At 45.8% G+C, this 70905-nt stretch overlaps 4 protein-coding genes across 14 annotated transcripts; 3 read left to right on the forward strand and 1 right to left on the reverse strand.

Moving 5' to 3' along the window:
• The first annotated feature begins 25564 nt into the window (after positions 1–25564).
• On the forward strand, positions 25565–33421 carry LOC123481329 (interferon-induced protein 44-like). Of its 2 annotated transcripts, none has more exons than XM_045223626.1 (8): positions 25565–25643; positions 25794–25916; positions 26629–26698; positions 26812–27007; positions 27215–27367; positions 27729–27900; positions 28001–28101; positions 33104–33421. In XM_045223626.1, the coding sequence occupies exons 3-8, from the start codon at positions 26661–26663 to the stop codon at positions 33290–33292; spliced, it is 849 nt and encodes a 282-aa protein (XP_045079561.1). In that variant the 5' UTR covers positions 25565–25643; positions 25794–25916; positions 26629–26660; the 3' UTR covers positions 33293–33421. The 2 variants fall into 2 exon arrangements, with proteins under 2 accessions (XP_045079561.1, XP_045079560.1); XM_045223625.1 differs by having other exon boundaries at positions 25571–25643; positions 25759–25916.
• A 3271-nt stretch (positions 33422–36692) lies between these two features.
• LOC121576495 (interferon-induced protein 44) lies at positions 36693–44307 on the forward strand. Of its 5 annotated transcripts, none has more exons than XM_045223539.1 (8): positions 36693–36741; positions 36962–37173; positions 37330–37399; positions 37747–37948; positions 38155–38307; positions 38577–38748; positions 38849–38949; positions 43003–44307. In XM_045223539.1, exons 2-8 carry the CDS (start codon positions 36963–36965, stop codon positions 43189–43191), a joined length of 1098 nt encoding a protein of 365 aa, XP_045079474.1. In that variant the 5' UTR covers positions 36693–36741; position 36962; the 3' UTR covers positions 43192–44307. The 5 variants fall into 5 exon arrangements, with proteins under 5 accessions (XP_045079474.1, XP_045079472.1, XP_045079471.1 ...); XM_045223537.1 differs by having other exon boundaries at positions 36714–36842; XM_045223536.1 differs by having other exon boundaries at positions 36714–36838.
• Positions 44308–46589: 2282 nt separating this feature from the next.
• Positions 46590–49679, forward strand: LOC121576494 (interferon-induced protein 44-like). Of its 6 annotated transcripts, none has more exons than XM_045223544.1 (8): positions 46594–46738; positions 46858–46891; positions 46974–47069; positions 47226–47295; positions 47644–47845; positions 48052–48201; positions 48562–48733; positions 48834–49679. In XM_045223544.1, exons 3-8 carry the CDS (start codon positions 47018–47020, stop codon positions 49037–49039), a joined length of 852 nt encoding a protein of 283 aa, XP_045079479.1. In that variant the 5' UTR covers positions 46594–46738; positions 46858–46891; positions 46974–47017; the 3' UTR covers positions 49040–49679. The 6 variants fall into 6 exon arrangements, with proteins under 6 accessions (XP_045079477.1, XP_045079479.1, XP_045079478.1 ...); XM_045223543.1 differs by having other exon boundaries at positions 46594–46734; XM_045223542.1 differs by having other exon boundaries at positions 46590–46638; positions 46858–47069.
• A 620-nt stretch (positions 49680–50299) lies between these two features.
• LOC123491975 (phospholipase A2 inhibitor and Ly6/PLAUR domain-containing protein-like) lies at positions 50300–55347 on the reverse strand. Its single transcript, XM_045223545.1, has 5 exons — positions 55263–55347; positions 54974–55090; positions 54588–54752; positions 51068–51181; positions 50300–50889 (listed from the first exon to the last, which is right to left on the reverse strand). The coding sequence occupies exons 1-5, from the start codon at positions 55309–55311 to the stop codon at positions 50675–50677; spliced, it is 660 nt and encodes a 219-aa protein (XP_045079480.1). The 5' UTR covers positions 55312–55347; the 3' UTR covers positions 50300–50674.
• Between the last annotated feature and the right edge of the window lie 15558 nt (positions 55348–70905).

Below are 70905 nucleotides of genomic sequence, written 5' to 3' on the forward strand. Positions count from 1 at the left end.
TCAGACCAAAGGACAGATTTCCACCAGTCTAATGTCCATTGCTCGTATTTCTTAGCCCAAGCAAGTCTCTTCTTATTATTGGTGTCCTTTGGTAGTGGTTTCTTTGCAGCAATTCGACCATGAAGGCCTGATTCACGCAGTCTCCTCTGAACATGTTGAGATGTGTCTGTTAATTGAACTCTGTGAAGCATTTATTTGGGCTGCAATCTGAGGTGCAGTTAACTCTAATGAACTTATCCTCTGCAGCAGAGGGTCTTCCTCTGGGTCTTCCTTTCCTGTGGCGGTCCTCATGAGAGCCAGTTTCATCATAGCGCTTGATGGTTTTTGCGACTGCACTTTGCGACTGAATTTGTCGGATTGACTGACCTTCATATCTTAAAATAATGATGGCCTGTCGTTTCTCTTTGCTTATTTGAGCTGTTCTTGCCATAATATGGACTTGGTCTTTTACCAAAAATGGGTATCTTCTGTATACCACCCCTACATTGTCACAACACAACTGATTGGCTCAAACGCATTAAGAAGGATAGATATTCCACAAAATAACTTTTAACAAGGCACCTGTTAATTGAAATGCATTCCAGGTGACTACCTCATGAAGCTGGTGGAGAGAATGCCAAGAGTGTGCAAAGCTGTCATCAATGCAAAGGGTGACTACTTTGAAGAATCTCAAATATAACATTTATATATTTTTTCTAACACTGTTTTGGTTACTACATGATTCCATATGTGTTATTTCATAGTTTTGATGACTACACTATTATTCTACAATGTAGAAAATAGTAAAAATAAAGAAAGACCCTGGAACGAGTAGGTGTGTCCAAGCTTTTGACTGGTACCGTATATTTTTTAAAGATTTTCTATGGGGAAACAGCTAACTTTGTGCAATTCTACACATTTTGCCAAAATGTGCAGTTTTATAGCTAATCTCATGCTTGTCTACACATTTTGCCATGAGGCTGAAATAAAATGTTGCTGTTTTAAAGCTTATTACCTGCAATTCTACAGATATTGCCAATGGGCAAAGAGCAACATTTGCAGTTTTATAGCTAACCTCATGCTATTCTACACATTTTCCAATGAGACTGAGATAATTTTTAATGTTAAAGCTAATATCCTGCAATTCTACACATATTGCCATGGGGCAAAGAGGAAAATGTGCAGTTTTATAGCTAATGTCATGCTTGTCTACACATTTTGCCATGAGGCTGAAAGAAAATGTTGCTGTTTTAAAGCTAAGTACCTGCAATTCTATAGATATTGTCAATGGGCAAAGAGAAACATTTGCAGTTTTATAGCTAACCTCATGCTTGTCTACACATTTTGCCATGAGGCAAAGAGAAAATGTTGCTATTTTAAAGCTATTGTCCTGCAATTCAACACATATTGCCATGGGGCAGAACACATTTTTTTGCCATTTTATAGCTAATCTCATGCTATTCTACACATTTTCTACGCATGGTTTTCTCAGCGCAGGTATGCGTAGATATGTACTCATGTCAAGTATGCATGCCTTATGATAATCTATACGTATGACATGTCCATGACACCTCCTGACCACCTTATGTAACTGTGGTGAAAACACCTGCCATGGACGCCCTGCGGCGCCCCGATCCCCACGCACGCATATTCGTCATCATTGGACTGCCTTGGGAGAAGATGGAATGTGTACCCGGGTCCTTTTACAGGAGACAGAATGTGACGGGGTGCTTGAGGAAAAGTTCAGTCAGTCCTCGTCTGAGTCAGAAAGAGAGACAACGAGAGAGAGAGAGAGAGAGAGAGAGAGAGAGAGGGAGAGAGAGATAGATAGAGAGAGAGAGATAGAAAGAGAGAGAGCGAGAGAGAGAGAAAGAGAGAGAGGAGAGAGAGAGGAGAGAGAAAGGAGCGGGTCGGACTTCCCCTGAGAGTCGGCGCGCGCTGGTTCAGACCGGTTCCTGTTTCCCTTCACAGACATGTAAATACAGCCAGTCTGAGTCAGAGAGAGAGAGAGAGAGAGAGAGAGAGAGAGAGAGAGAGAGAGAGAGAGAGAGAGAGAGAGAGAGAGAGAGAAAGGCAACACCCACTCAGGCTTACAGTTCTCTAGACTACTCTCTCAGTCGGTGGTTGGACACCGACAGCAGCAGTAAGGATTCACACACACAGGGCTTCTGGGGTTGTTTGCAGAGAGGACAGGAGTTCTAGATGAAAACCCTGAAGCTGCACATCCTCCAAAGTCTGGGAGGGATTAAGGGCTTTTCAGACCGACGCCTCGGAAAAACGACTACTTTAGAGCAATTATAGCCAGTTTGACTGGTATCGCTTATTGTCCAAAACAAATAAAATACTTTGTCCAGTTGTGAAATTAACATGAGATGACCAATGAAAGGAATGTGCTCTCCTAGAGTAGAACTCTCCTAGAATGTAAATATTGATATCGCCCCCTCTTCATGTTTCATGTGTCGTTTGGGGTCTTGTAGATAGGGACTTGTGGTGATTCTACGGTACAGGTCTTGAGCAACAAAAAACCCCCAAAAAATCAAAAGTAGCTCCTATGACCTTTGTGATGCACATGTATATCACACTTGACTTCCCAATTAAGAATTGCAAACTATGCAAATGTCGACACTTCACATGTGGTTAGCATCTGCCACTTTGGCTAATGTCGGATGTGCCCTAGGCCAAAACTGAAAGCATCAATCTTCCGCTCAGACTATATTCAAATGCTATAGTGTTTTATGATACTCATTATAATTATACTTATTATAAAACATTATAAGACTTCATAAACATGTCATAAACACGTTCACACCCCTATAATGGCTTAGAATAATCTCATAATGATCCTGTTTAAATTACACTTATTTTCAGTATTTAGTTACTTTTGGGGATAGCAGCCCTCTCCTGCAGTCACATGCCCAAAGCACCATCTAGTGGCCTCATGGGTGGAATGTTATTAATATTTTTCAAAATGTAATAATTAATAAACATAACTTTTTTTTAGACCACTGAAAATCTGGTGTTTCTATGTCAAAGGGTTTTGTCTTTAAAAGACTAGGAAACAACACGCCAGTCGTGTAAATTACTTAAGTAAAAATGCTTTAAAGTACTACTTAAGTTGTTTTTTGGGATATGTGTACTTTACTTTACTATTTATATTTTTGACAACTTTTACTTTTACTCCACTACATTCTTAAATACAATAATGTACTTTTTACTCTGTACATTTTCCCTGAGACCCAAAAGTACTCATTACATTTTGAATGCTTAACAGGACAGACATTATTTTCAATTCACACACTTATCAAGAGAACATCCCTTTTCATCCCTACTGCCTCTGATGTGGCGGACTCACTAAACACAAATGCTTCATTTGTAAATTATGTCTGAGTGTTGGAGTGGGCCTTTGACTATCCATAAATAAATAAAAAACAAGAAATTTGTGCTGTTTGGAGTCATTTAAAATGATTTATACTTTGACTTTGACTTTTTATACATAAGTATATTTAAAACCAAATACTTTTAAACTTTTACTCAAGTACTATTTTACTGGGTGATTTTCACTTTTACTTGAGTCATTTTCTATTCAAGTTATCTTTACTTTTACTCAAGTATGACAATTGGGTACTTTTTCCACCACTGCAACACGCCCACAAATATGTGCAACAAAGCTTATATTTAAAAGTGAGTTCCAAAGTGTTAAAAGACAGACACAGTCTGTCCTTGTGCTTCAGATGTTGTCAGCGATGATGTTGTCTATGTCTGAGCAAAAACAAGAAACCACCAAACCAGTTTCAGTGCTCAGAGGCAAGTCAGGGCCTGCCTAAATCAACAATCCCGAGTGTGACAACAGGTATTCAACTGTAACAGTGACCAATGTTCCCTCAAATTGTTTGGGGAACTGAGCAGATTTTATGTATTGTGAGTGGAAACTTGAACGTTGTGAGAATATTGTACAACTTCAGGCGCTCATTTACAGTGAACGCTGAGGCTGTACCCTTACAGTTTTAGACAGTAGCCAATAGGCTATTGTGGCTATTAGAACATAATGTACTGTAGGCCTACTAACAAAACCAATGGAGCAAATCCCATAACATTTTCACATGGAAATAGCTTTTGATTTCTATGATATAGCCTACAGTGGCCTATGTGTGGTGTTCAATGCAGGCCTACATTGCATGAGACATTTTAAACGTTGTTACAATATGAAGGCCTTGACATTAATTAATGATTTTTTACTTGGTCTGTAACACCATTGGCCAAATAGGTGACTGTAAATTGCATTGTATTGTGTTGTATGATGCAAGAAACCACTTTACAAAATAAAATGTATTATTTTTACCTTACAGAGAATTAGACAATGTAGGCTACCTCTCTGCCTATTGGCTTATTTGCATATTCAAGCCTGTCTCAAAATACAACACTGCCCCTTTAATTAAGACATAAGGTTTTTACCTGAATAGCTTTTCAAAGACATCTTGAAATGTAGCCTACATGGTTTGTGCTCTTGTAGAAAGCAGTAACTCCCCATTGCTGACCTATACTTATCTATAACTGGGCTAAATACTCGCTAACTAGCAAAGAATATCAACAAATGTGCACACGCATGGCTCTGCGCTCTGATCTGAACTGATCTAAAAAGCTCATTCACTCGCAGGTTATTGAAAGACCGCTCGTGGGCTACCCCTGCCAATAGAATTATACTCAGTTGAACTCTGGCTCTGGGGAGATGGGACAGACTGTACAATTGTCGGCTTCTAAACTCCTAATGGGGAAAAAGCTAAACAAAATACAAAGTTAGTTGCGATTCATTGAATTGAGGCCAAGAAGTTATAGAGCATAAACTACCTTCAAAATTGGGTTTATATAGTCCTAACTAACATCTCCCCTCTCTCCTTTGCTGACAGACTTCGTAGTGCAAACCCCTTTCAATTATACAGACTTTAAGGCTTAAAACATGACTGGTATCTGTTTACTACATTCCTCTTCTCTGGTAGGACTATTTCTGCAGCTGAACAACATGTCTGCAGCTTCAGACAGACAGGGTTCAGCTGTCGAACACTAACCGACCGGTAGAGCAGGCCTGCAGGCATCCAGGCCAGTGGCGTCAGACAACTGTTGTTATTGAGGGGCACTGATAATAACCAGTGTCAGCAGTCACATATTGACATGTTTAGTTGCAGCAAATCAAATCAAATATATTTGTCACGTGCCAAATACGACAGGTGTAGACTTTACAGTGAAATGCTTACTTGTGAGCCCTTTCCCAACAATCCAGAGTTAAAAAGTATGAACAATTTGCACAAAAAAAGGAAATAGTAACACAATAAAATAACAACAACGAGGCTATATACAATGAATACCGGTACAGAGTCAATGTGTGGGGGTATGAGGCAGTTGAGGTGATTGAGGTAATATGTACTTGTAGGAAGGGGTAAAAGTGACTAGGCAATCAGGATAGACAATAAACAGAGTAGCAGCAGTGTATGTGAAGAGTGTGAAATTGTGTCTGTGTGAGTGTGTGGCGTCAATATGCATGTGTGTGTTTTATGTGTGCGAGCGTATGTAGTGTGTGTGTGTGTGTGTGTGTGTGTGTGTGTGTTGGAGTGTCAGTGTAGTATGTATGAGTGTGTGGGTAGTGTCCAGTGAGTGTGCATAAAGCCAATGCAAGAGAGTCAGTGCAAAAAAAAGGGTATCAATGCAAATAGTCCAGGTAACCATTTGATTAACTGTTCAGCAGTCTAATGGCTTGGGGATAGAAGCTGTTCAGGAGCCTTTTGGTCCCAGACATCACCCTCCGGTGGTGATGGCGCTGGAGTTGTGCGTGACTACGCAGTCGTGGATGAACAGGGAGTACAGGAGGGGACTAAGCACACCCCTGAGCATGTCTCACTACTCATTAATTCTACTCATTGTTCATGTACACACGTCTGAGATTGTACCGTATAATCTAAAGCTATGAAAGGGAATACGTCCCTATCATCAGTGGGGGTTGTAAAGTTGCTAGGGGTTTAGGGGCTATTTAGTATAACTACTGTACTTTGTCTGGAACTTTCCTCAGAAAAAGCTTGTTCATCCTTTCAAAGTTCTGCTTGAAATTTCAGGACATTAATGTCACAGCTGCCGACAAACATCTAGTCAAACCACCACCCAACTAACTCTTTAACATTTTAAATCCACCCTTTAATGAGGCCAAAAAAACAAGGCCTTTGTTTATATCAACCGCCAACTGGCTTCATCCAGATCATCTCCTGGTTTCCATCCTCTCAGCACTTTAGGTTAACGAGGCCACTGGCCAACCCACTCCATCCGTAGTGAAAATGCCATTGCCTCCAATAGGGCTGGCAAGTCTTGGGATAGGGAGAGATCGTAGCCTGTGTGTGTGTGTGTGTGTGCTTGTGTTTGTGTTTGTGTGTGTGACTGCTGAGCATGTGTGTGTGTGTGTGAGTACGGTGAAGAGGCTATCGTAAAAGACTGCATTTCCACACGGCTAAATAGTCGACATAGCTCCCTCCCTCCCTCCCTCCTTTCCCTGCCTTCCCCCTCCCTTCCCCCTCTCCATCCCTCCCCCTCTCCCCCCTCCCCCTCTCTATCTACAACTCCAATAGCCATGCAGTACATGTCTTTCATCACCACAGCCAATCAGGGAGGACTGATCACAAAGGTACTTCTTGCTGAGTCAAAGAAACCAAAATGACTGCCTATGCTTCCTGACCTCTTCCCTAGAACAGCCCAGATGCAGTGACACTGATGTGACACACACTGTTTATTCGCTGGTGTCCTTATGGAGGTGCGGGTTGGCCCCACATGCAAATCTAGGATCAGATTACCCCACTCTATCCTTACCGTGACCATTAGGCGGTAAAAGACAAAGCTGACCTCAGATCAGTCCATGGGGGCAACAACAGGCTTCACAAGTAGATCACTCAATGACGTGTCTCTCCATGCTCGTCACGCTATATTTTGAAATGCGTGTAATCAATTTGCCATTAGAATTTACTGACTTGGAGTCAGATACCCACTGGGCACACATTGGTTGCATCAACGTTGTTTCCACGTCATTTCAATGAAATAAGGTTGAACCAACATGGAATAGACGTTGAATTGACATCTGTGCCCAGTGAGTATGGAGTTCATTTTCCATGCTAGTACCCCAAGCACTGGTCACGTTGAAGTTATTGTGAAACCAGCAGGCTACACTTGGCAGTGAGATGAATCGGACGGGATTCACTCTCAGAAAAAAGGGTTCCAAAAGGGTTCTTCACTCTTAGAAAAAAGGGTTCTTCACTGTCCCCATAGGAGAACCCTTTTTGGTTCCAGGTAGAACCCTCTGTAAAAAAGGTTCTATATGGAACCCAAAAGGGTTCTTCTACCTGGAACCAAAAAGGGTTCTTCAAAGGGTTATTCTATGGGGACAGCCGAAGAACCCTTTAAGGTTCTAGATAGCACTTTATTTTCTAAGAGTGTACTGCCAAAAAACTTTGCCTTTCAAATTGGAAACAGGTCACAGACAGACACCACACGCGACGTGCACGTTTTCCCATCCTATCTCCCATTCAGAAATTCCTCATATCTCCAAGGTTCTTCAACAAGTGGCCCAAATCTGCTGACTTTACTGACACAGCAAGCAGTTAGCTGAGCTCCAACAGCAAGGTCATTGGCTGATAATGGCAATTGGGGTGTTATGGTTAATTCTTCACAGGAATCAGACAGCAGCCAGTGGTCCCAAGAATATAAGGAAACGCGTAACCAGGACAAAATAAAGAAGTGGATGTGAGTTTGTATATGAAAGTGCAATGCAGATTAGTAAATACTTCTTCTCTTTTATTTATGATATTATGAACTTATAAATGATGCAAAAATATGCTGAGAGGAGGGCTGACAGAAACACAATTGTTGTTTGGAACATAAAACTAAAGAGTATTTAAACAATTCAGCATTTGTGCATACAGTATGATTAAGAAGTGCAGCTTTTTTTAAAACCATTTCTATAACAGCTTGTTGTTGAGAGATATATCCAGGAACAAGAGCAAAATTGTCTCAGTTGAAATCAGTGAGTATGTGAAACAGAGATGCCATGCATATGAACTTTACCATCAATCAACACAAACACTACAGCCCCTCCAACTGCAGGCAGTGATCGCCCTCTTGTGTCAACATATGGTAATGGCAATCAGAAAGATAACCTTTTACTAAAATACTCAAGAAACATCATGACATTAATATTTTAATAATTTTAAAGATTGTACATGAAATGCTAAGGAGGCTGTAAAGTACAGATAATTTTTGATAGGTTAACAAACATTTGTAATCAAGTAAAATCCATGCAAAGCGAGGGCTGTGTATAATTTCAATAAAGTTTTACTTCATGTCTGATTCCGCACCCATAGTTATTATAGGGTTTCCTTTCCAGACATAGTCCACAGTCCGGTAGTTATGTACGTGCCATCGCTTCCCCTGGAACTCCAAACGACATTGTTCTCAGGGGTTACCACTGTGTCGTTGATCCACCAAATGATGTCCACCAAATGACGTGTGTTTAAACCACTGGGGTAAACCACTGAGGACACACACCAGTGTAGGTGAGGCACCAGGTTTGCTCCCAAAGGAGGAGAGGATTAGCACAGAGGGATTAGAAGGGATCACAGGCTTTTTGTGAATTTTGAATGATTTACGTAATCAAAACAAGCTCATAAAGCACATAAAGGCTTCATAATTCACAAAGTTCATGTTAACTGACTGATATTATCTCATAGCGAGCTCTATAAGCACTTACTATAGTCATATTTATTTATCCTCTTGAAGGAAAACTAGTTTTTTTATTAAGTTGAACATGTGCTGTTGCCTAGTCACTTTACCCCTACCTATATGTACTGTACATAGCTACCTCAATTACCTCGTACCCCTGCATATCGACTCAGTACTGGTACTCCCTCTTATTTTCTACTCCTTATAGATAGCCATGTTATTTTCTACTCCCTGTATATAGCCATGTTATTTTCTACTCCCTATATATAACCATGTTATTTTCTACTCCCTATATACAGCCATGTTATTTTCTACTCCCTATAGATAGCCATGTTATTTTCTACTCCCTGTATATAGCCATGTTATTTTCTACTCCCTATATATAACCATGTTATTTTCTACTCCCTGTATATAGCCATGTTATTTTCTACTCCCTGTATACAGCCATGTTATTTTCTACTCCCTATATATAGCCATGTTATTTTCTACTCCCTATATATAGCCATGTTATTTTCTACTCCCTACATATAACCATGTTATTTTCTACTCCCTATATACAGCCATGTTATTTTCTACTCCCTGTAGATAGCCATGTTGTTTTCTACTCCCTGTATATAGCCATGTTATTTTCTACTCCCTATATATAACCATGTTATTTTCTACTCCCTGTATATAGCCATGTTATTTTCTACTCCCTATATATAGCCATGTTGTTTTCTACTTCCTATAGACAGCCATGTTATTTTCTACTCCCTGTATATAGCCATGTTGTTTTCTACTCCCTGTATATAGCCATGTTATTTTCTACTCCCTGTATATAGCCCTGTTATTTTCTACTGCCTTTATATAGCCATGTTGTTTTCTACTCCCTATAGACAGCCATGTTATTTTCTACTCCCTATATATAGCCATGTTATTTTCTACTCCCTGTATACAGTCGTGGTCAAAGGTTTTGAGAATGACACAAGTATTGGTCTTCACAAAGTTTGCTGCTTCAGTGTTATGATATATTTTTGTCAGATGTTACTATGGTATACTGAAGTATAATTACAAGCATTCCATAAGTGTCAAAGGCTTTTATTGACAATTACATTACGTTTATGCAAAGAGTCGATATTTACGGTGTTGACCCTTCTTTTTCAAGACCTCTGCAATCCTCCCTGGCATGCCGGCCATTAACTTCTGGGCCACATCCGGACTGATGGCAGCCCATTCTTGCATAATCAATGCTTGGAGTTTGTCAGAATTTGTGGGTTTTTGTTTGTCCACCCGCCTCTTGAGGATCGACCACAAGTTCTCAATGGGATTAAGGTCTGGGAAGTTTCCTGGCCATGGACCCAAAATGTCGATGTTTTGTTTCCTGAGCCACTTAGTTATCACTTTTGCCTTATGGCAAGGTGCTCCATCATGCTGGAAAAGGCATTGGTCGTCACCAAACTGTTCGTGGATGGTTGGGAGAAGTTGCTCTCGGAGGATGTGTTGGTAACATTCTTTATTCATGGCTGTGTTCTTAGGCAAAATTGTGAGTGAGCCCACTCCCTTGGCTGAGAAGCAACCCCACACATGAATGGTCTCAGGATGCTTTACTGTTGGCATGACACAGGACTGATGGTAGCGCTCACCTTGTCTTCTCCGGACAAGGTGTTTTCCGGATGCCCCAAACAATCGGAAAGAGGATTCAACAGAGAAAATGACTTTACCCCAGTCCTCAGCAGTCCAATCCCTGTACCGTTTGCAGAATATCTGTCTGTCCCTGATGTTTTTCCTGTAGAGAAGTGGCTTCTTTGCTGCCCTTCTTGACACCAGGCCATCCTCCAAAAGTCTTCGCCTCACTGTGCGTGCAGATGCACTCACACCTGCCTGCTGCCATTCCTGAGCAAGCTCTGCACTGGTGGTGCCCCGATCCCGCAGCTGAATCAACTTTAGGAGACGGTCCTGGCGCTTGCTGGACTTTCTTGGGCGCCCTGACGCCTTCTTCACAACAATTGAACCTACTCCATGAAGTTCTTGATGATCCGATAAATGGTTGATTTAGGTGCAATCCTACTAGCAGCAATATCCTTGCCTGTGAAGCCCTTTTTGTGCAAAGCAATGATGACGGCACGTGTTTCCTTGCAGGTAACCATAGTTAACAGAAGAAGAACAATGATTTCAAGCACCACCCTCCTTTTAAAGCTTCCAGTCTTTTATTCTAACTCAATCAGCATGACAGAGTGATCTCCAGCCTTGTCCTCGTCAACACTCTCACCTGTGTTAACGAGAAAATCACTGACATGATGGCAGCTGGTCCTTTTGTGGCAGGGCTGAAATGCAGTGGAAATGTTTTTTGGGGATTAAGTTCATTTTCATGGCAAAGAGGGACTTTGCAATTAATTGCAATTCATCTGATCTCTCTTCATGACATTCTGCAGTATATGCAAATTGCCATCATCAAAACTGAGGCAGCAGACTTTGTGAAAATTAGTATTTGTGTCATTCTCAAAACTTTTGACCACGACTGTATAGCCATGTTGTTTTCTACTCCCTATATATAGCCATGTTATTTCCTACTCCCTATAGATAGCCATGTTGTTTTCTACTCCCTGTATATAGCCATGTTATTTTCTACTCCCTGTATATAGCCATGTTATTTTCTACTCCCTATTTATAGCCATGTTATTTCCTACTCCCTATAGATAGCCATGTTGTTTTCTACTCCCTGTATATAGCCATGTTATTTTCTACTCCCTGTATATAGCCATGTTGTTTTCTACTCCCTGTATATAGCCATGTTATTTTCTACTCCCTGTATATAGCCATGTTATTTTCTACTCCCTGTATATAGCCATGTTATTTTCGACTCCCTGTATATAGCCATGTTATTTTCTACTCCCTGTATATAGCCATGTTATTTTCTACTCCCTATATATAGCCATGTTATTTTCTACTCCCTGTATATAGCCATGTTATTTTCTACTCCCTAAAGATAGCCATGTTGTTTTCTACTCCCTGTATATTCTACTCCTAGAATATAAACATAGAACTACACAACATAGAATATACACACCCTGACTCCACAAATAGGAGTCCCCAGAGTCAGGGCGTGACAGTACCCCCCCTCAAAGGTGCGGACTCCGACCGCACAACATACACATAACAGGGTAGGGGCCGGGTGGGCATTCCGCCTCGGAGGCGGATCCGGCTCAGGGCGTGACGACCTCTCACTCTTCGCCTCCCTGTTGCGCCCCTGGTCTGGTCTAGACCACGGCGCGTTGCTTCCCCTCTCCTTCCTCCCACTATACTCCAAGCCCTGTCTGGACCCTTGTGTGGGAGACCCCGAACCTGGAGAGGGGCTGACGTCTGGGTCTGGACTGGAGCCGCTGACCGGAGCTGGACCGGGCACCGGTGGAGCGGACTGCTCAGGCTCCGGACTGGAGCCGCTGACCGGAGGTGGACTGGGCACCGGTGGATCGGACTGCTCTGGCTCCGGAGTGGAGCCGCTGACCGGAGCTGGATCAGGCACCGGTGGAGCGGTCTGCTCTGGCTCCGGAGTGGAGCCGCTGACCGGAGCTGGACTGGACCCCGGTGAAGCGAATTGCTCTGGCTCCGGAGTGGAGCAGCTGACCGGAGCTGAACCAGGCACCGGTGGAACAGGCACGGGCCGTGCCGGACAGGACACACGCACCACTGGCTTGGTGCGAGGAGCAGGAACAGGCCGGACCGGGCTGGCGACGCGCACCACTGGCTTGGTGCGAGGGGCAGGAACAGGCCGGGCCAGGCTGGTGACGCGCACCACTGGCTTGGTGCGAGGGGCCGGAACAGGCCGGACCGGGCTGGCGACGCGCACCACTGGCTTGGTCCGAGTAGCAGGAACAGGCCGGGCCGGACTGGCGACGCGCACCACTGGCTTGGTGCGAGGAGCGGGACTGTGTCCCTTTATTAACCCCCGCTCCTTCTGCTGCCTAACCAGCTCCTCTCGCCGTGCCTCTACACTTTCCTTCTCCCTTTTAGCCTCCTGTAGCCTCATCATCCACCCCGTGTGCCCCCCCCCCAAAAAAATGTTATTGGGGTTGCCTCTCGGGTCTCCGTCGTCAGCACGGTTGGCGCCGTTTCTCCTCTCCTGCCTGGGCATCTACCTTCGCCCATGGCCCTTTCCCCGCAAATATCTCCTCCCATGACCACCATTTGCCCACCTGTGACATGGCTATTCGCTCTTCCTGGGCACGCTGCTTGGTCCTCGTTTGGTGGGATCTTCTGTCACGTTCGTTGAAGGACGGGTCAGACCAAGGCGCAGCGTGATATGCATACATGTTTATTTGAACCGAATAAACAACGACAAAACAACAAACTAAACGAAACGTGAAGTCCAAGGTACACAAACAACATACCTCACACGGAACAAGATCCCACAACCCACTAGTGCCAATAGGCTGCCTAAGTATGGTCCCCAATCAGAGACAACGAGCGACAGCTGCCTCTGATTGGGAACCACACCGGCCAACATAGAAATACACACATTAGAATATAAACATAGAACTACACAACATAGAATATACACACCCTGACTCCACAAATAGGAGTCCCCAGAGTCAGGGCGTGACATATTTTCTACTCCCTGTATATAGCCATGTTATTTTCTACTCCCTAAAGATAACCATGTTATTTTCTACTCCCTGTATATAGTCATGTTATTTTCTACTCCCTAAAGATAACCATGTTGTTTTCTACTCCCTATAGACAGCCATGTTATGTTCTACTCCCTATATATAGCCATGTTATTTTCTACTCCCTGTATATAGTCATGTTATGTTCTACTCCCTAAAGATAACCATGTTGTTTTCTACTCCCTATAGACAGCCATGTTATTTTCTACTCCCTGTATATAGCCATGTTATTTTCTACTTCCTGTATATAGCCATGTTATTTTTTACTTGTTATTGTTATTTGTTAATCACTCTGTATTTATTCTTTGTATTGCTATTTACATTTTTTTCATCTTATATTTAACTCTGCATTGTTGGAAATGGACCCGTAAGTAAGCATTTCATTTTTAGTCTACACCTGTTGTCTACAAAGCATGTGACAATTGATTTGATTGGCTCTTTATGACAGAATGTTAAAATTAGGTGAAATCAAACATTTTTTGGACCAAGTTACACTTCTCAAAAGGCACCGAATTGGTGGAACGACACAATTGTGGCCTGCATTGTGAGAGAATGTGTCAATAACAATTAGCTTTTACATTTACATTTTAGTCATGCAAATGGGATTTCATTCTAGTCTACCTTCAACAAAGGGTTGGATCCTTCTACTGAATACCACTTCCCTTTGAGGGGGCTTGCTCCCATCTACACGCCTGAGGAAAAATATGACCATAATTATCATCAGAACACTGCAATAATCCACAGTACCTACAGTGCAATCTGCATTGAAAGTTAAGCTGAAAGTTACCCCAGCAGTAGTAGTAAAGTGAAACACAGTCCTCGTGCTCTGTTCATTCTGGCTGAGTGGTCTGTTTCAGTTGGTGCTCTGGAGAGGAGAAAAGCCCAACTGCTTGAGTCCCTTGAGGATCTTGGTGTCTTGTCCTGCAGTATCATACAGCTCTCTCCTCTCACATGGACTTCTACCGCAGGGAAAGATAGTTCTTCACCTCAGGTTTTTATTTGAGCATTTAGCCCAATCCTGCTAAGAACTGTCAGTTAATCACTAATTAGGAGAATATCAATAAATGATACAGTCATATTGCAATCTCCTCTAAAGATAGAGACTTTCTCACAACTAAGTTGGTCTAGAGGAGGGACAACGGTGCAAAGAGGAAATGTTGTGAAAAACTATCTGGGTGGAACATGAGTGTTTTCCCAAGGCACATTTTGTCCCCCTCTATCGCAGGCTCAAAACAAGTAAATCAGTTATTCAGTTTGTAGGAGGATAGAAAAACAAGAACGGCTGGCACAAGTGGTTGTGTCTGAAACAGATGTAGACTCAGGTACGACTTCTCCAGTTCTGCCCACTATGGAGTATTTGGGGGGATACTGACAATGAGGATTGTCTGTGGTAAACCACAAGTGGCTTAACTTTACATATGTTTCTGCCCTTCTCCCTTTGCCATTATACTGTTAGTCAACCCACTAGAAATATTCCATGAAACACCATGAAAGACACTTGGTATATAAATCACTCTTAGAACATGGCAATACCAAAACAACAACATCAACCTGAGAGTTTATTAGGGGTTGCTTTGGAAGACCAATACAGAGTACCCTATACAGATGTAGGATCTTAATTTGAGCCAGTTTGCTACAACAGGAAAATAATCCTGTAGCAACTGGAAATGTGAATTATTATGTGGATTATAATTAATGGATCTTTTTGGTAGGGGTTGATAATTATTTTGTTACGGCAAATCAGTCAGAAATGTTAAAGCGGAAATTACAAACCTTAGAAGCCTTTTTAAACCTTGAATAAACTATATGTTTGCATTTCCTGCTGTGCAGAAAACATACTCAGCAACAAAACAGTGATCAAATGAAGATCCTACATCTGTACAGTACAATGTTATTACATAGTATACCTTACATTCATCTCTACAAATCAGTTGTTGTTTCTCTCAAGTCCTTCTGTAAGTCTACAGTAATAAACTGCCATGTCACTCTCTTTAGATCCATGGATCACTAACTGCTGCTGGTGAAGTGGGCTGCTATCGTTGGTCTGGACAGTGAACTTGTTGGGATGGAAGCCTTGACCGTAGAGCAGATGGGAGGTGTTGGTCAGGGGTTTTAGCAGTTGATGTTATTCTTCAATAACACAGACCCCAAAGCAAATCAGGGGGAGAAAAATATATTTATTCAAAGAGAACAAATCATAGTTGTTATGCTGGAAAGTAGATGTTAGATGTTAATTATTCCCTGTCCTCAATGTTTCTCCACTGAACAAAGAGACAGGATGTAGTTTATACCCAAGCCTAGCCCGTAGTTGACCAATTAGAATTCCTTGCAAAAAATTGGGCCAATGACCAAATACCAAGTATCCCATTTCAGGCTCAATGTATAGACAATTTGGACCAATGAGAACTTGCCACATGTAGCTATGAGTCCCTGGTTGGAACCCCTACACAGATTCTAAACATATGTTGAACTGAAAAACAACCATTTCCATTGATCGTTAATTCCCCCTAGACCTCTAGTCCTCCGCGTTGTGTATTTATCTTAGAATATTCTTACAGGGGGTAGCTCCGTACTAGCTCTATCCTCTCTCCTGGACTCTGCCTGTACCAGCTCACAGTTTCCACCCTACAGTTAGTGGACAGAGGGCAGTCCAGAATGACATCCTCCCCCACTTTCACTGATACACCCAGGGATTCTCTCAAATGTAGACCTGTAGAAGTCACAACAGAATGTCAAAGAAGGCAAGTCATATAGGGCTAAAGACAGTGGCCCAGTCTAGAAACAACCCGTAGTTCTCCAGTCAATTCTGTTTTGAAAATGCATTACATTTCATAATGTCTTAATATGCGTACTGAACTTCCACAGAGACATAGTGTCACAATTACTGAATGGTTGTAGGGTACTGTATCTGACAGTAAAGCCTTTAAATGCATTGCGGACCACAACCAATAAACACTCGATCCGGTTATATCAAAATAATGTTTCCTATGATGTGTAACAATTTTGAGATTGTTATTTTAAAACAGAATTCAAAAGCCACTCACATATCTGAGCTATCTTTGTTGCAGGTGCATGGTAACAGTTGAATAAGATGAGAAAAAAGAAGAAACCCGCACACTGCTCTTGATAGTATCACTGCTCTTGATAGTATCACTCCTCTTGATAGTATCACTCCTCTTGCTAGTATCACTGCTCTTGATAGTATCACTGCTCTTGCTAGTATCACTGCTCTTGATAGTATCACTGCTCTTGATAGTATCCCTGCTCTTGCTAGTATCACTGCTCTTGCTAGTATCACTCATCTTGCTAGTATCACTGCTCTTGCTAGTATCACTGCTCTTGATAGTATCACTGCTCTTGCTAGTATCACTGCTCTTGCTAGTATCACTCCTCTTGCTAGTATCACTCCTCCTGCTAGTATCACTGCTCTTGATAGTATCACTGCTCTTGATAGTGTCACTGCTCTTCCTAGTTTCACTGCTCTTGCTAGTATCACTCCTCTTGCTAGTATCACTGCTCTTGCTAGTATCACTGCTCTTGATAGTATCACTGCTCTTGATAGTAGCACTGCTCTTGATAGTATCACTGCCCTTGCTAGCATCACTGCTCTTTATTAAGCTTTACGTATCAGCCTCAAGGCCTTCGTCAGAGCTTTTGTTATTGTGATTGTTATTGTGAAATTGACTTACCATCCCTGGGTCTCAGAACGGGAAGGCAGATGCCCTGTCTCGGCGGTATGACACGGAGGAGAGGTCCATTGAGCCCACTCCCATACTACCTAAGTCTTGTCTGGTTGCACCGGTGGTATGGGAGGTCGATACGGAGATCGAGCGGGCGTTACGCACTGACCCTAGCCCTCCACAGTGTCCGGTGGGTCGGACGTACGTCCCGCTCGAGGTCCGGGATCGACTCATTTATTGGGCTCACACGTCACCCTCCTCTGGGCATCCAGGTATTGGCCGGACAGTGCACTGCCTTAGCACAAAGTACTGGTGGCCAACGTTAGCCAGGGATGTGAGGATTTATTACATTTTACATTTTACATTTTAGTCATTTAGCAGACGCTCTTATCCAGAGCGACTTACAGTTAGTGAATACATATTTTTTTATACTGGCCCCCCGTGGGAATCGAACCCACAACCCTGGCGTTGCAAACGCCATGCTCTATCAACTGAGCTACATCCCTGCCGGTCATTCCCTCCCCTACCCTGGACGACGCTGGGCCAATTGTGCGCCGCCCATGAGTCTCCCGGTCGCGGCCGGCTGCGACAGAGCCTGGATTCGAACCAGGATCTCTAGTGGCACAGTTAGCACTGCGATGCAGTGCCTTAGACCACTGCGCCACTCAGGAGTCTCCTCCTGCTCGGTGTGTGCCCAGTGTAAGGCGCCCAGACACTTGCCCAGGGGTAAGTTACAACCCCTGCCCGTTCCACAACGACCCTGGTCTCACCTCTCGGTGGATTTTGTTACAGACCTTCCCCCCTCACAGGGGAATACCACCATCCTGGTCGTTGTGGATCGGTTCTCGAAGGCCTGTCGTCTCCTTCCCATGCCGGGTCTTCCTACTGCCCTACAGACCGCTGAGGCTCTATTTACCCACGTCTTCCGGCATTACGGGGTACCCGAGGATATAGTGTCTGATCGAGGCCCCCAGTTTACCTCCAGAGTCTGGAGAGCGTTTATGGAACGGTTGGGGGTTTCGGTGAGCCTTACCTCGGGTTACCACCCGGAAAGTAATGGGCAGGTCGAACGTGTCAACCAGGATGTGGGTAGGTTTCTGAGGTCGTATTGCCAGGGCCGGCCGGAGGAGTGGGCGAGATATGTTCCCTGGGCCGAGATGGCACAGAACTCTCTCCGCCACTCCTCCACTAAACTAACCCCTTTCCAGTGTGTGTTAGGGTACCAGCCGGTTCTGGCACCTTGGCATGAGAGCCAGATCGAGGCCCCTGCGGTGGATGAATGGGTGCGGCGCTCGGAGGAGACGTGGAACGCTGCACACATCCATCTGCAGCGAGCCATCCGTCGACATAAGACGAGCGCCGATCACCACCGCAGTGAGGGGCCAGTGTACGCACCTGGAGATCGAGTCTGGCTCTCGACCAGAAACCTGCCCCTCCGCCTGCCCTGCCGGAAGCTGGGTCGGCGGTTTGTGGGGCCTTTTAAAGTCCTGAGGAGATTGAACGAGGTGTGTTACAGGTTACAACTGCCCATTGATTACAAGGATATTAACCCCTCGTTCCATGTGTCTCTCCTCAGGCCGGTGGTAGCTGGTCCACTCCAGGACTATGAGATAGAGGAGACTCCTCCGCCCCCGTTGGACATCGAGGGGGCTCCGGCGTACACTGTTCGGTCCATCCTAGATTCGAGACGCCGGATGGGGGGTCTCCAATATCTCGTGGAGTGGGAGGGGTACGGCCCGGAGGAGCGGTGCTGGGTGCCGAGGAGGGACATCCTAGACCCGTCTCTTCTGACCGAGTTCCATCGTGGTCATCCCACGCGCCCTGCTCCGCGTCTTCCTGGTCGTCCCCGAGGCCGGGGTCGGCGCACGGCTGGAGCCGCGCGTCAATGGGGGGGTACTGTCACGGTTTCGGCCGAGGCTGCTCCTTCTCCTTGTTCGGGCAGGCTTCGGCGGTCGTCGTCTCCGGAGTACTAGCTGCCACCGTTCTATGTTTCTATGGTTGATTGGTTTTGTCTGTTTTTGTTACACCTGTTCCTTGTTAGTGTTCATTATGCGTCCTATTTAGTTCTCTTGTGTTTGGTCAGGTGTTGTGTGTAATTGTTTCGATGTCACGTGTTGTGTTAGTTCGTTGTTCTGTTCTCTCTGTATCGTTTTGTTAGAGAGAGTCCCGCACTTTGCGCGCATTTATTTTGTACTTACCATTGTGCGTAAAGTTCGCCTGTGGCCTGTTGCCGTGGTTGGCTAGTTTCTTGGACTTCACTAAAGACATCTGTTCGAACCTCTGTGTGTCCTGTGTGTGATTCTACGTTACCTCTACACTCAACCCTGACAGGTTCAGTGCTCTGTTCTGTGAGATGATGAAAAATAAGCCTTCTATCCCAGACTGCCTTACTGTATAGACTCTACTTGAGGTTTCTCTGGAGAGAAGGTAGGCTATGTTTGATAGTCCAACTGAGTCTCACAGAGGAACTGCCTTCCAACATGTTGTGCACAAACTCATCAGACCATTTCGACTGCAGATGTGTGTCTATCACAGTCTGCAAAGGCAGCATTACCTTTAGGCTCTCATATATTGTACTGTATTGTTGGGATGTGTTAATTTACATAGAGGACTGTGAATGACATACAGTGTGTGTGTACAATAGCATGTCCATAGGTAAAACATTTGGATAAAACATAATCGCCCCAAACTTTCTGATTACGTTTTTTGATGGGTTATTCATTTTCTGTTTTTCTGTCTCATTGAAATTGATGTCTTGCTGAAAATGTGTTGCATCAGTTCAGTATTTCAAGCAAGTATAGGCTCAGTATGCCAGGGTTGTCAGTGTAGCTGTAGGTGGGTGTGGTGGTGGAATCAGGCGCAGGACGCACAAAGTAAGTCCAAAAGACTTTAGTAGTTTGGCAACAAAACACAGCACGAAAACAAATGCCCTGAGGCGAGAAACTCCGCACGCAGGCGAAATAAAGCGGGCGCACAAAATACGTGCGACAAAATACTCCAAAACACAGAATGGAGAGCAGCTCAACCGAGCAAACTGTACATACAATAGCTAAGCGCACGACAGTGAAAACAATCACACACAACACTAGACAAACACAACGAGAACTTATAGGACACTAATACACTAAACGATAACAGGTGTAACAACAATCAGACAAAAGCAAACGAACATAGAAACATGCAACGGTGGCAGCTAGTATTCCGGAGACGACGAACGCCGAAGCCTGCCGTGACAGTACCCCCCCCTTGACGCGCGGCTCCAGACGTGCGCCGACTCCGGCCTCGGGGACGACCAGGAGGACGCGGAGCAGGGTGCGTCGGGTGCCCACGATGGAATTCCGTCAGGAGAGACGGGTCCAAAATGTCTCTCCTCGGCACCCAGCACCGTTCCTCCGGGCCGTACCCCTCCCACTCCACTAGATATTGGAGACCCCCCATCCGACGTCTCGAATCCAAGATGGACCGCACGGAGTACGCCGGTGCCCCCTCGATGTCCAATGGGGGCGGAGGAGTCTCCCTGATCTCACTTTCTTGGAGTGGGCCAGCTACCACCGGCCTGAGAAGAGACACATGGAACGAGGGGTTAATACTTTTATACTCAACAGGTAGTTGTAATTTGTAACACACCTCGTTCAACCTTCTCAGGACTTTAAATGGCCCTACAAACCGCTGACCCAGTTTCCGACAGGGCAGGCGGAGGGGCAGGTTTCTGGTAGAGAGCCAGACTCGATCACCAGGTGCGTACACCGGTCCCTCACTGCGGTGGAGATCGGCGCTCGCCTTATGACGACGGAGGGCCCGCTGCAGGTGGACGTGTGCAGCGTTCCATGTCTCCTCCGAGCGCCGCGCCCACTCATCCACCGCAGGAGCCTCGATCTGGCTCTGCTGCCAAGGTGCCAGAACCGGCTGGTAACCTAACACACATTGGAAAGGGGTTAGGTTAGTGGAGGAATGGCGTGAGGGAATTCTGGGCCATTTCGGCCCAGGGAACGTACCTTGCCCACTCCTCCGGCCGGTCCTGGCAGTATGTTCTAAGAAACCTACCCACATCCTGGTTCACGCGTTCCACCTGCCCATTACTCTCTGGGTGGTAACCCGAGGTGAGGCTCACCGAGACCCCCAACCGCTCCATAAAAGCTCTCCAGACTCTGGAGGTAAATTGGGGACCTCGATCAGACACAATATCCTCGGGTACCCCGTAGTGCCGGAACACATGGGTGAATAATGCTTCGGCGGTTTGCAGGGCAGTAGGAAGGCCCGGCATAGGGAGCAAACGACAGGCCTTAGAAAACCGGTCCACAACGACCAGTATAGTGGTATTCCCTTGTGAAGGAGGAAGGTCAGTGAGGAAATCCACCGAGAGGTGAGACCATGGTCGTTGTGGAACGGGCAGGGGTAGTAACTTATCCCTAGGCAGATGTCTAGGCTCCTTACACTGGGCGCACACCGAGCAGGAGGAAACATAAACCCTCACATCCCTCGCCAACGTGGGCCACCAGTACTTGGCACTAAGACAGTGCACTGTCCGGCCGATACCAGGGTGTCCAGAGGAGGGTGACGTGTGAGCCCAATAGATCAATCGATCCCGAACCTCGAGCGGAACGTACTTCCGACCCTCCGGGCATTGAGGTGGACTAGGGTCGGTGCGTAACGCCCGCTCGAGTTCAGCATCGACCTCCCACACTTCCGTGGAGTGGGCTCCACGGACCTCTCCTCCGTGTCATACCGCCGAGACAGTGCGTCTGCCTTACCGTTCTGTGACCCAGGGATGTACGTGATCTTAAATGTGAACCGGGTCAAAAACATATTCCACCTCGCCTGGCGAGGGTTCAGCCTCCTCGCTGCCCGGATGTACTCCAGGTTACGGTGGTCCGTCAAAATGAGGAAAGGGTGTTGAGCCCCCTCAAGCCAGTGCCTCCACACCTTTAGGGCCTGTACCACGGCTAACAGCTCCCTGTCCCCCACGTCATAGTTTCGCTCCGCCGGACTGAGCTTCTTGGAATAAAAAGCACAGGGGCGGAGTTTAGGTGGCGCGCCGGACCGTTGCGACAGCACGGCTCCTATACCGGCCTCTGACGCGTCCACCTCTACCTGAAATGGCAAAGAGGATCCGGATGCGCCAGCACCGGAGCCGAGGTAAACAGGTCCTTCAGCCTCCCAAACGCCCTGTCCGCCTCGGCTGACCACTGCAGACGCACCGGACCCCCCTTCAAAAGAGACGTTATGGGAGCTGCCACATGTCCAAAACTCCGGATAAACCTCCGGTAATAATTCGCAAACCCCAAAAACTGCTGCATCTCCTTCACAGTGGTTGGCGTTTGCCAATTACGCACGGCTGACACCCGGTCTACCTCCATCTTCACCCCTGACGCAGACAACTGAGAACCCAAAAAGGAGACCGACTCCTGGAAGAACAGACACTTCTCTGCCTTGACATACAGGTCGTGCTCCAACAGCCTCCGCAACACTCGGCGCACCAGGGCCACATGCTCGACTCGGGTAGGCGAGTACACGAGAATGTCATCGATGTACACGACCACCCCCTGTCCCTGCATGTCCCTGAAGATCTCATCCACGAATGATTGGAAAACTGAAGGAGCGTTCATCAACCCGTATGGCATGACAAGATACTCGTAATGGCCCGAGGTGGTACTAAAGGCTGTCTTCCATTCATCGCCCCCCTAATGCGCACCGAAGTTGTACGCGCTCCTGAGATCTAATTTAGTGAAGAAACGCGCCCGTGCAATGACTCCGTCATGGTCGCAATCAGCGGGAGTGGATAACTGTACTTCACCGTGATCTGATTGAGACCACGGTAATCAATGCATCGGGCGTAATCCTCCATCCTTTTTCTTCACAAAAAAGAAACTCGAGGACGCAGGGGAAGTGGAGGGCCGTATGTATCCTTGTCTCAGAGATTCGTCTATGTACGTCTCCATAGCTCTCTTCTCCTCTTGAGACAGAGGATACACATGGCTCCGTGGGAGCGCAGCTCCTGCCTGGAGGTCTATCGCACAATCTCCTGCCTATGGGGGAGGCAACTGCATCGCCCTCGACTTACTGAACACAATAGCCAAATCCCCATACTCAGGGGGAACGTGCAATGCGGGCACCTGGTTTGGACTCTCCACCGAGGTAGCCCCTACGGAAACGCCTAAACATCGACCCACACACTGGGCAGACCATTCCATCAGAGCCCTCTCCTGCCACGAAATAGATGGGTTATGGGTACTCAACCAGGGCATGCCCAGCACCACCGGATACGCAGGCGAGTCAATCAGAAATAGCTGGATCATCTCCTGATGACCCCCCTGCGCACACATCCTAAGTGGCGCAGTGACCTCCCTGATCAAGCCCGCACCCAACGGACGGCTATCTAGGGCATGAACGGGGAAGGGAACGTCAACAGGGAGAAGGGGAATCCCTAAGGCTAAACAAAACTTCTTATCAACAAAATTCCCAGCCGCGCCTGAATCTACCAGCGCCTTATGCTGGGAATGAGGTGCTACCTGTGGAAAACGCACAGGTATACAGACATGTGCAACAGAGAGCTCTGGGTGAGTGGGGTGCCTACTCACCTGGAAGGACTCCCCAGTGCGGGACCTGTCGTCCTCTCCCCTAGGAGGCCATCCCCAGCACCTAGCCGTGGTGTGTCCTCCCCGACCACAGTTGGTGCAGGAGATGGAACCCCTCGTAAGCCGACCCCTCCTCTCTCTAGCGCCAGCGCCCCGAGCTCCATGGGGCACGGCTCGGAGGCGCTGGAGGGTGAAATGGACGGACCCCCTCGGGACGTCCCGCGGGTAGCTAGCAGGGTATCCAGCCTGATGGACATGTCGACCAACTGGTCGAACGAGAGGCTGGTGTCCCTACAGGCCAGCTCCCTACGGACGTCCTCGCGTAGACTACATCGGTAGTGATCGATGAGAGCCCGCTCATTCCACCCTGCATCCGCCGCTAGAGTCACGGAATTCCAAGGCGAACTCCTGGGCACTCCTCTTCCCCTGCCGGAGGCAGACCAGACGCTCCCCCGCCGCTTTCCCCTCCGGGGATGGTCAAACACCGCCCTGAAGCGGCGGGAGAACTCTTCGTAGGTGATGGTGTTAGCGTCGATTCTCCTCCACTCTGCGTTGGCCCATTCCAACGCCTTCCCGGAAAGGCAGGAGATCAGGGCGGACACGCCCGTGTCCCGAGGGCGACGGGTGCACGGTGGCCAGGTAAAGCTCCACCTGGAGAAGGAATCCCTGACACCCGGCCGCGGTCCCATCGTAGGCCCTCGGGAGCGAGAGTCGAACTCCTCTGGGTTCCGCAGCGGGAATGGGCTGACTTGCCGATGGTGCGGGCAGGGAGGATGGCGGTGGAGGAGTCCCTCGGGTCTCCCAGCCTCGGATGGTGGTGATCACCTCCTGCAGTGCGGACCCCATCCGCAGGATCTGGTCATTTTGTTCGCGGACCCTGTCCTCCAACGTCGCCTGTGCTGCTGCGGCTCCTGCTGATTCCATCGAGAAAAGGTGTGTGATTCTGTCAGTGTAGCTGTAGGTGGGTGTGGTGGTGGAATCAGGCGCAGGACGCACAAAGTAAGTCCAAAAGACTTTAGTAGTTTGGCAACAAAACACAGCACGAAAACAAATGACCTGAGGCGAGAAACTCTGCACGCAGGCGAAATAAAGCGGGCGCACAAAATACGTGCGACAAAATACTCCAAAACACAGAATGGAGAGCAGCTCAACCGAGCAAACTGTACATACAATAGCTAAGCGCTCGACAGTGAAAACAATCACACACAACACTAGACAAACACAACGAGAACTTATAGGACACTAATACACTAAACGATAACAGGTGTAACAACAATCAGACAAAAGCAAACGAACATAGAAACATGCAACGGTGGCAGCTAGTATTCCGGAGACGACGAACGCCGAAGCCTGCCCGAGCAAGGAAGAGAGGCAGCCTCGGCCGAAACCGTGACAAGGGTAGTACAACTTCCAAGAGGACTGGACAACAGGGTCGCAAGTTGGTGCAGTTCGAGCACTTTCCCTTCAGTTAATACACTGGTGGCAATGATGGGATAATCCTCGGGCAGTCTCTCATGATAATGCCTTTGATGGAAGTGTGAGGTTTGTACCTTGATGGCACAGATTGCTCTGCAATGAAAAAGATTGTTGGTTCAAACACTGTTCTAATCACTACACAAGTAGCCTATACTGAAGCTCGGATAGCATTGGATCCTTAGATTCAGTATGTGGGCAACACTCCTGCTGAACCCACAACAGTTATAGATTGTGCTTCCAACAGTCACATCCCTCTTCCTGCTAGTCCGTAATTTACCTTTATAAAATTATGATAGACTTATTATAATTATTATAAGTCTAAGTTAATGTTGAGTAAACTGAGGTTCGTTTTTACTGGAGGCTGAACACAGCTCTACTGGTATGAAAGAAAGACAAGTAGAAACAGGATTTCAAAATATCACTTTCGTTTCCACACAACAGACACACCCCCAAGTCTACTGAGAAACAGATACACAACACTTGCAGGTCAAACTGAACCGTAGGCTCAGCTGCACGTGGATAAAATCTCCAAGCAATCTCGCTAGGTTTGTATAGTTTACTTTAAGTTACTCTTTGAACATTATCTAATTTTTGGACGATCATTGGCTTTAAGAATTCAATGTTGCATGATGGTATATGAATATGTTATTACATTGACAGCATGTCCTTCAACTTCCGGACTTTTCCTGCACCAGTTTTGCATGGTGAGAAACCTTCATCAACATTTTCGGCAACAGTCCTGTTGGGAGAGGACGGCAAACCTGACTCGAGTAAAGTCTGCAAGGAGAATGTGATAAACACACCTGGGTGGGTTGCAGGTAAGCAAATAAGTGTAGACTATTATGATGTTGGAGTAATTTCTTAAAGGTCCAATTTTTTATCTCAATATCAAATCATTTCTGGGTAACAATTAAGTACCTTACTGTGATTGTTTCCAATGAAAATGGTCAAAAATAAACAAAAATTGCTTCTTAGCAAAGGGAAATTTCTCAAGCAATAATTTTGCTAGGACTGTATGGGAGTGCAGAAGGGAAAACTGAAAATTAGCTGTTATTGGCAGAGAGGTTTAGAACTCTCTTTCTTATTAGTCTATTAACTAATGTCACCAGGCAGGGCAAAACTCCATCCCACCAAAAAAGGCAAACATTTCAGGCGGTCATTTCAAACAGCTCTTACTCTAAAAAGGCATTATCATCATTTTCACAATTTCACAGTACTATTCCAACCTCATAGTGTGGAAATATATATAAAACACAGGGAAATCGGCACTGGGCCTTTAATAGCCTAACAGGGAAATCTGCACTGGACCTTTAATAGCCTAACAGGGAAATCTGCACTGGACCTTTAATAGCCTAACAGGGAAATCTGCACTGGGCCTTTAATAGCCTAACAGGGAAATCTGCACTGACTGCACTGGGCCTTTAATAGCCTATTGTGTGCTGTGAGACTCATTGCCACTTTCCAGTAGACTTACCTGAATATTCATGATTTTTACTGGTTTGCTCTTACAATATACTCTTTCAACTCTAGGCCTGCCAGGGGCAGAACAGTGGCAAAGTAAGATGGAGTCCCCATGGAGGGAGGTGGCATGGACTGAGGAGTGAGTAGGCTATCACACCAATAAACTCAAACTTACCTATGTACACCAACTAGGCCTACAAAACTATCCACCATGTAATCATATTGAATTCATGATGACCCATGTTTACCCAGTCGCAGGGAGACCCTGATGGAGTCTATCAGTTCCTATAAGCCTGGTTGTGAGGCTGTGTCTGAGGCTCGGGTTCTGCTGCTGGGGCCTATCGGAGCCGGCAAGTCCAGCTTCATCAGCTCTGTTCAGTCAGTCTTCACAGGAAGATTCACTAACCGGGCCATGGTTGGCTCTTCCTCTGCCAGCTTCACTAAAAAGGTAGAGGTGAAAATTTTTTTGAAAATATGTGAGAAACTGGGAGTATTGGGGCTGGTTGATATAGATAAGTTACATGCAAAATAAAGATACTTAACTGGTTCAAAATATTGAGTTAAGTTACAAAAACTATTATTGTTAATCATTCCATATTGTAAACCACATAGTATTTCCTAACACATATAATTCTGTCTATGTCCTCTGTCTTAGCTCCAGTTGTTCAACATTCGTGGGCGGAATCCAAAGCAGCCTACTGCGCTGGTCCTGTGTGATGTCATGGGTCTGGGAGATGGTGAGACCACTGGACTAACCCTCCATGATACTCTGGCTATCATCAAAGGCCATGCACCCGAGGGGCACAAGGTACGTGAGGGAGAACGGACACAGGTGCCACCGGTGTGTGTAAGACAGAGTGCAAGTATTGGGAGTCAATGTTCATATAACTCAGAGTTTAGCAACGGGGCACAGTGTGTGCCGGTTTTTGTTCCAGTTTAACTCTTAACACACCTGATTCAACTAATCACAGTCTGCAATTTAGACCACTATTATGAATCAGGTGAGTTAGTGCTGGGTTGGAACATAAGCATGCAGGCAGCCTCACAGGACAGGGGCTGCTCACCCCTGATATAAATGTCTCTGTTTGGTAGAGAATATTCCAATACTCTCTCAGCTGGTTGGTTTGAATAACCAAGCTAATGTTCTCATTCCCATTCATCCTCTACAGTTCAGTCCTGAGCGGCCTGTGAGATCGGAGACTGTGGGCTATGTGAAGAAGCCGTCCCTTAAAGACAAGGTCCACTGTGTGGTCTTTGTGGTGGATGCTTCTAAAGTGTCCAGCTACACCAAAGGCCTAGGCGCCACCTTCCAACAGCTCCGAGAACACATCAGTGACCTGGGTGAGCACAATAGGAAGTGTTTTAGCAATGGCAGTAATGGTTGTTGGAACTGTGGTCAATTCTGTCAGTTGACAGTGTGTGAAACAAATGTGTTTTGTAGGTGTGCATCAAGTGGCACTGCTGACACACGTGGACCAGGTGTGTCAGGAAACCTCCCGTGAAATCACCCAGGTGTACAACAGCCGGATCGTTCAGCAGACGGTACTCTCAATAATACCCCTTATTGATGTTAGTCAGCTATTGGAACATCAGCTATTGGAACATCTGAAATGTAACCTCCCTGTATGAACAGTAGTTCTAGCGCAAATATGCAGGGGTAGGTTTATGTAAGGGTTGGTGTGAGGTGTGACCCAGGTGCGGTGCCGGATAGACAGTAGGCAGCAGGCAGAGATGGTGAAACAAGGATCTTTACTGGTGGTACCAAAGCCAGGATAAAAAATAACGGACTTGTTACGATAAAATAAAGGAGGCGCAAATTGCTCCAAAAACAGGCTGACAGCAAACATACATTTACATTTACGTCATTTAGCAGACGCTCTTATCCAGAGCGACTTACAAATTGGTGCATTCACCCTATAGCCAGTGGGATAACCACTTTACAATATTTTTTAATTAAAAAAAAATAAAAAAAATAGGGGGGGGTAGAAGGATTACTTTATCCTATCCCAGGTATTCCTTAAAGAGGTGGGGTTTCAAATGTCTCCGGAAGGTGGTGAGTGACTCCGCTGTCCTGGCGTCGTGAGGGAGCTTGTTCCACCATTGGGGTGCCAGAGCAGCGAACAGTTTTGACTGGGCTGAGCGGGAACTATGCTTCCGCAGAGGAAGGGGATCCAGCAGGCCAGAGGTGGATGAACGCAATGCCCTCGGTTGGGTGTAGGGACTGATCAGAGCCTGAAGGTACAGAGGTGCCAATCCCCTCACAGCTCCATAGGCAAGCACCATGGTCTTGTAACAGATGCGAGCTTCAACTGGAAGCCAGTGGAGTGTGCGGAGGAGCGGGGTGACGTGAGAGAACTTGGGAAGGTTGAACACCAGACGGGCTGCGGCATTCTGGATGAGTTGTAGGGGTTTAATGGCACAGGCAGGGAGCCCAGCCAACAGCGAGTTGCAGTAATCCAGACGGGAGATGACAAGTGCCTGGATTAGGACCTGTGCCGCTTCCTGTGTAAGGCAGGGTCGTACTCTCCGAATGTTGTAGAGCATGAACCTGCAGGATCGGGTCACCGCCTTGATGTTAGCGGAGAACGACAGGGTGTTGTCCAGGGTCACGCCAAGGCTCTTCGCACTCTGGGAGGAGGACACAACGGAGTTGTCAACCATGATGGCGAGATCATGGAACGGGCAGTCCTTCATCGGGAGGAAGAGCAGCTCCGTCTTGCCAAGGTTCAGCTTGAGGTGGTGATCCGTCATCCATACTGATATGTCTGCCAGATATGCAGAGATGCGATTCGCCACCTGGTTATAAGAAGTGGTTATACGAAATACTAACTACGACTGAAACAACAATGAAACAGGGATAACATTTCTCAAGTACCTGTACATACGTCTCGCGGTCAGACACTGATTAGTACTGTTTGGCATTGAGAAACTAGCAGAGAAAACTGAGCAAGGGAACACAGGGAAGTGAGGGCATAAATACACAGGTGAACAGGTAGACACAGGTGACACCAATAGGATAATGATTAATCCAGACTGTGAGTGAGGAGGTGCCTAAGGTTGTCGGAGGATGACACCTAGTGGGTCGCTCTGGAACTGCGACCCCCCTCCTGTAACAGTGCCCCCGGAAGGCAGGTGGCGCCGAGGCAGGTGGCGAAGCCTTCCAGAACCTGGAGGCGAACTGAGGGCCCCGATCCGACACCACATCTTGGGGAAGGCCGTGGACCCGGAAAACGTGCTGCAACACCAACTTAGCCGTCTCCCGGGCCGACAGGAGTTTGAGAAGGGGAATGAATTGGGCAGCCTTCGAAAACCGGTCCACAACGACCAGGATGACTGTGTATCCGTCAGAGCGGGGTAGGGTGGAAATGAAATCCAGCGAGATGTGGGACCAGGGGCGCTTGGGGATAGGCAGGGGTCGGAGCACCCCTGCTGCGGGCTGATGTGAGCTCTACGTGTGCACACACACCGGGCAAGCCGTAGCGCTGCTCTGACCAGCCTATCGATTCCCCATGAAACTGGGGTAGCAATCAGGGCGTTGGGGACAATGGGGTCGTCCCTCTCAACCAGGTCCACGGTATGAGATCGTGAACCGGAACCTGGTGAAGAACAATGCCCACCTGGCCTGGCGCGAGTTGAGCCTCTTGGCCCCCTGAATGTAGGCTAAGTTCTTATGGTCAGTCCATACGACAAATGGATGGGCGGCCCCCTCTAGCCAATGCCTCCACTCCCCCAGGGCGAGCTTGACCGCTAGCAGCTCACGGTTCCCCACGTCGTAATTCAGCGTCGCCGGGGACAGCCGACGGGAGTAAAACGTGCAGGGGTGAGTCTTACCGTCCGTGAGGAACCGCTGGGACAGGATTGCTCCCACCGCAACGTCTGAAGCATCCACCTCCACAATGAACGGCAGGGACGTATCAGGATGCCCTAGGACAGGGGCTGATGTAAAGCGCTGCTTAAGCGCATTAAATGCGTTCCCCACTTCCGGGGTCCAGGCGAAGGAGCGCACGCTCGTCTGGGTGATGGCTGTCAGGGGAGCGGCTAGGGAGATAAAATTGCAAATCAATCGGCTATAAAAATTAGCAAACCCTAAAAAAACGTTGTAGTTGCTTGAGGGAGGAGGGCTGGGGCCAATCCAGTACTGCGCTGACCATGGCTGGGCCCATCCGTAGGTCCCCCTGGGTGACGATGAACCCCAGGATGGAGACTGTCTCTGTGTGGCACATGCACTTCTCCGCCTTGACGTAGAGCTGGTGACGGAGAAGGTGTTGGAGGACCTGCCGAACGAGCTGCTGGTGTTCACTCATGTCTTTTGAAAATATTGGGATGTCATCCAAAAATACACGAAGACGCTGTAGTCGAGGAGGTCCCGGAGCACGTCATTGACCAATGCCTGGAACACCGCAGGCGCATTGGCTAGACCGAACGGCATGACTTGGTACTCGTAATGCCCACTGGGTGTGTTAAAAGCGTCTTCCACTTGTCCCCCTCCCAAATCCTCACCAGGTTGTAGGCATTTCGTAAGTCCAGCTTGGTGAAGACCCGGGCTCCCTGCAATGACTCGAATGCCGTCGTCATTAGGGGGAGAGGTTAGCGGTTCTTAACCGTGATGTCGTTGAGCGCCCGGTAATCAATGCACGGCCGCTGCCCACCGTTCTTTTTCCCCCGAAGTAGAAGCCCGCACCCGCAGGTGAGGTAGAGGGACGGATGTGACCCTCGACGAGTGCCTCGTCGATATACTCCCTCATGGCCAGCGTCTCCGGCCGGGACAAGGAAAACAATCGCCCTCGTGTGGGCATGGCGCCCGGCAGGAGATCGATAGTGCAGTCGTATGGCCTGTGAGGAGGTAGGAACTGGCTCAGAGAGGGAGGGTAACGGAACGCTCCACCCTTGGGCCAGCTTGGGACGCGAGTCCATCAGGTTGCCCACGGCCCCCGAATCCACCAATGCATGTGCCCGACGCGCATTGCGCACCGCGGGCCCACTGAACCCTGACAGGGAGAAAAGTCAGGGATTCTCTGGAGTTGGGGTCCCGTTTCCTGGCTTCTCCGGGCATGAATCGTAGTGGTGACCTGCCTGGTCGCAGTACAGGCAACGTCCCTGGCGCAGACGCCTCTGCTTCTCCATCCTGGACAAGCGCGCCTTGCGTCATTTCTCTCTCGAGCGCCCTCTCACGACGTTGATTGTCTACCCGCACCGAGAGGTCGACGAGGCCATCCAGTTGCTCAGGCAGCTCCCTGAAGGAGAGTCCTTCATCCCCTCCGATAGCCCCTGCGCGTAAAGGACGACCAAGACAGCCTCCTCCATCCTGCCTTTCGAGCCCGGGTCCGGACCTCCATGGAGTAGTCTGCCACCGAACGGTCACCCACCGAAAGGCCGTGAGCCGCCTCCCGACCTCGTGCCCCAACACCACCCGAGAGGTGTCGAACACCTTGCATAGCTCTCAGGTGAATTGGTAGGAGTCGGAGCAAGCCAGAGTTTGGCTCTCCCACTACGCGGTAGCCCAGGAAAGGGCCCGACCCGTCAACAGAGTGATAATGTAGTTCACCCGGCCCTGCTCCGTCGGGAAGGAGGAGGGTTGTAGGCTGAATACCAGGGAACACTGGGTGAGGAATTCCCTGCAGCCCTCTGGACGTCCGTCGTACCTCTCCGGAGGTGGTAGGCGGGGTTCCCGCGATGTCGCAGGCGAGACTGGAGACGCCGCTGCCGCGGCTTCCGCTCTGCTGGCTGCCGGGGCTGGTCGGGTGTCCACCCGGCTCAGCACGGCAATCGTCAGCAGGCGGAGATTCTCGTGATCTGCTGCAGGGTGCGGTCGTGCTGGTTCAGCATAGCTCCCTGCGTGCTGCCTCTGCTGGGTCCATATTGGCTCAGTTTTCTGTAAGGGTTGGTGTGAAGTGTGACCCAGGTGCGGTGCCGGAGAGACAGTAGGCAGTAGGCAGAGACAAGGATCTTTACTGGTGGTTCCAAAGCCAGGATACAAAATAACGGACTTGTCAAAATAAAATAAAGGAGGAGCAAATTGGTCTCCAAAAACAGGCTGACAGCAAACATACGAAATACTAACTACGACTGAAACAACAATGAAACAGGGATAACATTTCTCAAGTACCTGTACATACGTCTCGCGGTCAGACACTGATTAGTACTGCTTGGCATCAAGAAACTAGCAGAGAAAACTGAGCAAGGGAACACAGGGAAGTGAGGGCATAATTACACAGGTGAACAGGTAGACACAGGTGACACCAATAGGATAATGATTAATCCAGACTGTGAGTAAGGAGGTGCCTAAGGTTGTCGGAGGATGAACTGTAACCCCCTCCTGTAACAGGTTTAGGGCTAGGGTTACAATTACGGTTAGGATTAGTATCAGGGTTAGGGTTACGTTAAAGGTTAGGGAAAATAGGATTTTGAATAGGAATCAATTGTTTGGTCCTCACAAGTATAGTAAAACAAATGTTTGTGTGTGTGTGTGTGTGTGTGTGTGTGTGAGTGCGCGTGCGTGCGTGCGTGCGTGCGTGTGTGTGTGTGTGTGTGTGTGTGTGTGTAGATTAATAAGGCGGGGGCTCTGCTTGGCATGTCCACCTCCTACATCGTCCCGGTGAAGAACTACTCGTCTGAGCTGGACGTTGATGAGAACACAGACATCCTTCTGCTCAGTGCTGTGGACCACATCCTGCAGTATGTGGATCTGCACTTCCAGGACTGTGCAGCAACAATGCCTAACCTGTCTCTTTAAAAAGGCTGTGAAATGCTGTGTAATATAAAAATGTATAACATATGTTTATCATGTTTTATAACTTGCTTACACTATTGTTAACTTGTTAACATATGTCTTGCTTTGAGTAAAACGAATGTGTAAGAGCCATTTTGAACTGTGTATAAGTTGTCTGTCTAGGGATGACTTAACCTGTTTTGTACACTAGGGGCACTCTCACATGGGGTTATGGGTCAATGGCCACATGTATATAGGTACAACGTGTTAGCTTAGCACAGGTGAGCAAGTATGGTTAGCTGCAGCCCAATATGGTGACCGGAGTATGGGCGAGTGGGTGTGTCAAAAAGAGTGGGTGTATGGAAAGTGAATCAGCTAATTGGGCAGATTTGTTTTCACTCAAGACCGTTTTGCATGGCTAATTTGACTACACGACCAGTTGATAAACCGGCAACGGCAACCAGTGCACCGGGTGTTGAATCATTGTGCCTGCCGACTTGATGTGCTTCCTACTTCGTGTCAAGGTTGTGTCGCTAACGTGACCATTTCTTTCTCTCACATTATTTTATTTCAAGTAGCATAGCAACTTACACAAGAAATAACTAATATTGATAACCATCTAGATGTCACCTTGATTCATACATACAGTCTACTACTCAATGGGGAGGGCATGAACGGCAACAACAAGGGTAGAGTGACGTTCGCTCCCGCTTGACAATTACTACTGTCTGGCAACAGCGTGGGAAGTAGCTACCTAGTAGCCAATATCAGGGTGACAGCTGTACATTCATTCCATGCATGAAGTACACCCATCATCAATACTATTAATTTAAAAAAAACAATCATCAGTTTTATAACTGAAAATGTACCATTATTTTTTGTGTGTAAAACTGACAGTGAAAAATGACTCAGACTCATCCTCTGGCTTAAAAACAAAGTCCAAACTCTCACTGTATGGTAGGTCAATGTAAGGTGGTTGCAAGGTAAGAAATGGAAGAAGAAAAATACACAGCTCAATGAAAATAGTCTAACCCACGTGTCAAACTCATTCCACGGACGGCCGAGTGTCTGCTGGTTTTCGCTCCTCCTTTGTACTTGATTGATGAATGAAGGTCACTAATTAATAAAGAACTCCCCTCACCTGGTTGTCTATGTCTTATTTGAAAGTTAAAACCAAAAACCCGCAGACACTAGGCCCTTCATGGAATGAGTTTGACACCCCTGGTCTAACCTATAGCAGAGTGCTTTCGACTCACCAACTCCTTTCCACACGCCCACTCCTTTCCACACGCCCATTATTTTCTTTCAACATACCCACTCGCCCATACCCCGGTCGCCATTTTGGGATGCATCTACCCGCTTCTCCAGGTGAGGGACACGTTCAACGGGGACAGGGTCACTCTTCCTGTCTACGGTGGCCCATAAGGCCTTTCTGGAGATAAACGAGGAGGCCACCACTGGCATAGTGACCCTAGAGATCCTAGTAAATTTACATTGTAGTCATTTAGCCGACGCTCTTATCCAGAGCGACTTACAGTTAGTGCATTCATCTTAAGATAGCTAGGTGGGACAACCACATATCACATATCCTCAATAAAGTAGCTATCAGCAAAGTCAGAGCTAGTAAGGGGGGGAAGCCAATTGCGAGTGTTGGTTCACGAAATACATGTTATTATATATGTATTTTATTAGTATTATTATTCCTAAGTCTATGATGGTGACGTTTTTGTATGATCCGACTGGAATGCTTCACGGCAGACCACCTTTTCCTCTTCTCTATAGACACAAGACCAACTCCATCCTCTTCCTCCACACGTTTTGCTCTCCTCTGTAGAATAAGTGTAGAGAGAAACTGAATCCTTTAAGCCATATACAAAATTGCTATTTGGGGATTGAAGAGTGCTAGCTAGCTATTATCTTTATCTGTTAAAAATAAGCCTCCAATCATAATTTAAAATGTTGGGTGATTTGAATAAATTCACTATAAGATAACAGTTTATTTCCATTTTGGTACAGTGATAGAAACTTTATTGGTGTAAGAGTGTGAATTGGAGTTGATGATCATTGATTAGTAATGTCTGGCCTGTGTCTATAAATTCCTGTGTGTCAAGTGAAATGATTGAGATGGTGGTTGGTTCTAGAGAGTAAAGACATGTTTTGTAAAGCTCCTGTCTGGTCTTAACTTTCCTATAGTTGACGTTCCAATCTCCGAACCCTCTAAACGGAGTGTTATATTGGCATTGAAAAATATTATCTTGTTTTAAACTTACAGGCCTAAGCAAGCACCCTGGACTATACCAAGTAATATGAACATATTCAATCAAGCAAACCACTATATAATGTAACAGGGCATCATCTGGCAAATTCCATAATAAATAACATAATTTCACTTATAGTACGTCTTTCACAATACATGAAAATCATTGCACATCCTGTTGTGTTCTAATCAATGCACTATGTTTTCAGATAGTCCCGATATCATCTCTGTTCCTATTAGATGAGTTTGCTAATGGTGAGCCCAGCAGCAGAGGGAAATTGGTGTCTTGCTGAAAATGTGTTGCATCAATTTAGTATTTCAAGCAATAGGCCTAAGTGTAGCCCTCAGTATGTCAGTGTACAGCCTCTTCCAAGAGGTCTGGACTTATTAAGCATGGGTGGTAGTGAGCTATCCCTGTAACAGCCGGGTTGCAAGTTGGTGCAGTTTGAGCACTTCCCCTTCAATTGCTACACTGGCAGCAACGGTGGGATAATCCTCCTGTAGTCTCTCATTCTCATGCCTTTGATGGAAGTGTGAGGTCTGGAACTTTATGGCACAGATTGCCCTGAAACGAGAAAGATCGCTGGTTCAAACACTGTTCTAATTACTACACAAGTAGCCTACACTGAAACTCGGATATACACTTATTATAATTATTCTATAGCCTAAGTCTATGCTGAGTAGGCTGTGCTTATGCTGAACACAGCTATACTGGTATGAAACACTGTCCCTGTAGCCATACTGGGCTGGAACCAGTGATCTTCTACTTTGCAACACAAGTGACCACCCTCCTTGACAACGTATCAACTGTTTGAGGTATACAAAAGGTACCAATTGGGTAGCTCCATCAGCAACATTTCAAGCTAGCTGTGGAGTGAGCTTACGGCACGTTCTTAACTCTGTTACACAAGGAGTACTGGCACCGGAATGGCCCGCCCTCCCTGGCTCCCCTTGAGCCTGTGTAGGGTTATGATATGATTTGGTTTTTAACAGAAAAGTAGGTTGATTTAGTTTTATTTTATTGGTAGTTTGTATGATGTTTTGTCTTCTTCCCCACATTGAAACTGTTTTGGACATATTGTTAACATCCCGCTCAGTAGGTGGCGGCATGCACATTACATTTGTGCGTGCCAGAGAAGAAGAAGAACTTCCTATCTTTCGTTTCCTCATAACAGACACACCCCACAGACACACTTCTCTACTGAGAAGCAGATAGGTAATGCTTGCATGTTAAACTGAACTCAGCTGGGTCAGCGCTAAAATCTCCAAGCAAACTTCTCACTACTGTTTTTGCATTATTTAGGCTACTTTAAGTAAGTAAGTAGCTAAGTAAATTAGGTTCTTCTTTGAACCCTATCTGATTCTAGGATGACTGTAATTGGCACAACATTTTTGAAAGTTGTGATAAATGATTGAATATGTTATTACATTGACAGCATGTCCTTCGGCGGCTTCATGCAACCTGTTAAGGTAGGCCTAACTGAGATTTCTGCACCAGTTTTTGGTGGGGGTACATCTTTCTCAGTATTACCGTTAGTCTCTGAAATCCCAGTGACTACATCGGCAGGGGACGACAAATCCAAGTCCAGGAGGAGAATGACAAAAAACTCTGAGGAGAATGGGATAAACTCATCTGGGGGTTTTGCAGGTAAGCAAAATAACAGCATAGACTATCATGATGCCGGAGTAATTTCAAAATAGCGTATTGTGTGCTGTTTAATTGCCACTTTCCAGTAGACTAGACTTACCTAAACATTCATGATGTTCACTAGTTTGCTCTTACACTATACTCTATCGACTCTAGGCCTGCCAGGGGCAGAACAGTGGCAAAGTAAGATGGAGTCCCCATGGAGGGAGGTGGCATGGACTGAGGAGTGAGTAGGCTATCACACCAATAAACTCAAACGTACCTATGTACACCTAATAAGGTACTAAACACATGGGTAGACAATGCTATGTTTCCTACCCGGTCGGAAGACAATGACAAACATAACACGCAGCACCCCTTCTACGGGCATGTGGGGGAGGGTTCTTGAAATGTAACATTCAATAAAAATGTAGCTGCTGGAAGTTACCAGACCATTCTAGACGTTTTGACTAATACAAAATTCTCCATACCTCCAAAAGAGTCGTGACATAACAACAGGATTTGGAGGCATGGCTACGTGAGACTACATCTGGTGTAATCAAAATTAATTTAAAATGACCCATGTTTACCCAGTCGCAGGAAGACCCTGATGGAGTCTATCAGTTCATATAAGCCTGGTTGTGAGGCTGTGTCTGAGGCTCGGGTTCTGCTGCTGGGGCCTGTCGGAGCCGGCAAGTCCAGCTTCATCAGCTCTGTTCAGTCAGTCTTCACAGGAAGAGTCACTAACCGGGCCATGGTTGGCTCTTCCTCTGCCAGCTTCACCAAAAAGGTAGAGGTAAAAAACAACAAAGTATTTGAGTTTGTGAGAAACTGGGAGTTTTGGGGCTGGTTGATATAGATAAATTACATGCAAAATAAAGATACTTGACTGGTTCAAAATATTGAGTTAAGTTACAAAAATTATTATTGTTAATCATTCCATATTGTAAACCACATAGTATTTCCTAACACATATAATTCTGTCTATGTCCTCTGTCTTAGCTCAAGTTGTTCAACATCTGTAGGCAGAGTCCGGCGCAGCCTACTGCGCTGGTCCTGTGTGATGTCATGGGTCTGGGAGATGGGGAGACCGCTGGACTAACCCTCCATGACACTCTGGCTATCATCAAAGGCCATGCACCCGAGGGACACAAGGTACGTGAGGGAGAACGGACACATGTGCCACCGGTGTGTGTAAGACAGAGTGCAAGTATTGGGAGTCAACGTTCAATTTAGACCACTATTATGAATCAGGTGAGTTAGTGCTTAGGGTTGGAACATAAGCATGCAGGCAGCCTCACAGGACAGGAGTTGCTCACCCCTGATATAAATGTCTCTGTTTGGTAGAGAATATTCCAATACTCTCTCAGCTGGTTGGTTTGAATAACCAAGCTAATGTTCTCATTCCCATTCATCCTCTACAGTTCAGTCCTGAGCAGCCTGTGAGATCGGAGACTGTGGGCTATGTGAAGAAGCCGTCCCTTAAAGACAAGGTCCACTGTGTGGTCTTTGTGGTGGATGCTTCTAAAGTGTCCAGCTACACCAAAGGCCTAGGCGCCACCTTCCAACAGCTCCGAGAACACATCAGTGACCTGGGTGAGCACGAAAGGAAGTGTTTTAGCAATGGCAGTAATGGTTGTTGGAACTGTGGTCAATTCTGTCAGTTGACAGTGTGTGAAACAAATGTGTTTTGTAGGTGTGCATCAAGTGGCACTGCTGACACACGTGGACCAGGTGTGTCAGGAAACCGCCCGTGAAATCACCCAGGTGTACAACAGCCGGATCGTTCAGCAGACGGTACTCTCAATAATACCCCTTATTGATGTTAGTCAGCTATTGGAACATCAGCTATTGGAACATCTGAAATTTAACCTCCCTGTATGAACAGTAGTTCTAGCGCAAATATGCAGGGGTAGGTTTATGTAAGGGTTGGTGTGAGGTGTGACCCAGGTGCGGTGCCGGATAGACAGTAGGCAGTAGGCAGAGACAAGGATCTTTACTGGTGGTACCAAAGCCAGGATACAAAATAACGGACTTGTTACGATAAAATAAAGGAGGAGCAAATTGGTCTCCAAAAACAGGCTGACAGCAAACATACGAAATACTAACTACGACTGAAACAACAATGAAACAGGGATAACACTTCTCAAGTACCTGTACATACGTCTCGCGGTCAGACACTGATTAGTACTGTTTGCCATTGAGAAACTAGCAGAGAAAACTGAGCAAGGGAACACAGGGAAGTGAGGGCATAAATACACAGGTGAACAGGTAGACACAGGTGACACCAATAGGATAATGATTAATCCAGACTGTGAGTAAGGAGGTGCCTAAGGTTGTCGGAGGATGACACCTAGTGGGTCGCTCCGGAACTGCGACCCCCCTCCTGTAACAGTGCCCCCGGAAGGCAGGTGGCGCCGAGGCAGATGGCGAAGCCTTCCAGAACCTGGAGGCGAACTGAGGGCCCCGATCCGACACCACATCTTGGGGAAGGCCGTGGACCCGGAAAACGTGCTGCAACACCAACTTAGCCGTCTCCCGGGCCGACAGGAGTTTGTGAAGGGGAATGAAGTGGGCAGACTTCGAAAACCGGTCCACAACGACCAGGATGACTGTGTATCCATCAGAGCGGGGTAGGGTGGAAATGAAATCCAGCGAGATGTGGGACCAGGGGCGCTTGGGGATAGGCAGGGGTCGGAGCACCCCTGCTGCGGGCTGATGTGAGCTCTACGTGCGCACACACACCGGGCAAGCCGTAGCGCTGCTCTGACCAGCCTATCGATTCCCCATGAAACTGGGGTAGCAATCAGGGCGTTGGGGACAATGGGGTCGTCCCTCTCAACCAGGTCCACGGGGTCGAACTGCCGGGAGAGCGCGTCAGGCTTGGTGTTCTTCGACCCCGGACGGTATGAGATCGTGAACCGGAACCTGGTGAAGAACAATGCCCACCTGGCCTGGCGCGAGTTGAGCCTCTTGGCCCCCTGAATGTAGACTAAGTTCTTATGGTCAGTCCATACGACAAATGGATGGGCGGCCCCCTCTAGCCAATGCCTCCACTCCCCCAGGGCGAGCTTGACCGCTAGCAGCTCACGGTTCCCCACGTCGTAATTCAGCGTCGCCGGGGACAGCCGACGGGAGTAAAACGTGCAGGTGTGAGTCTTACCGTCCGTGAGGAACCGCTGGGACAGGATTGCTCCCACCGCAACGTCTGAAGCATCCACCTCCACAATGAACGGCAGGGACGTATCAGGATGCCCTAGGACAGGGGCTGATGTAAAGCGCTGCATAAGCGCATTAAATGTGTTCCCCGCTTCCGGGGTCCAGGTGAAGGAGCGCACGCTCGTCTGGGTGATGGCTGTCAGGGGAGCGGCTAGGGAGATAAAATTGCAAATCAATCGGCTATAAAAATTAGCAAACCCTAAAAAACGTTGTAGTTGCTTGAGGGAGGAGGGCTGGGGCCAATCCAGTACTGCGCTGACCTTGGCTGGGCCCATCCGTAAGTCCCCCTGAGTGACGATGAACCCCAGGATGGAGACTGTCTCTGTGTGGAACATGCACTTCTCCGCCTTGACGTAGAGCTGGTGACGGAGAAGGTGTTGGAGGACCTGCCGAACGTGCTGCTGGTGTTCACTCATGTCTTTTGAAAATATTAGGATGTCATCCAAATATATACGAAGACGCTGTAGTCGAGGAGGTCCCGGAGCACGTCATTGACCAATGCCTGGAACACCGCAGGCGCATTGGCTAGACCGAACGGCATGACTTGGTACTCGTAATGCCCACTGGGTGTGTTAAACGCGTCTTCCACTTGTCCCCCTCCCAAGTCCTCACCAGGTTGTAGGCATTTCGTAAGTCCAGCTTGGTGAAGACCCGGGCTCCCTGCAATGACTCGAATGCCGTCGTCATCAGGGGGAGAGGTTAGAGGTTCTTAACCGTGATGTCGTTGAGCGCCCGGTAATCAATGCACGGCCGCTGCCCACCGTTCTTTTTCCCCCGAAGAAGAAGCCCGCGCCCGCAGGTGAGGTAGAGGGACGGATGTGACCCTCGACGAGTGCCTCGTCGATATACTCCCTCATGGCCAGCGTCTCCGGCCGGGACAAGGAAAACAATCGCCCTCGTGTGGGCATGGCGCCCGGCAGGAGATCGATAGTGCAGTCGTATGGCCTGTGAGGAGGTAGGAACTGGCTCAGAGAGGGAGGGTAACGGAACGCTCCACCCTTGGGCCAGCGTCGCGTCCATCACGTTGCCCGCGGCCCCCGAATCCACCAATGCATGTGCCCGACGCGCATTGCGCACCGCGGGCCCACTGAACCCTGACGGGGAGAAAAGTCAGGGAGTCTCTGGAGTTGGGGTCCCGTTTCCTGGCTTCTCCGGGCATGAATCGTAGTGGTGACCTGCCTGGTCGCAGTACAGGCAACGTCCCTGGCGCAGACGCCTCTGCTTCTCCATCCTGGACAAGCGCGCCTTGCGTCATTCCTCTCTCGTGCGCCTTCTCACGACGCTGATTGTCTACCCGCACCGAGAGGTCGATGAGGCCATCCAGTTGCTCAGGCAGCTCCCTGAAGGAGAGTCCTTCATCCCCTCCGATAGCCCCTGCGCGTAAAGGACGACCAAGACAGCCTCCTCCATCCTGCCTTTCGAGCCCGGGTCCGGACCTCCATGGAGTAGTCTGCCACCGAACGGTCACCCACCCGAAAGGCCGTGAACCGCCTCCCGACCTCGTGCCCCAACACCACCCGAGAGGTGTCGAACACCTTGCATAGCTCTCAGGTGAATTGGTAGGAGTCGGAGCAAGCCAGAGTTTGGCTCTCCCACTACGCGGTAGCCCAGGAAAGGGCCCGACCCGTCAACAGAGTGATAATGTAGGCCACCCGGCCCTGCTCCGTCGGGAAGGAGGAGGGTTGTAGGCTGAATACCAGGGAACACTGGGTGAGGAATTCCCTGCAGCCCTCTGGACGTCCGTCGTACCTCTCCGGAGGTGGTAGGCGGGGTTCCCGCGATGTCGCAGGCGAGACTGGAGACGCCGCTGCCGCGGCTTCCGCTCTGCTGGCTGCCGGGGCTGGTCGGGTGTCCACCCGGCTCAGCACGGCAATCGTCAGCAGGCGGAGATTCTCGTGATCTGCTGCAGGGTGCGGTCGTGCTGGTTCAGCATAGATCCCTGCGTTGCCAATGCGCTATGATACTGTGCTGCCTCTGCTGGGTCCATATTGGCTCAGTTTTCTGTAAGGGTTGGTGTGAAGTGTGACCCAGGTGCGGTGCCGGAGAGACAGTAGGCAGTAGGCAGAGACAAGGATCTTTACTGGTGGTTCCAAAGCCAGGATACAAAATAACGGACTTGTCAAAATAAAATAAAGGAGGAGCAAATTGGTCTCCAAAAACAGGCTGACAGCAAACATACGAAATACTAACTACGACTGAAACAACAATGAAACAGGGATAACATTTCTCAAGTACCTGTACATACGTCTCGCGGTCAGACACTGATTAGTACTGCTTGGCATCGAGAAACTAGCAGAGAAAACTGAGCAAGGGAACACAGGGAAGTGAGGGCATAATTACACAGGTGAACAGGTAGACACAGGTGACACCAATAGGATAATGATTAATCCAGACTGTGAGTAAGGAGGTGCCTAAGGTTGTCGGAGGATGAACTGCAACCCCCTCCTGTAACAGGTTTAGGGCTAGGGTTACAATTACGGTTAGGATTAGTATCAGGGTTAGGGTTACGTTAAAGGTTAGGGAAAATAGGATTTTGAATAGGAATCAATTGTTTGGTCCTCACAAGTATAGTAAAACAAATGTGTGTGTGTGTGTGTGTGTGTGTGTGTGTGTGTGTGTGTGTGTGTGTAGATTAATAAGGCGGGGGCTCTGCTTGGCATGTCCACCTCCTACATCGTCCCGGTGAAGAACTACTCGTCTGAGCTGGACGTTGATGAGAACACAGACATCCTTCTGCTCAGTGCTGTGGACCACATCCTGCAGTATGTGGATCTGCACTTCCAGGACTGTGCAGCAACAGAGCCTAACCTGTCTCATTAAAAAGGCTGTGAAATGCTGTGTAATATAAAAATGTATAACATATGTTTATCATGTTTTATAACTTGCTTACCTTATTGTTAACTTGTTAACAGATGTCTTGCTTTGAGTAAAACAAATGTCTAAGAGCCATTTTGAACTGTGTATATGTTGTCTGTCTAAGGATTTCTTAACCTGTTTTGTACACTAGGGGCACTCTCACATGGGGTTATGGGTCACTGGCCACATGTATATAGGTACAACGTGTTAGCTTAGCACAGGTGAGCAAGTATGGTTAGCTGCAGCCCAATATGGTGACCGGAGTATGGGCGAGTGGGTGTGTCAAAAAGAGTGGGTGTATGGAAAGCGAATCAGCTAATTGGGCAGATTTGTTTTCACTCAAGACCGTTTTGCATGACTAATTTGACTACACGACCAGTTGATAAACCGGCAACGGAAACCAGTGCACCGGGTGTTGAATCATTGTGCCTGCCGACTTGATGTGCTTCCTACTTCGTGTCAAGGTTGTGTCGCTAACGTGACCATTTCTTTCTCTCACATTATTTTATTTCAAGTAGCATAGCAACTTACACAAGAAATAACTAATATTGATAACCATCTAGATGTCACCTTGATTCATACATACAGTCTACTACTCAATGGGGAGGGCATGAACGGCAACAACAAGGGTAGAGTGACGTTCGCTCCCGCTTGACAATTACTACTGTCTGGCAACAGCGTGGGAAGTAGCTACCTAGTAGCCAATATCAGGATGACAGCTGTACATTCATTCCATGCATGAAGTACACCCATCATCAATACTTTTAATAAAAAAAAAACAATCATCAGTTTTATAACTGAAAATGTACCATTATTTTTTGTGTGTAAAACTGACAGTGAAAAATGACTCAGACTCATCCTCTGGCTTAAAAACAAAGTCCAAACTCGCACTGTATGGTAGGTCAATGTAAGGTGGTTGCAAGGTAAGAAATGGAAGAAGAAAAATACACAGCTCAATGAAAATAGTCTAACCCACGTGTCAAACTCATTCCACGGACGGCCGAGGGTCTGCTGGTTTTCGCTCCTCCTTTGTACTTGATTGATGAATGAAGGTCACTAATTATTAAAGAACTCCCCTCACCTGGTTGTCTATGTCTTATTTGAAAGTTAAAACCAAAAACCCGCAGACACTAGGCCCTTCATGGAATGAGTTTGACACCCCTGGTCTATCCTATAGCAGAGTGCTTTCGACTCACCAACTCCTTTCCACACGCCCACTCCTTTCCACACGCCCATTATTTTCTTTCAACATACCCACTCGCCCATACCCCGGTCGCCATTTTGGGATGCATCTACCCGCTTCTCCAGGTGAGGGACCCGTTCAACGGGGACAGGGTCACTCTTCCTGTCTACGGTGGCCCATAAGGCCTTTCTGGAGATAAACGAGGAGGCCACCACTGGCATGGTGACCCTAGAGATCCTAGTAAATTTACATTGTAGTCATTTAGCCGACGCTCTTATCCAGAGCGACTTACAGTTAGTGCATTCATCTTAAGATAGCTAGGTGGGACAACCACATATCACATATCCTCAATAAAGTAGCTATCAGCAAAGTCAGAGCTAGTAAGGGGGGGAAGCCAATTGCGAGTGTTGGTTCACGAAATACATGTTATTATATATGTATTTTATTAGTATTATTATTCCTAAGTCTATGATGGTGACGTTTTGTATGATCCGACTGGAATGCTTCACGGCAGACCACCTTTTCCTCTTCTCTATAGACACAAGACCAACTCCATCCTCTTCCTCCACACGTTTTGCTCTCCTCTGTAGAATAAGTGTAGAGAGAAACTGAATCCTTTAAGCCATATAAAAAATTGCTATTTGGGGATTGAAGAGTGCTAGCTAGCTATTATCTTTATCTGTTAAAAATAAGCCTCCAATCATAATTTAAAATGTTGGGTGATTTGAATAAATTCACTATAAGATAACAGTTTATTTCCATTTTGGTACAGTGATAGAAACTTTATTGGTGTAAGAGTGTGAATTGGAGTTGATGATCATTGATTAGTAATGTCTGGCCTGTGTCTATAAATTCCTGTGTGTCAAGTGAAATGATTGAGATGGTGGTTGGTTCTAGAGAATAAAGACATGTTTTGTAAAGCTCCTGTCTGGTCTTAACTTTCCTATAGTTGACGTTCCAATCTCCGAACCCTCTAAACGGAGTGTTATATTGGCATTGAAAAATATTATCTTGTTTTAAACTTACAGGCCTAAGCAAGCACCCTGGACTATACCAAGTAATATGAACATATTCAATCAAGCAAACCACTATATAGTGTAACAGGGCATCATCTGGCAAATTCCATAATAAATAACATAATTTCACTTATAGTACGTCTTTCACAATACATGAAAATCATTGCACATCCTGTTGTGTTCTAATCAATGCACTATGTTTTCAGATAGTCCCGATATCATCTCTGTTCCTATTAGATGAGTTTGCTAATGGTGAGCCCAGCAGCAGAGGGAAATTGGTGTCTTGCTGAAAATGTGTTGCATCAATTTAGTATTTCAAGCAATAGGCCTAAGTGTAGCCTCAGTATGTCAGTGTACAGCCTCTTCCAAGAGGTCTGGACTTATTAAGCATGGGTGGTAGTGAGCTATCCCTGTAACAGCCGGGTTGCAAGTTGGTGCAGTTTGAGCACTTCCCCTTCAATTGCTACACTGGCAGCAACGGTGGGATAATCCTCCTGTAGTCTCTCATTCTCATGCCTTTGATGGAAGTGTGAGGTCTGGAACTTTATGGCACAGATTGCCCTGAAACGAGAAAGATCGCTGGTTCAAACACTGTTCTAATTACTACACAAGTAGCCTACACTGAAACTCGGATATACACTTATTATAATTATTCTATAGCCTAAGTCTATGCTGAGTAGGCTGTGCTTATGCTGAACACAGCTATACTGGTATGAAACACTGTCCCTGTAGCCATACTGGGCTGGAACCAGTGATCTTCTACTTTGCAACACAAGTGACCACCCTCCTTGACAACGTATCAACTGTTTGAGGTATACAAAAGGTACCAATTGGGTAGCTCCATCAGCAACATTTCAAGCTAGCTGTGGAGTGAGCTTACGGCACGTTCTTAACTCTGTTACACAAGGAGTACTGGCACCGGAATGGCCCGCCCTCCCTGGCTCCCCTTGAGCCTGTGTAGGGTTATGATATGATTTGGTTTTTAACAGAAAAGTAGGTTGATTTAGTTTTATTTTATTGGTAGTTTGTATGATGTTTTGTCTTCTTCCCCACATTGAAACTGTTTTGGACATATTGTTAACATCCCGCTCAGTAGGTGGCGGCATGCACATTACATTTGTGCGTGCCAGAGAAGAAGAAGAACTTCCTATCTTTCGTTTCCTCATAACAGACACACCCCACAGACACACTTCTCTACTGAGAAGCAGATAGGTAATGCTTGCATGTTAAACTGAACTCAGCTGGGTCAGCGATAAAATCTCCAAGCAAACTTCTCACTACTGTTTTGCATTATTTAGGCTACTTTAAGTAAGTAAGTAGCTAAGTAAATTAGGTTCTTCTTTGAACCCTATCTGATTCTAGGATGACTGTAATTGGCACAACATTTTTGAAAGTTGTGATAAATGATTGAATATGTTATTACATTGACAGCATGTCCTTCGGCGGCTTCATGCAACCTGTTAAGGTAGGCCTAACTGAGATTTCTGCACCAGTTTTTGGTGGGGGTACATCTTTCTCAGTATTACCGTTAGTCTCTGAAATCCCAGTGACTACATCGGCAGGGGACGACAAATCCAAGTCCAGGAGGAGAATGACAAAAAACTCTGAGGAGAATGGGATAAACTCATCTGGGGGTTTTGCAGGTAAGCAAAATAACAGCATAGACTATCATGATGCCGGAGTAATTTCAAAATAGCGCATTGTGTGCTGTTTAATTGCCACTTTCCAGTAGACTAGACTTACCTAAACATTCATGATGTTCACTAGTTTGCTCTTACACTATACTCTATCGACTCTAGGCCTGCCAGGGGCAGAACAGTGGCAAAGTAAGATGGAGTCCCCATGGAGGGAGGTGGCATGGACTGAGGAGTGAGTAGGCTATCACACCAATAAACTCAAACGTACCTATGTACACCTAATAAGGTACTAAACACATGGGTAGACAATGCTATGTTTCCTACCCGGTCGGAAGACAATGACAAACATAACACGCAGCACCCCTTCTACGGGCATGTGGGGGGAGGGTTCTTGAAATGTAACATTCAATAAAAATGTAGCTGCTGGAAGTTACCAGACCATTCTAGACGTTTTGACTAATACAAAATTCTCCATACCTCCAAAAGAGTCGTGACATAACAACAGGATTTGGAGGCATGGCTACGTGAGACTACATCTGGTGTAATCAAAATTAATTTAAAATGAGCCATGTTTACCCAGTCGCAAGAAGACCCTGATGGAGTCTATCAGTTCATATAAGCCTGGTTGTGAGGCTGTGTCTGAGGCTCGGGTTCTGCTGATGGGGCCTGTCGGAGCCGGCAAGTCCAGCTTCATCAGCTCTGTTCAGTCAGTCTTCACAGGAAGAGTCACTAACCGGGCCATGGTTGGCTCTTCCTCTGCCAGCTTCACCAAAAAGGTAGAGGTAAAAAACAACAAAGTATTTGAGTTTGTGAGAAACTGGGAGTTTTGGGGCTGGTTGATATAGATAAATTACATGCAAAATAAAGATACTTGACTGGTTCAAAATATTGAGTTAAGTTACAAAAACTATTATTGTTAATCATTCCATATTTTAAACCACATAGTATTTCCTAACACATATAATTCTGTCTATGTCCTCTGTCTTAGCTCCAGTTGTTCAACATTCGTGGGCGGAATCCAAAGCAGCCTACTGCGCTGGTCCTGTGTGATGTCATGGGTCTGGGAGATGGGGAGACTGGACTAACCCTCCATGATACTCTGGCTATCATCAAAGGCCATGCACCCGAGGGACACAAGGTACGTGAGGGAGAACGGACACAGGTGCCACCGGTGTGTGTAAAACAGAGTGCAAGTATTGGGAGTCAACGTTCATATAACTCAGAGTTTAGCAACGGGGCACAGTGTGTGCCGGTGTTTGTTCCGTTTTAGCTCTAACACACCTGATTCAACTAATCACAGTCTGCAATTTAGACCACTATTATGAATCAGGTGAGTTAGTGCTGGGTTGGAACATAAGCATGCAGGCAGCCTCACAGGACAGGAGTTGCTCACCCCTGATATAAATGTCTCTGTTTGGTAGAGAATATTCCAATACTCTCTCAGCTGGTTGGTTTGAATAACCAAGCTAATGTTCTCATTCCCATTCATCCTCTACAGTTCAGTCCTGAGCGGCCTGTGAGATCGGAGACTGTGGGCTATGTGAAGAAGCCGTCCCTTAAAGACAAGGTCCACTGTGTCGTCTTTGTGGTGGATGCTTCTAAAGTGTCCAGCTACACCAAAGGCCTAGGCACCACCTTCCAACAGCTCCGAGAACACATCAGTGACCTGGGTGAGCACAATAGGAAGTGTTTTAGCAATGGCAGTAATGGTTGTTGGAACTGTGGTCAATTCTGTCAGTTGACAGTGTGTGAAACAAATGTGTTTTGTAGGTGTGCATCAAGTGGCACTGCTGACACACGTGGACCAGGTGTGTCAGGAAACCGCCCGTGACATCACCCAGGTGTACAACAGCCGGGTCGTTCAGCAGACGGTACTCTCAATAATACCCCTTATTGATGTTAGTCAGCTATTGGAACATCAGCTATTGGAACATCTGAAGTTTAACCTCCCTGTATGTACAGTAGTTCTACTGTGAACATCCTAAGCCTAAACTGTCTCTTTAACAAGGCTGTGAAATGCTGTGTAACATAAAAATGCATTACATATGCTTTTTGTGTTCTATTACTTGCTTGCATTATTGTTAACTTGTTAATTAGTCCTTTACAGAAGTCTTGCTTTGAGTTAAATTAATGTGTAGGAGGGATGTCTAGGGATGTTTTAACCTGTTTTGTACACTAGGGGCACTCATGTGGGGTTATGGGTCACTGGCCACATGGATATACTCTAGGTACAAAGTTGACCAGGGAAGTGTTAGCTAAGCACAGGTGAGGGACACGTTCAACGGGGGCAGGGCCGATAATGTCTTGGATGAACAAGGATGGGAAGGGGGCTCTTCCTATCTACGGTGGCCCACAAGGCCTTTGTGGAAGTAAATGAGGAGGCCACCACTGGCATGGTGACCCTAGAAATCCTGTTAAATTATTAGTATTATAATTCCTAATTCTACGATGGTGACGTTCTCTATGATCTGAGAGGAACGCTACACGGCAGACCACCCTCTATAGACAGAAGCCCAACTCTGTCCTGTTCCTCTGCAGGTTTTCCTCTCCTCTGTAGAATAAATGTAGAGAGAAACTGAATCCACTAAGTCAAATAAAAAATACTGTCTACGTTTATTTTCTGTTTGGACAGTAGCGTTGTGTATGATCATGGTTCCCCCTTACACTCTGTTATTTGGATATAAGAGTGTATTATCCTTTCTGTAAAAATTAAGCATACAATCCTAATTAAAAATGTTGTGTTTTTTCATATGATTCACAATAAGATAACACTTCATTTATATTTTGGTAGAGTGATAGAAACTTTATTGGCATTGAAAAATATGATTTGTTTTCAACTTTAAGTACACACACTTGATAGAATATACAGTTAGTTTACAAAACATTAAGAACACCTTCCTAATATTGAGGTGCACCACCTCCCCATACTCTCAGAAAAGCCTAAATTCGTCGTGGCATAGACTCTACAAGGTGTCGAAAGCGTTCCACAGGGATGCTGGCCCATATTGACTCCAATGCTTCCCACAGTTGTGTCAAGTTTGCTGGATGTCCTTTGGGTGGTGGACCATTCTTGAAACACACGGAAACTGTTGAGTGTGAAAAACCCAGAAGCATTGCAGTTCTTGACACAATCCGGTGCGTCTGGCACGTGCTACCATACCACGTTCAAAGGCACTTAAATATTTTGTCTTGCCCATTCACCATCTGAATAACACATACACAATCCATGTCTCAATTGTCTCAAGGCTTAAAAATCATTATTTTACCAGTCTTCTCCCCTTAATCTACACTGATTGAAGTGGATTTAACTAATTACATCATTAAGGGATTATAGTTTCACCTGGATTCACCTGGTCAGTGTATATCATGTAAAGAGAAGGTGTTCTTAATGTTTTGTATACTCAGTGTACAGAGTAATACAGTATATAGGAAAGTATTCCATCAAACAAGAACACTATATAATGTAACAGGGCATCATCTGGCAAATTCCATATAGCATAATTTCACTTGAAGTACGTCTTTCACAATACATGAAAATCATTGTACATCCTGTTGTTTTGTAATCAATGGATTATGTTGTCAGATGAGTCCCGATATCATCTCTGTTCCTATCAGATGAGTTTGCTGATGGTGAGGCCCAGCAGCAGAGGGACTAGGCTCAGTCTGATGGACCAGGCTGTGTTAGGGGCTGTTTTACAGGTGACATTCTCAGTGCTGAAGTTGGCAATGGTTGCTAAAGGCCGCAGTTGATCAATAGCGTTGCAGACGTTGGAAGTTGTACAGCCCTGGAGGTTCACCGTAGTAGAACTGATAGAGCCAGGTTTCACTGTCAAAGAGAAAAACACTTAGTTGTCCGAACACCTTTCTCTCGTAAAACAACTAAAATCTCTGAATTGTTTTGAATCAACAATAATAGCTGCTTTGTGTCAACAGCAGAAGATTATCTAGAGATTACCTAATGTCATAAGCTTTTGTATCATGAAAACAACCACAAGACAACTCACTGGTACTAAAACACTTGTCCTCCACTCCCAGGCAGGCCACAGTACTGTTACACACTGTGTCTTGGGGGCTGCTGCAGGAGGGACACTGTCGTCCGTTAGCCTGCGAACTGGGGGCTGTAGGAAGAGAACAGATATGGATTATGGTGGATATGTATTCTACACTCAGTGGTTGTTTTTATCGCACTGCTTTGCTTTATCTTGGCCAGGTCGCAGTTGTAAATGAGAACTTGTTCTCAACTGGCTTACCTGGTTAAATAAAGTTTAAATAAAAATATAAAAATATAACTAGCTACAGTAGCTAAATAACTCTTGTTCAGATTTCATTGGTAATACAATGGAAACACATTCAGGAACCATGTTGTCTGGTTCTCCTTAGTTCTCATTTGTCCTTGTTCTGATAGTGGAATTGAGGCAATGAGACAGTACAGTACAGTGTAACCCTCCTGAGAAAGGTGGTGAATTTATCTGAAGTCTTAACTATATGCTCAACTCCCAAGACGGACTGGACAGTATAGGATTAAGGTTGTGAAAAGACTCCAAAGACTTTCACTTTCCTTCAGTTAGATGAGTGGCCTAACTGGTTATAACCCCCAACTGCATGCAGGGATGGTTGGGAGGATTACTTAAAAACATTTTAGATTGTTACAGATTACAGTTACATCAAAAGTATCGTAATCAGTGATGTAATCCTATGGATTACTCAAAATGAGTAACATAATCCGATTGCTTTTGGATTACATTTGGATTACCTTCATTTCTAACACACAGACATAATTTTCATCATTTTATATTTTAATATACACTGCTCAAAAAAATAAAGGGAACACTTAAATAACACAATGTAACTCCAAGTCAATCACACTTCTGTGAAATCAAACTGTCCACTTAGGAAGCAACACTGATTGACAATAAATGTCACATGCTGTTGTGCAAATGGAATAGACAACAGGTGGAAATTATAGGCAATTAGCAAGACACCCCCAATAAAGAAGTGGTTCTGCAGGTGGTGACCACAGACCACTTCTCAGTTCCCATGCTTCCTGGCTGATGTTTTGGTCACTTTTGAATGCTGGCGGTGCTTTCACTCTAGTGGTAGCATGAGACGGAGTCTACAACCCACACAAGTGGCTCAGGTAGTGCAGCTCATCCATGATGGTACATCAATGCGAGCTGTGGCAAGAAGGTTTGCTGTGTCTGTCAGCGTAGTGTCCAGAGCATGGAGGCGCTACCAGGAGACAGGCCAGTACATCAGGAGACGTGGAGGAGGCCGTAGGAGGGCAACAACCCAGCAGCAGGACCGCTACCTCCGCCTTTGTGCAAGGAGGAGTAGGAGGAGCACTGCCAGAGCCCTGCAAAATGACCTCCAGCAGGCCACAAATGTGCACATGTCTGCTCAAACGGTCAGAAACAGACTCCATGAGGGTGGTATGAGGGCCCGACGTCCACAGGTGGGGGTTGTGCTTACAGCCCAACACCGTGCAGGACGTTTGGCATTTGCCAGAGAACACCAAGATTGGCAAATTCGCCACTGGCGCCCTGTGCTCTTCACAGATGAAAGCAGGTTCACACTGAGCACATGTGACAGACGTGACAGAGTCTTGAGACGCCGTGGAGAACGTTCTGCTGCCTGCAACATCCTCCAGCATGATCGGTTTGGCGGTGGGTCAGTCATGGTGTGGGGTGGCATTTCTTTGGGGGGCCGCACAGCCCTCCATGTGCTCGCCAGAGGTAGCCTGACTGCCATTAGGTACCGAGATGAGATCCTCAGACCCCTTGTGAGACCATATGCTGGTGCGGTTGGCCCTGGGTTCCTCCTAATGCAAGACAATGCTAGACCTCATGTGGCTGGAGTGTGTCAGCAGTTCCTGCAAGAGGAAGGCATTGATGCTATGGACTGGCCCGCCCGTTCCCCAGACCTGAATCCAATTGAGCACATCTGGGACATCATGTCTCGCTCCATCCACCAACGCCACGTTGCACCACAGACTGTCCAGGAGTTGGCGGATGCTTTAGTCCAGGTCTGGGAGGAGATCCCTCAGGAGACCATCCGCCACCTCATCAGGAGCATGCCCAGGCGTTGTAGGGAGGTCATACAGGCACGTGGAGGCCACACACACTACTGAGCCTCATTTTGACTTGTTTTAAGGACATTACATCAAAGTTGGATCAGCCTGTAGTGTGGTTTTCCACTTTAATTTTGAGGGTGACTCCAAATCCAGACCTCCATGGGTTGATACATTTGATTTCCATTGATCATTTTTGTGTGATTTTGTTGTCAGCACATTCAACTATGTAAAGAAAAAAGTATTTAATAAGATTATTTCATTCATTCAGATCTAGGATGTGTTGTTTAAGTGTTCCCTTTATTTTTTTGAGCAGTGTATTATTATTTCATTTCGTAAAATGACCATTTCAGAAAAGGGGACTAGTGTAAGAGGATAAAGTGTCAGAACTGCTGATGTGGATGTGGTGTAGGAGTCAAACGCAGGACACAGAAGCTTCGTCCAACCGACTTTACTGAACGAAAAAATAATAATAACACTGGCCTCAACTAATCAGGAGGCGAACTATTACGCAGCAGTGCGTAAAACACTTAAATGCTATAGCGCACGAAACACAGTGCGACTATCCAGAACATACAAAATGCAAAAACGAGCAGCACCTAAAGACAGGCGGAACAATTACACACAACACACGACTAACAAAACGAGAAACTTATAGGAGACATAATTAACACTAAAAGGAAACAGGTGTACAAAGAAGACAAAACCAAACAAACATCGATAACATACAACAGTGGCAGCTAGTACTCCGGGGACGACGACCGCCAAAGCTTGCCCGAGCAAGGAGGAGGAGCAGCCTCGGCCGAAACCGTGACATAAAGATCCTATAATTTACGTGTTCCATATTTTATGTGTGAAAGCATAGTCACAGGGCAGCCTGTTAATGTTCTCAGTTGGTGGTACCAGCCCATGATTTGGTCGCACCAAAATGTTGTTGCGGCGTCACGCAGTATTTTAAAATGCTTCATTAAGAAGTGTAGCCTAATTGATTACTGAAATGGTATGATTCAATAAATAAATTGTTTAATTTAACATGTCCAATCAGGAATCCCAGTAATCCCAGTTACATGTAATCCATTACTATCCAACCCTGCCTACGTGACTGACTACATACCAGAGTGCTACAATATTAAATAAATAATATTAAATAAATACATGAAAAATACACTTCTATTGATTTAGCTATGTATTTAACTCACTCTGGTGCAGAGGGCAGCAACAAAGGCTCTCCACTTCTGACTACAGTATGTAGTTGTAAATCCTGCCTTTATTAAAAAATTTGACATTGGTGGCTTTGAAACTGTACTAAATGAAAAAATCTCCATAACAGACATGACATCTCAGCTGGTGTATTTGAGATCATATATTTCTTCAAACTATGACAACTGAAATCAGGACATCAAATACATTGTTACAAAACCCAAACCTTATTTAGGTAAAAGACACAGTTCTCTTACCTGATAGAGTGTTTTTGTTGCACCCATCAGTGTTACAACAGAGCATTTTATAGGCAGAGGTTATGAAGCCCAGGTTCACTGACACTGTGGTTTCAGAGTTCAGAGGACCTCCGCAGATGGAGATTGGTGAACACGCCTTGATTGTCAGGGGGGTATTTATGGGACCTTCACCAGTAACAGATCCATTACAAAACCGGAGAAAGAGAGATGAATTTAGAACATAATCTAAAGAAATGGTAGCATAGAGCCATGAGTCAGTTACCATGAAATATTGTACATTGTAATTAAACAGGAGGGTTCAAAAACATACTTCATTAGGAAGCTAACAGCATAATTTAATTTGGTTTGAAGCGTTAACGTGAAGTGGAAACCAACTCTAAACTCACCTGGTATGGTTACAGTAGCAGTGAGACATGTTGTGTTTAATGAGTCTGGACAGGTGACTAAAGGTTGGTTTGTACCACAGTCCGCACCACTGCAGTTGAAACACTGCAGCATCTCAACTGAAAAACAAGAAAATAATACAAATTCACAGTAAATAAGAAAATGTACTAATATACTGTAAAAGCAATTTAGCTATGATGAATATTAACACAGGCATTTGAGAGTGATGCAGTCAAGAAACTATTTATCTTGGTAGATGCCCATATCAGTGTGAGAGGTCAGAGGTGTTACCTGAGCAGAAGAGAGTGCAGATGAGAGAGAGAGTCAGGATCAGCTTCATCGTGGACAGATAGACAGGCAGGTGAACAGCAGTGGTATCTGGGCTGGGAGACAGGTCATTATAAACCCAACATTGAGGGTAGGGCAGGAAGGGGGAAAATCAGCAATGTTACAGTATTTCATGTTTAACAGGTTTCCCCACTCATGTGCCCTGTGAACATAAGTTATTATGATAACATAAGTGATAATGACCCATAACATGTTGCTGCCACCACAATACAGAGGATTAACAACATTGCATTCTCTCCATCATTGCTGGCCTGTACGACAAAGTGAAAAGAAGGGAGCCTGTGCTAGAAAATAAACTCCATATCATTCATTCTGTTTGCAATAAGACTGTTAATAATACTGCAAGACAACACAGCAAAGACATAACCTTTATGGTCTAAATAAAATCCAATACAACACAGTGTTAGAGAGTTTGTCAGGATAAAAGGAAATATGAAAGGAGCAAAGCCCAGGTAAAAAGATAGAGGAAAACCTGCCTCAGTCTTCTGAAAACCCTGGGATAGAGTAAAAAATAAATTACGGGACAATAATTGCAAAAAATGTCATGCCAAAGACACACCAGAATGGCTTTCCAAGAGATGTTGAGTGTTACTGTTTGGTCCAGTCTCAGTCCTGACTTAAATTTGTTTGAAAATCAGAGACAAGGTTTGAATGTTGCTGTCCATCAATGATTCCCAACCAAATTGACTGAGCTTGGTAGATTATTCAAAATGATTCACAGCTGTAATGACTGCAAAAGGTGCTTCAACCAAGTATTAATTAACTCTGAGGTGTGAAGACATATGTTCTTTTGAATATTTAAAAAAATCTTCCACTTTGAAAATGTGGAGTAGGTTGTGTAGATTGGGATGGGACAATTCCAATGTATTCCTGTTTAGATTTAATAAATGTGAAAACTGTGCAAGGGGTGTGTAAACTTTCACTAGAGACTGTATTTCTGCTGCACTCCAAATTAATGTTTGGTTTTGAGTTCAGTGCAGGTTCTCTCCTGAATTCATTACATTATACTTGTTTTTTGTGATCGTTTTTTATTGTTCATTTCCTCATCAAGAAAAATAGACCAAATATATACTGCATTATACCTCAATAATAACAAAAATATTTCTGATCACTTATGGTTTGAGTAAAAGTGAAAGTAAATGTCACGATCGTCGGGAACAGAGGACCAAGGCGAACATGCTTTTTATTAATGTTACACGAACAAAACAACCAACGATACGTGAAGTCCTACGGTACAAACACAAACCAAAAGGAACAAGATCCCACACCATACTGTGGGAAACAGGCTGACTAAGTATGGGTCCCAATCAGAGACAACAAGCAACAGCTGATTCACGTTGCCTCTGATTGAGAACCACACTGGCCAACATAGAAACACAATACTAGAACGAACACAAATGAAAACTCACACCCTGGCTCAATATACTAGAGTCCCCAGAGCCAGGGCGTGACAGTAACATTTTTTAAAGAAATGTTCTGCTGTCAATTTGGCACTGATCCCAAATCTGTGACTTTGTCACACCCAAATATGTTAAAAGAAAAGAAAACTTATGGTTGCTTCATTTCAGCAAAATTGAAAGTGAAACTTTTAACTTGTTTAGTACAGCAGGGGCACTCTCACATGGGGTTATGGGTCACATGTAGTTGACTAGGAAGTGTCAGCACAGGTGAGAGGAGATTGTAGACTGTTCCTACCATCAGACTCGAACACTTATAGATGCATCTCTTAACGTTGTATGACATTTATCTTTTATATCTACAATAAAGGGGAACATTACCAAGTCAAATATCTAGATCTGGAAAGCCAATTATATGTGGCTGCGTCATGAACTGCTCTCAACCTGTGCCAGTGGCATTTCATAGCGCCATAATACTTACATTAAACCTAACCCTAACCTTAACCCTAACCTATTCCTAACCCTGCCGTAACCTAATTTGAACCATTTCAGAAATTATCGGTTTGCATGTCAGTCAAGTCCTGTTAGTTTTTTCCTCAAAGAACATGTGAACCGTAATAAAAAAAAGTTGAATGATAGGAAGACAAGGTCCGAGTGGCACAGTGGTCTAAGGCACTGCATCGCAGTGCTAGCTGTGCCACTAGAGATCCTGGTTCGAATCAGGACCGGGAGACCCATGGGGCGGCGCACAATTGGCACAGCGTCGTCCAGGGTAGGGGAGGGAATGGCCGGCAGGGATGTAGCTCAGCTGGTAGATGCTTCAGGGTTGTGGGTTCGATTCCCACGGGGGGCCAGTATGAAAAAATAAAATTAAAAAAATGGTATGCACTCACTAACTGTAAGTCGCTCTGGATAAGAGCGTCTGCTAAATGACTAAAATGTAAATGTAACTACATATTTTAAGCCCTCATAAACCCTTTCTAAGGCATAATAGATGCTTCAGAATACATTCAGAAGCCAGTGAATGATGGCAAAGGGATTATGCCACAGTGTCTTCAGAAAGTATTCATACCAATTAGGCCTCCTGTAGCTCAGTTGGTAGAGCATGGTGCTTGCAATGCCAGGGTTGTGGGTTCGATTCCCACGGGGAGCCAGTATGAAAAATGTATGCACTCACTAACTGTATGTCGCTCTGGATAAGAGCGTCTGCTAAATGACTAAAATGTAAAATGGGTGGTGGGGTTGGAAAGTAATAAAGGGAAATATATATTTTTTAAAGGATATATATATGTGTATGTATGTGTATGTGTGTATATATATATATGTGTATGTATGTATGTATGTATGTATGTATGTATGTATGTATGTATGTATGTATGTATGTATGTATGTATGTATGTATGTATGTATGTATGTATGTATGTATGTATATGTATATAGATATATATTTGCGAGAATAAAAACATATATGGGGGATTGGAAGTGATGCAGACAATTACATTGATGGAAGTTACAATCTATCTGCAATATTAAAGCTGATCTACCCCCTAAAAAAGTAAAAAATACTTTTGTTAATAGGAAGGAAATTGTCCAGGCCACTTTATGTCTATTTTAGATTGTGGGGATATTGTCTATATGCATGCAGCAGCATCTTTAACTTAAACCACTAAATGCTGGTTTCCATTGTGCCCTTAGGTTTATTACTTGTGATGTTTATAGAACTCACCATTGTGCTTTGTATCAAAAAGTGTGTTGGGCCTCTTTGTATGTAAGGAGAGAGCAGCATTCTATTGTGTTCATTTACAAAGCACTCATGCAGAACAAATGACCAAACCCGGTCACAGGCTTGGATAACACTGGAGGCCCCTTCGGTCTCCACAGAGTAAAGCTGCTTTTAGTTTCTGCTTTTTTAATTTCATAGAGATCTCTGAAATTAGATGGTCTGGTCCCCCTTGGTCAGTTCAGAGAAATGATCAGAGATTAATGTGTCTGTTTTTCTTAATATGTTTTTACATTTTGTGTATTATAAACGCAACATATAAAGTGTTGGTCCCATGTTTCATGAGCTGAAATAAAAGATCCCAGGAATGTTCCATATGAACAAGAAGCTAATTTTTTCTCAAATGTTGTGCACAACTTTGTTTACATCCCTGTTAGTGAGCATTTCTCATAAATAAAAGGCCACTCTAAAATGTGCAGTTTTGTCACACAACACAATGCCACAGATGACTCAAGTTTTGAGTGTGCAGTTGGCATGCTGACTGCAGGAATGTCCACCAGAGCTGTTGCCAGATCATTTAATGTTCATTTCTCTACCATAAGCCGCCTCCAACGTCATTTTAGAGAATTTGGCAGTACGTCCAACCGGCCTCTCAACCGCAGACCATGTTGTTATGATGAGTTTCTCGGGTATCAAGTAATTCATGATGCAAGAAGATATTTAACACTTAGGTGGAGATATCAGGCAAAGTATTTATTTGATCACGGTCCTGTGGGTTCGTATAACAAATGGCGAGAGCTTTGCCCTTTTGTCATTCGAACTGACCACATAAAGAAATCTTTCGCTTTATATACCCTAGGTTACACGTTCCTTGACCACCATCTGGCAACCATCAATGGGCACTCCATTCTTTGATGTCATGACCTCGTAACCCAAGCAGGATATTATATCCATCAATCATTCTAAGATAAACATCAGTAAACTCCCTTGACAAAATGGAATGCAGACTCTGTGGCACCAAGTCACTTATCTACTAACTTTAAAATTTTTTACATTTTTAGTCATCAATGAAAAGTGGGCAGCCAGCCAGGATGGGTTGTGCCAGCTCTCCGCTCCAGACCTCCAGTCTGCCTTCACAGCCCGGCCCGGCCTGTTCCTGTCCCTCGCACCAAGCCAGTGGTGCGCGTCGCCAGCCCGGTCCGGCCTGTTCCTGCCCCTCGCACCAAGCCAGTGGTGCGCGTCGCCAGCCCGGCCCGGCCTGTTCCTGCCCCTCGCACAAAGCCAGTGGTGTGCGTCGCCAGCCCAGCCCGGCCTGTTCCTGCCCCTCACACCAAGCCAGTGGTGCGCATCGCCAGCCCGGTCCGGCCTGTTCCTGTCTGTTACGAACCCCGTGGCTTTAAACGTCTAGGGTGGATGGAGAAGAGACCCGTAACATAACTCATGCAAATTAGAATGATGACATGGAACAGTGAGAACACAAACTACACGACAACCATAAACTACCGTCAAACATAAGGTTTATTTTTAAACACACGGTAAAGGTTTGGGAAAAAGGGCTGAGCAGGACCCAAGAAATGAAACAATAGTGTAAAAAAAACCTAAACTGATCTTGCCTGCCTCAAGAACCGCTAAGCTACTGCTAATCATACAAAAATACAGGGGGTGGTCCGCTCAGGTCTAACTAGTGTTTTTAGACAGATTTCTTCCTACGGGTAATGTACGCCCAAGGGCAACTAGCTTAAACTCCCCTTTTCCCAGAAACACACAAAGTTACCAAACAGAGTAATCAGCAAATTAGTGAGTACACAATACACAGGATACCACAGTATCCATACTCACATACGGAAATAGTCTCTCTAACAAAGTTACCAAACAGGGTAACCAGCAACTTAGTGAGTACACAATACACAGGACACAACAGTGTCCATACTCACATACGGAAATAGTCTCTCTAACAAAAAACACAACTGACTGGTTTTTATACAATGGGATGTGTGATTGAAAAACCAGCAACAGGTGGTGCAATGCAGAGGAATGTTCACTGATTGGTCCACCTTAGCAATCAGCAGACACCTCAACGACCACCAATCAGGAACATACAGGACACCTGTGATTAGGGCAGAAGGAGAGGAAAAACACAGGACACAGGATACCTGTATCCGTAACACTCCCACCCTTAAAAGAGCAAACCACAATGGTTTGCGACACACGTACCATCACATCACCCAAAATTCAAAAAGCAGTACCACAATCCTCAGACCATACAAATTTTCTCGCCGGACTGAGCAAATCCGTTAATGGAGCAACTACCGCAGAGACATTTTTACAGAAACTACGGTAGTAGCCAACCATCCCTAAAAAGCGGCGTAGCTCTCTTCTGGTGGTAGGTGCGGGAAATGCATTTATAGCTGAGACCTTGGCATCTACAGGGCGCACCTGACCATGGCCGACCTGTTTACCGAGATAAGTAACAGTGGCCTTCCCAAACTCGCATTTTGCTAAGTTCAGGGTTAGAGAAGCGGCTGCTAGACGTTCACACACTACCCTTAGAGTGTTAACATGATCAGACCACTCAGTTGAATAAATGACCAGATCATCAAGGTAAGCACTACAATCAGGAACTCCAGCCAATACTGTGTTAACCAGACGTTGGAAAGTGGCTGGTGCATTCCGCATCCCAAATGCCATGACAGCATATTGTAGGAAGTGATCTGGGGTCACAAAGGCAGAGATGTCGGAGGCACGTGAGGTTAACGGCACCTGCCAGTAACCTTTTAGAAGATCTAGTTTGGTTACATAAGTAGCAGCACCAACAGTATCAATACAGTCATCCAGTCTGGGTAACGGGAACGAGTCGGGCACTGTGACAGCATTGACCTTCCGATAGTCCGTACATAATCTGGATGTCCCATCAGGTTTAGGAACCAGAATGCACGGAGAACTCCAAGGACTTGAACTTGGCATAGCCAGGTTATTCTCCAGCAAATAACCGACCTCATCCCTCATTATCTTTCTTTTAGAGACGTTGACACGATAAGCATGTTGCTTGATAGGTGCAGCGTTTCCAACATTAATGTCATGTTCTAACACATTTGTACATGTAGGAACATCATTAAAAAGACATGGAAAGCTGTGTAATAGTCTCACAATATCATCTGACTGTCTGTCCGTTAAATGAAGCAGGCTTGACGGGAGAGACAGCAGCATCTCTGAATTGGGCAATCTAGCACACTGCTGCTGAGTATTGCGCAACTCCAAACCATCTCCGTCCACATCATTAACATGACCTCCCACTACAGCCGTAGCAGCAATAGAGACAGCCGACTCGGACAGTTTCTCTGGACTGTCTATCTGAGTGACGGGTCTGGTGTGGTATGTCTTCAACATATTAACGTGGCACACACGAGATTGGCGTTTTCTATCAGGAGTCTGTATCACGTAGTCAGTTTCACTTAGTTTCTTTTCAATGACATAAGGACCAGAGAAACGTGCTGACAATGACGCTCCTGGCACAGGCAACAATACAATAACTTGGTCACCTGGCTGCAGTGAACGAGAAACAGCCTGTGTGTCATAGTGTCGTTTCATCCGTTTCTGTGAGGAAGACAGCGCTTCCTTTGCTAGAGCACAGGCACCATGTAGGCGCTCACGAAAGCGACTAACGTAGTCCAACACATTTTCTTTCACACACGGCTCTTGTGATAAAAACTGATCCTTAAGGACTTTCATAGGTCCTCTCATGGTGTGTCCAAACACCAGTTCAGCTGGGCTGAACCCTAGGGATTCCTGTACTGTCTCACGGATAGCAAACAAAACTAGAGGAACTCCCTCATCCCAATCTTTCTCAGATTCCAAGCAATATTTACGGAGCATAGACTTCAGTGTCTGATGCCAACGTTCAAGCGCACCCTGAGACTCTGGGTGATATGCGCTTGACACACGGTGTGTAACGGACAAGGATTTTAACACTTGTTTGAAAAGTATAGAAAGGAAATTCGTACCCTGATCAGTTTGTATCACCTTAGGTAACCCAAAAGTTGAGAAGAATTTGATCAACGCTTTACTCACCACCGGAGCAGTAATCCTTCGCAGAGAAATGGCCTCTGGGTACCTGGTGGCCACACACATAATCGTCAACATAAACTGGTTACCAGATTTTGTCTTTGGTAATGGTCCAACACAATCAACCAACACATATTCGAATGGTTCACCTATGGCCGGTATGGGACAAAGAGGCGCGGGGGAAATAACCTGGTTCGGTTTCCCAGTTACTTGACAGGTGTGGCAAGTCCGACAGAACCGAGCCACATCTTGTTTTAAACCAGGCCAAAAGAAATGTCGCAAAACTCGATCATAAGTCTTGGTGACTCCCAGATGTCCGGACCACTGGTGATCATGAGCGAGGGATAAAACATTTTGTCGAAAGGCTGTAGGAATCACTATTTGGTAAACAGCATTCCAATCTCCGCCAGCGTCAACATGGGATGTCCATTTACGCATGAGGAGATTACCATCAATGAAGTATGCCATGTTTTTCTTCTTTAGCTCCTCCTCTGAGACAACACTAGAAAAACATTTAGCCAGGCTAATGTCAACCTTTTGGTTAGCGATCAGCTGCTCACGAGTAACTGGTAACTGTATTGCCTCAGCAACAAGTTCCACATCCTTCTTCCTTTCTCTGGGCTGTTGGTCAGACTGCACCAGCTTACCAGAGGTAGCACCCGAACTATCCTCTGGGTCAGACTCTCTGAATAGAATCGTGTTCGACAAATCTATCACTTCACCCACTTGTCGTGCTTGAGCACGTGTGACAGCACAAGCGGGGAACACATCTGGATAACCCTGTGCCAGCTCCTCGGAGAGAGACTGGTCACTTTTATCCAATACCTCCAATACGGGTATCACCTTTCCTCCGGCAATATCGTTGCCCATTATAAAGGTCACCCCTTTTACTGGCAACATAGGACGTACGCCAACTCTGAACAATCCACTGACTAACTCAGAGTGTACGTTCACAAAGTGCAAAAGCACTGGGACGAATCCCATTTCAATTCCTTGTACTAACACACTGGAACCACAATATGTATTATTGGACAAGGGCAACACATCAGCCAGTATGAACGACTGCGCCGCACCAGTATCTCTAAGGATTCTAACTGGACGCTGAGACGCTTCGTCATCTGATATGGAAACAAACCCCTAAAAAATGAACGGTTCATAACTGTGATCTGGGACAGGGACTTTCAAACCACATTCACTATGAGGCCTCTGTCTTGATTCCGGCCTTACAACCGTACGAATCAGCCCAACACCCGTTGGCGGCCTGGCGTGCTGAGGCATCCCCGGTTTGCGTTTAAGCAGAAAGCAATCATTAACCAAATGTCCCACCTTATGACAATAGAAACAGTGACGCACATCTTTTGGGCGTGCTGGATGTACTGCTGGTCGACTAGGACTAAAAGTTAATAACTCTGCGGCCCTGCTCTCCGTACGAGCTGAAAACACGCTCTTATGCGTCAACACAAACTCGTCTGCCAATACAGACGATTCCGACAGTGAGGATACTTTCTGTTCGTTCAGATAAACTACAATGCGTTCGGGTAAGCAATTTTTAAACTCTTCTAACAAGATTAACTCCCGTAGAGAGTTAAAATCAGTTACTTTACTAGCACTGTGCCATTTGTCAAACAGATTTCCTTTGTCTCTAGCAAACTCCACATAAGTCTGAGTAGAAGCCTTTTTATGAGACCTAAATCTCTGTCGATATGCCTCAGGAACAAGCTCATAGGCACGAAGAACAGTAGCTTTGACCACGTCATAATTCAAGCTGTCTTCAAGAGGTAGTGCTGACAGAACCTCTTGGGCTTTACCTGTTAATTTACACTGAAGTTAGACCGGGCCATTTCAATGCTACCGCTATACGTTCAAAAACACTGAAATAGGAATCAACCTCTGACTCCCTAAACACAGGTACCAAGGTGATCTGTCTACTAATATCAAAAGTAGCAGACGACACAGCTGGTGAGGATGGCTCACTAGCAGGCATAGTATGAGCAGAGACTAACCTCGCTGTTTCTGCCTCCAGTTCCATTTTACGCACCTCCAGTTCCATCTTACGCGTCTCCAGTTCTTGATTAAGCCTACGCGTCTCCAGTTCTTGATCAAGCCTACGCGTCTCCAGTTCTGCCTCTAGCTTACGCGTCTCCTGTTCTGCCTCTAGTTCCATTTTACGCATCTCCAGCTTGTCTTGCCTGATTTGTGCCCGCTCTTCCGCCTCCATTTGGAGCCCTGTCGAGCGGACATCGATCCTGGCATCACTGTCAGTCAGTGGGGAGAGTGGGTCATAACGGGGCAATGTGGCTGGAGCCTCGTCCTCAGACACTGATGGGCTTACAGGAGCAGCAACCACATCCCCTACAGGAGCAGCAGACTCAGGCGGCGGTAACTCAAGCACTCGCTCGTTCAACAATATCTCTAACACTGCTTTCCTCACTTCGGCTTTCACTAAAACTCTGGATATGGGTACAGAAAAGTGGTCAGCCAAAGCCTGCAGATCCACTCTACGGCAATTCTCAAAAACCTCCCACGTAGGGTTTTCCAAAAATGCATCCAACTCAAAAGTAGCCATCCTAAACTAGCAACACGAGCCGTCGAATACTGAACACAAAAAAAACTGGTAGTTACAGCTGCCAAGCTCAACACTGAACCAGACACTACCTAATTTGCATGAGTATCAATGAGAATGATCCCAGACGAGCCCCCACTTTATGTTACGAACCCCGTGGCTTTAAACGTCTAGGGTGGATGGAGAAGAGACCCGTAACATAACTCATGCAAATTAGAATGATGGCATGGAACAGTGAGAACAAACTACACGACAACCATAAACTACAGTCAAACATAAGGTTTATTTTTAAACACACGGTAAAGGTTTGGGAAAAAGGGCTGAGCAGGACCCAAGAAATGAAACAATAGTGTAAAAAAAACCTAAACTGATCTTGCCTGCCTCAAGAACCGCTAAGCTACTGCTAATCATACAAAAATACAGGGGGTGGTCCGCTCAGGTCTAACTAGTGTTTTTAGACAGATTTCTTCCTACGGGTAATGTACGCCCAAGGGCAACTAGCTTAAACTCCCCTTTTCCCAGAAACACACAAAGTTACCAAACAGAGTAATCAGCAAATTAGTGAGTACACAATACACAGGATACCACAGTATCCATACTCACATACGGAAATAGTCTCTCTAACAAAGTTACCAAACAGGGTAACCAGCAACTTAGTGAGTACACAATACACAGGACACAACAGTGTCCATACTCACATACGGAAATAGTCTCTCTAACAAAAAACACAACTGACTGGTTTTTATACAATGGGATGTGTGATTGAAAAACCAGCAACAGGTGGTGCAATGCAGAGGAATGTTCACTGATTGGTCCACCTTAGCAATCAGCAGACACCTCAACGACCACCAATCAGGAACATACAGGACACCTGTGATTAGGGCAGAAGGAGAGGAAAAACACAGGACACAGGATACCTGTATCCGTAACACTGTCCCTCGCACCAAGCCAGTGGTGCGCGTCGCCAGCCCGGTCAGGCCTGTTCCTGTCCCTCGCACCAAGCCAGTGGTGCGCGTCGCCATCCCGGCCCGGCCTGTTCCTGCCCCTCGCACCAAGCCAGTGGTGCGCATCGCCAGCCCGGCCCGGCCCGGCCTGTTCCTGTCCCTCACACCAAGCCAGTGGTGCGCATCGCCAGCCCGGTCCGGGCTGGGACCACCATCTGGCAACCATCAATGGGCACTCCATTCTTTGATGTCATGACCTCGTACCCCAAGCAGGATATTATATCCATCAATCATTCTAAGATAAACATCAGTAATCTCCCTTGACAAAATGGAATGCAGACTCTGTGGCACCAAGTCACTTATCTACTAACTTTAAAATTTTTAGTCATCAATGAAAAGTGGGCAGCCAGCCAGGACGGATTGTGCCAGCTCTCCGCTCCAGACCTCCAGTCTGCCTTCACAGCCCGGCCCGGCCTGTTCCTGTCCCTCGCACCAAGCCAGTGGTGCGCGTCACCAGCCCGGTCCGGCCTGTTCCTGCCCCTCGCACCAAGCCAGTGGTGCGCGTCGCCAGCCCGGCCCGGCCTGTTCCTGCCCCTCGCACAAAGCCAGTGGTGTGCGTCGCCAGCCCAGCCCGGCCTGTTCCTGCCCCTCACACCAAGCCAGTGGTGCGCATCGCCAGCCCGGCCCGGCCCGGCCTGTTCCTGTCCCTCGCACCAAGCCAGTGGTGCGCGTCGCCAGCCCGGTCCGGCCTGTTCCTGTCCCTCGCACCAAGCCAGTGGTGCGCGTCGCCAGCCCGGCCCGGCCTGTTCCTGCTCCTCGCACCAAGCCAGTGGTGCGCATCGCCAGCCTGTTCCTGCCCCTCGCACCAAGCCAGTGGTGCGTGTCACCAGCCCGGCCCGGCCTGTTCCTGCCCCTCGCACCAAGCCAGTGGTGCGCGTCGCCAGCCCGGTCCGGCCTGTTCCTGTCCCTCGCACCAAGCCAGTGGTGCGTGTGTCCAGTCCGGCACGGTCCGTGCCTGTTCCACCGGTGCCTGGTCCGGCACCGGTCAGCTGCTCCACTCCGGAGCCAGAGCAGTCCGCTCCACCGGTGCCCAGTTCAGCTCCGGTCAGCTGCTCCACTCCGGAGCCAGAGCAATCCGCTCCACCGGGGTCCAGTCCAGCTCCGGTCAGCGGCTCCACTCCGGAGCCAGAGCAGTCCGCTCCACCGGTGCCTGATCCAGCTCCGGTCAGCAGCTCCACTCCGGAGCAAGAGCAGTTCGATCCACCGTCGTCGGGTCCAGCTCCAGTCAGCGGTTCCAGTCCAGACCCAGACGTCAGCCCCTCTCCAGGTTCGGGGCCTCCCACACCAGGGTCCAGACAGGGCTTGGTACTTCGTGGGAGGAAGGAGAGGGGAAGCAGCGCGCCGAGGTCCAGACCAGACCAGGGGCGCAACAGGGAGGCGGAGAGTAAGTGGTGGTCACACCCGGCCCCTACCCTGTTATGTTTATGTGGCGCGGTCGGAGTCCGCACCTTTGGGGGGGGGGGGTACTGTCACGCCCTGACTCGGGGGACTCGTATATGTTGAGTCAGGGTGTGTATGTTCTATGTTGTATATTTCTATGTTGATATTCTTGTATGGGTATTTCTATGTTGGCCGGTGTGGTTCCCAATCAGAGGCAGCTGTCGCTCGTTGTCTCTGATTGGGGCCCATACTTAGGCAGCCTATTGGCACTAGTGGGTTGTGGGATCTTGTTCCGTGTGAGGTATGTTGTTTGGCTACCTTGGACTTCACGTTTCGTTTCATTTGTTGTTTTGTCGTGGTGTTTATTCAGTATAAATAAACATGTATGCATATCACGCTGCGCCTTGGTCCGTCCGGTCTATAAACGAACGTGACACCCTTGCCCTTTAAGTTACTTCCTCCCTTAACAATTTATAGGCCATACTCTTTCGCAGTACATACCTGCGTGACCTGTTAAAGTACATTCGGAAAGTATTCAGACCCCTTGACTTTTTCTACATTTTGTTACATTACAGCCTTATTCTAAAATTGATTAAATAAAACATTTTCCACATCAATCTACATACAATACTCCATAATGAAAAAAGCAAAAACAGATTTTTAGAAATGTTTATAAATGTATAAAAAAATAAAAACAGAAATACCTTATTTACATACACTACCGTTCAAAAGGTTGGGGTCACCTAGAAATGTTATTGTTTTTAAAAGAAAAGCATTTTTTTGGTCCATTTAAAATAACATCAAATTGATCAGAAATACAGACATTGTTAATGTTGTAAATGACTATTGTAGCTGGAAACGGCTGATTTTTAATGGAATATCTAAATAGGCATACAGAGGCCCATTATTAGCAACCATCAGTCCTGTGTTCCAATGGCACGTTGAGTTTGCTAATCCAAGTTTATCATTTTAAAAGGCTAATTGATCATTAGAAAACCCTTTTGCGATTATGTTAGCACAGCTGAAAACTGTAGTGCTGATGAAAGAAGCAATAAAACTGGCCTTCTTGAGACTAGTTGAGTATCTGGAGCATCATCAATTGTGGGTTCGATTACAGGCTCAAAATGGCCAGAAACAAAGAACTTTCTTCTGAAACTCGTCAGTCCATTAGAGTGTCTAGTTTGAGAAACAGATGCCTCACAGGTCCTCAACTGGCAGCTTCGTTAAATAGTACCCGCAAAACACCAGTCTCAACGTCAACAGTGAAGAGGCGACTCCGGGATGCTGACCTTCAAGGCAGAGTTGCAAAGAAAAAGCCATATCTCAGACTGCTCATCTTAATCTTTTATTTTTATTGGCCATATTTGTCCTCTTGCTCAGTTGTGCACCGAGGCCTCCCACTCTTCTTTCTATTCTGGTTAGAGACAGTTTTTTATTTTATTTTATTTTTTTATTTTATTTTATTATTATTATTTATTTTTTTAGGGGGAATGGATCAGTTTAATATTGCAGATAGATTGTATCTTCTATCAATGTAATTGTCTGCATCACTTCCAATCCCCCATGTGTCTTTACTTTTTATATATATACTCCCCTTTATTACTTTTCAACCCCACCATCCTTTCCCTACTTGGAGTAAATTAGTGAACAACAATGCCCAGGCCTCTACTTCCGGTCTATACTTACTATCTACACCTTATGGACAGAATTAATTTTACAATAATTATATTATATATATATATATATATATATATATATATATATAATATAATTATTGTAAAATTAATTCTGTCAATTTTTTTTTTGCTCCTGAACTTCTTCTACTCTCAACCTCTCCGATCATTTTCATGGTGTCCATCCGGTTTGCTTCTATATGCCATATCTTTCTAACTGTGCTCCTTCCCACAAGCTCCCAACATACAACCTCTATACTTATTATGGACACAGTATGCTTACATTATTAGCTATCTTTGTTATTATTTGTTGTTATTTGTAATTAGTCCCATCCTTCAACTCTATTCAATACCTCCCATCTATCTCTTAACACCATCCATATAGGATTTCTATTTGCCATATATATTTCGACCGTACTGTGATGTTTTACAGAAATTCTGAACCTTTCTATTCTCATTGCTTCTACAGATTGTGAATTAAAAATAAACATTTTTGCTAAAAGTATTATTATATTATTGATTGATTGACTATGATTTTTCAGATCACCCAGTAATGCTATCTGCAAGGTTAGTTCCAGGTAAATATTGCAATCCTTTAGCCATTCCTGGACCTGTGTCCAAAAACAAGCTACAAATGGACAGAACCAAAACAAATGATCTAATGATTCTGTCTCTTCACAGCAAAACCTGCAGAGCTGGGAAGGTTGTATCCCCCATATAAATAACATTCTATTGGTAGCAATAATTTTATATAATAATTTAAATTGAAAGATTCTAATTTTTGAATCCGGTGTCGTTTTGCGTGTCAGTTCATAAACCCTATGCCATGGGATCGGTACGTCAAAGATCTCTTCCCAACTATTTTGCAATCTATATGGGACGGCTGTCAATCCTTTGGTCCTTAAGTGAAACTGATATACTTTTTTATTTATCACAGTTTTCCTTAACCAATTATGTTCTTTAATGCAAGGCCGACAGACAAGTTCCTTACTTTCTCCCCCTTCCACTTTCCTCTTCCACTTTTGCGGTAAGGCTGCAATTATTTGGTTGTAATTTTGGGTAGAGCAGACATTTCCATATGTTTTTGTTAGCTGCATGTGCGATATAACTCCACCAGTCCTACCGATGATATCATTTACGAAGATTATACCTTTTTTAAACATTCTGTCAAAAAATAAAGGTTTTTTGTCAATTAGTATATTTGAATTTAACCACAATATTTGTTGCATTATTGGTTCTGTCGTTTCTGGAGGATTAAATTGAAATTGCAACCAACTTTCTATGGCTTGTTTTAGAAATAGTGACATTTGGGAGATTATTTCCTTTTCAAATAACTGAAAGTGAGAGGTTGTAATCTGAATAAAGGGGAAAAGGCCTTTCTTGAACATTGGGTGAGACAATCTTACTAATTTGCTTGAGAACCAGTTCGGATTTAAGTATAACTTTTGTATGACTGAAGCTTTTAGTGATAGGTCTAATGCTTTAATATTTAATCATTTCTGTCCTCCGAATTCACATTCATTATATAAATATGCTCTTTTAATTTTGTCTGGCTTGCCGTTCCAAATAAAATTGAATATTTTTTTCTCATATAATTTTAAAAACTGTTCGCTAGGCGTAGGCAAGACCATAAGCAAATAGGTAAACTGGGATAATACTAAAGAGTTAATCAGGGTGATTTTTCCACAAATTGACAGGTATTTTCCTTTCCATGGTAGTAAGATCTTATCTATTTTTGCTAACTTTCTATTAAAATTTATTGAAGTGAGATCATTTATTTCCTTTGG

This window comes from Coregonus clupeaformis, chromosome 11 (genome assembly GCF_020615455.1).
Source record: "Coregonus clupeaformis isolate EN_2021a chromosome 11, ASM2061545v1, whole genome shotgun sequence".
Taxonomy (NCBI): domain Eukaryota; kingdom Metazoa; phylum Chordata; class Actinopteri; order Salmoniformes; family Salmonidae; genus Coregonus; species Coregonus clupeaformis.

Excerpts from the sequence above, each read along its gene's own strand:
- LOC123481329 (XM_045223625.1), top strand. The coding sequence starts at position 25,760 with ATGTCCTTCAACTTCCGGACTTTTCCTGCACCAGTTTTGCATGGTGAG. Across the intron at positions 26,699-26,811 it reads GAGGTGGCATGGACTGAGGA|TCGCAGGGAGACCCTGATGG; the intron begins GTGAGTAGGCTA and ends ATGTTTACCCAG. Across the intron at positions 28,102-33,103 it reads GCCGGATCGTTCAGCAGACG|ATTAATAAGGCGGGGGCTCT; the intron begins GTACTCTCAATA and ends GTGTGTGTGTAG.
- LOC121576495 (XM_045223539.1), top strand. The coding sequence starts at position 36,963 with ATGTCCTTCGGCGGCTTCATGCAACCTGTTAAGGTAGGCCTAACTGAG. Across the intron at positions 37,400-37,746 it reads GAGGTGGCATGGACTGAGGA|TCGCAGGAAGACCCTGATGG; the intron begins GTGAGTAGGCTA and ends ATGTTTACCCAG. Across the intron at positions 38,308-38,576 it reads ATGCACCCGAGGGACACAAG|TTCAGTCCTGAGCAGCCTGT; the intron begins GTACGTGAGGGA and ends CATCCTCTACAG.
- LOC121576494 (XM_045223542.1), top strand. The coding sequence starts at position 46,859 with ATGTCCTTCGGCGGCTTCATGCAACCTGTTAAGGTAGGCCTAACTGAG. Across the intron at positions 47,296-47,643 it reads GAGGTGGCATGGACTGAGGA|TCGCAAGAAGACCCTGATGG; the intron begins GTGAGTAGGCTA and ends ATGTTTACCCAG. Across the intron at positions 48,202-48,561 it reads ATGCACCCGAGGGACACAAG|TTCAGTCCTGAGCGGCCTGT; the intron begins GTACGTGAGGGA and ends CATCCTCTACAG.
- LOC123491975 (XM_045223545.1), bottom strand. The coding sequence starts at position 55,311 with ATGAAGCTGATCCTGACTCTCTCTCTCATCTGCACTCTCTTCTGCTCA. Across the intron at positions 54,753-54,973 it reads TGCTACTGTAACCATACCAG|GTCCCATAAATACCCCCCTG; the intron begins GTGAGTTTAGAG and ends TTACTGGTGAAG. Across the intron at positions 50,890-51,067 it reads GGACAAGTGTTTTAGTACCA|TGAAACCTGGCTCTATCAGT; the intron begins GTGAGTTGTCTT and ends TCTCTTTGACAG.